This window comes from Monodelphis domestica, chromosome 4, assembly GCF_027887165.1.
Source record: "Monodelphis domestica isolate mMonDom1 chromosome 4, mMonDom1.pri, whole genome shotgun sequence".
NCBI lineage: Eukaryota > Metazoa > Chordata > Mammalia > Didelphimorphia > Didelphidae > Monodelphis > Monodelphis domestica.
In genome coordinates this window covers 123,926,162-123,998,250 of record NC_077230.1, presented here as the reverse complement: position 1 = coordinate 123,998,250, position 72,089 = coordinate 123,926,162, and the positions used below count along the sequence as shown (strand labels likewise).

Genomic DNA, 72,089 nt, shown 5'->3' with positions numbered 1-72,089 from the left:
AAGACAAAAGGCTGGGAAAAAATGAAATGTAAGGTATCTCATAGCAAAAAACAATTGACCTGGACAATAGATTGAGATGGAAAAATGTAAAAACTGAACTATCTGAATAATATGACAAAAAATCTTAGAATCATAATTTCAAAAAATCATAAATGAAAACTTCCCAAATCCCTTAGAACCAGAGGGCTAAGTAGAAATAGAAAAAAAATTCTCTAGTGTTGTATTTATTGGGGAAAAGAATGGGGAATTGGAAAAACAGGGGATAATGTGAGGTGTAATAGGGTATGGAGCAGTTGAGGGGAGAGAGGGAATATTGCTCGGTGAGGCAAAGGAGAGAGATGCCTCCTGCTGAGAGGAAATAGCAGGGGTCTGATAAGGACTGTTTGTCTTGAATGACTGAACTGATGTTCAACTCCCTCTATGCCCCAGAAAAGATAGTCCACTTATCTGACTGTGAATTCAAATAAGATAAAGTTTAATAACCAGTTGGGATTGGAGTTTTTTTTTTTCCCTCAGCTACAGAGCTGAGGCCAGGCCTCATAGGCTGATGGCGGGTTTATCCCACTCCCATCTACTCTATATCAGTCCTTGCTTTGTCTAATTCAGAATCTTAGCAGTAGACCGAAAGCAAACAAGAACAGTTCTAACCTTAAGAAGCCTGTGTCTTCAGGCTGAACAGAGTAGAGATACTCCACTCCAGACTGGGCTGAAATAGCTCCTCCCTTCTCCAACACCAGGAAGGAAGTCTAGCCCAGCAGGAAGTTCTAGTCACAAGACCCAACTGCCACTCCCAGTTGCCCCTTCCTGCACCAACTGTCAGTCTTGTTTCCTTTCCACAATCGTCCCCTTTTTTTTCGTTGTGACCTTCCCAAGGTTACTTATTTATATTATAGTTACCAATTTACTAAATCTACTCTAAGGAATTCTTTGCAGGAAAGTTTGGGTAAGGGTAGTTTGGGGTTTTACAATAAATTCAGTACAATAAATGTTTAAACAAAATCATTACAAGAAATTTGAATCTTAGTGCTAATACTACTTACTCTAAGTTAACTAAAACTAATACATTATTTATAGAAATTATTTACATATAATACAACAATATACATTGGTTCACATCCTGATGTCAGTCAAATAGAAATATCTATTGATCTTTCTTTTTGCCTAAGACCTTATGGAACTAACTATATACATATTTACATTTTGCATAAATACAATTTCAGACACTTGTTTACATAAACAAGGTCTCTCAATATGTCAGTTTGTGATTTTGTTTTTTGTGTCTAATAGTGTTGTGTTGAATTAATATTTATCAAGTGTCTTCAGATTTCCACTTCTCATGTTGACTGATGGATCTCTTCTTTCTTCCATGTTATGTAGTGATGCATTCTATTCCCCTAATATGTGAGATTACTTTTGTTTTATTATTTCAACACACTCAGTCTTACATATAAGTCTTGTTTTCCATCTGCCCTCTTCTTATATAAACAAATTTACAGAGTTCAAAGTCTTAGCTGTCCATTTCAGCTCCCCCGCCCCCTTGTTTCATTTCTCTAGCAGCTTTTTTTGATGCTTTTCCTCTGGGCTGGTTTAAAATCTTTTCCTCTGGGATGCTTTTCCTCTGGGATGCTTTTCCTCTGGGCTGGAAAGTTGTGCCATTATTTTTTGTTGTTGTATTTTTTATGTTAATCAGTTTTTGTTTTCATTTCTCAGCACTATCTTTTGTCTGATTATCTTCTATGTCTGTTACAATGATGTTGACTTTTTTCTTGTTTCACGTGGGAACAGTGAAACCATGAGTCCTTCCCTACAACTTTTATAGATGTTGGTGTAGTAAGCAATACTTCATGTGGTCCAATCCATTTTATGTCTGTAGCCAATTTTCTATTGAATTTTTTTAAGTATACTATGTCTCCTGGTTTGATATTGTGCAAATTGTAATCCAGGGGTACTGTTTGTTGTATCAAGCCCATTTCATGCAACTCTGCTATTCCTGTTTGTAAAGCTTGTATATATTTTGTTAATTGACAGTCTAGTTTGTGAGAAGTTCTACGTCAGAGAAAGGAAGATGTAATGGGATCATTATGTTGTTTGCTTCTTCTTCTCTTTGTTTTCTATCAGGTATATGATTTTGTTGTACTGCTAATTTAGTGTCTTTATCCACTTCCTCATACTTTTCACAAAGTTCTTGGTAATTCTTGACTCCTAATGCTGCCAGTATTTCTTCTAATGAGATTGTGTAGTTTATATGTTGGAGATTTTGTTCAGTTAAATTTTCAAATCCAAGGACATTCTCTGCTACTTCAATAACTCTATCGAGGAACTTTGATGGATGTTCCCCACTTTCCTGTCTCAAATTTCTCAAATCATCCCCAGGGTTCTGGTCTTTTTGAAAAGCTTTTCATTGCCTCTAATAGATCTTCTCTGGCCTTTCTTAAATAATGTATATTTTCATTATTAGATAACTCTAAGTCTGTTCCTTCCTCTGGCCATGATATTAAATTTGGATTGTTTCTCATTTCATCTAGTAACCTCCAAATGAAAACTCCTGTAAAGATTAAAATTTAGGGAATATGGGGAGACTGAGGCAGGTAGAAATTAGTTTCTCTCTGCAAGGAGTATTATATTTTTTAGAGGTTTATTAAAGGTTAAAGATTAAAGAAAATACAGAATAAGAAAAAATACGTGCCTACGCCAGAGGCCTAGGCCAGAAAACCTCACATCACAGAAGAGATGCATCTTCTCCAAAATGGAAGTCCAAAAGAGGCCCCAAAACCTTTGCCACCAGCTTAAATCCTTCCTCAATCTTGGCCCACCTCAGAATTCCCATGAGATTACAAAGCATTTTGGGGAAGTGGAGCAAAGGCTTGTGGGGATTGTAGTCCTGTATTCAAGTCTATTTTTTACATTCCCCCATTTTATCGTTTGCAAAAAAATTAATTTTTTTTCCAAAGGATCATGAAAACATAATCAATTTAAAGATTACAATAATTTGATGATAAGAGAAAAAAACCAAACAAACCCAATAATTGCTGAACACATTGACAAAAAGCCAGTTAGGGGGCAGTCCCCTTTGGCATGAAAGTATACATACAAATAAATGTTCAATCAACCACACCCAAAGTTCAATTTTATGCAACTTGTGGTCTGGAGGCTTCTTCATGGTGGCTTCTCCAACAGTTCAGTTCTGGATTCAGAGAGGTAGCATCTTCTTTACCTAAAATTCTTCTCAAAAGGAATTTAAACTTTGCAATTTAAATAATGATATTTTTTTACATTCCCCCTGTTAAGAGGGTGATTTAAAAAAAAAAGGATCACTTAGGGATGCATGGCTGAGGTATGAGGTATATGAATCAATTGGCAAGAGATATTAAAAAGACATCAGAAAAATCAAAAAGAAAAAAAAAACATTTCTGGATGAAAATATAGACTACCAAAGTCTTAGTGTAAAAATTCCAAGTAAAAAGAAAAATAAATCTATAACAGGTCCTTCTATCAGGGCCCAATCAAAATGATCTAAGCAATGATGCATTTACCCAGTCAGTAGCCAGGACTACAGAAAGGTGCTACACTATGAGAGGCAGAAAAGAAAGGGACCAGATTATAGGAGCCAAGTTTTCGGGGATACTCATCTGTGAGTATCTTAAGAGTGAGTGTGGACACAAGGAAAGCCTATGTCTAGCAATGATAAACATAGTAACCTTGAGTCTTTACACTAGGTTCAAGACTTTTGTATTGGCCTAGAAGTGCATCAATCCATCCTGGATTGGCTTTTCTTTGGCTCTGTGCAATGGCTCTTTTGTGTATATCTTGTCCTGGAATCAGACAGAATCATTAAGCAAAGTCCCATAATTTATTTAAATAACTAGTGGCATCATTTTTATAGTCACAAGCTTTTTAGGGCATGCATTAGCAAATGTATTTCAAACTTGTAGCACTGAAAAGTCAAAAAGTTAAAGAAAATCTTAATGCTGGTGACATGTGCTTCAAATATAAAAAGGAGAGAAAAAATAATAAAAAACTGAAAAAGTATATTGCACATGCAAGAAAAATATAATAATAAAAGAGCTTAAAAATTCAAAAATATAGCTTATAATCATTGACACTCTGTCAGCTAAGAAAATATAAAATGCAAGGCTTTCTCACCAAAAATGAGATCCATTTCCTCTTAATATCTGGCCATGATCACTGTGAGTAGAAGGCAAATGAATTGAACAAGGTTAACAATTTTTTCATTTTTAAAAATACAGTAGTACAAATATGTAGTTATCAAAATCCCCAAAATTCCCAGTAGCCCAATTAATTGCAATAGCAAACAGACACACTTTCATATTTCACATAAGTTGTATGACATTTAAAAGCCTATGAATTGATGGATATTTGTCACAATTTTTACAAACATAGCAATCTTTCAACCTTGGTATTTAAACATATTTTTTAAAACAAAGTAAAACTCATCTTGGGTTTAGAACATAATCAAGAAATTTATATATCATTCTGGTGCAAGTGAAGTAGTGAGCTGAAGAGTATAAATAAAGGGGTGCTCCTTTTAGAGGCTTATAGGGATACAAATGCCCTGAGATTAACTGCCCAACTTCCATTCACATATTTAGAAATGCGTGAAGGTTGGGGTTTATGAAATACATTTCACTTCAGCTACTGTAATGGGCCTTACCTCGTGGTAGGGGCAGGCAAAATAACCAGATTGTTAAAAAATTTCCAAAAATCATATTTAAAAAATCCTTAAAATCAAATCATTTGAGGTATTTAGCACATTAAATTTTTCCAAGGTTGTTAATACAATTATAACCAGTTCTGAAGTCCATCTATTCTCGGCAAAATAGAAAAAAGCTGTTTTTTCATATATGGGCTTATTCACAATAATATTTGTTCAATAGTTATAGGGGAAAAACAATAGAATTTTTTAAAACTAAGTCCATTCAAAATAAATTCAATCAACCTTCAGTTCAAGCAAAATAATATTGAATCCAGTAATATATGAACTTAAAATCACAAAGTTAAACCATAACAAAAAATGCAATAGAATACAGAGATTTTTATAAACCATTGGAGTCTGAAATGCCTTAGAATATAACCTCCAGTCTTTAGGTTCCTTGGGTTCTTATCCATTTAAATGCCTATTGTCTGAAGGCAGAGTAGTAAGGGCTAGGCAATGGGTTTCAAGGGACCTGTCCAGGGCCCCATAGCTGGGAAGTATCTGAGGCCAGATTTTAACCCAGGACCATGCTCTCAGTGCCCTGAGCCACCCATTTGCAAATTCAAAGTTGAATCTTTGGGCTGAATCTTTCTTCTGGCACACAGGTGAAATCAATGAAATTATCAGAACAGTCAAAAGGTATCCTTTTAAACAGCCCAATGCTATTAAGTTTCTGTTTGAAAAATCTGTTTCTTCTCCTCTCCCTTTTCTCTCTTCCCTGCTCTGATACCTCCTCCTGCCCCAGTCCACATGAAGCCCAGGCCACCCACATGGAGTCAATACACCCTCCCACCCCCAACCCCGTTTTGTTACCCACCAAGGATCTGGGTTTGTTGGGCAGGCAGGTCATCAGGTGATTACAATCTTGGTTGAATCAGGTGGGCCAGGTGAGGGAGAGAAAGTCCACTGGGCTGGGGCCAGAGCCAGAGCGCAGACAAGCAGGGCCGAGTGGAGCAGGCAGCCAGGGTGGGGCCCGGGAGAAGAGGCTGTCTGAAGTGGATGGCGGTGGCGGCAGGCAGGCAGGCAGGAGCTGATCAACAGTTTTGGGAGGGTAAAAAAAAAGACAAGTAGGACCTGGAGCTCGGGCACCAGGTGAGAGGCTGCAGAAGCAGAAGCAGGAGCAGGAGAGGGCCGCAGGCAGGAGCTGATCAAGATAGTTTTCTAAAGAGCATCTTGGAGAAATTTTGCTTTTAAAAAATCATTATCTATGCTAAAAAGATATGAGAAGTTCTCATCCAATCTATTGGTCGCCATAACTGTAAAGATTAAAATTTAGGGAATATGGGGAGACTGAGGCAGGTAGAAATTAGTTTCTCTCTGCAAGGAGTATTATATTTTTTAGAGGTTTATTAAAGGTTAAAGATTAAAGAAAATACAGAATAAGAAAAAAACATGTGCCTACGCCAGAGGCCTAGGCCAGAAAACCTCATATCACAGAAGAGATACATCTTCTCCAAAATGGAAGTCCAAAAGAGGCCCCAAAAACCTTTGCCACCAGCTTAAATCCTTCCTTGATCTTGGCCCACCTCAGAATTCCCGTGAGATTACAAAGCATTTTGGGGAAGTGGAGCAAAGGCTTGTGGGGATTGTAGTCCTGTATTCGAGTCTCTTTTTTACACTCCCAAGAACATCATAGCCAAAACCCAGAGTTTCATGATCAAAGAAAAAAATATTGCAAGTGTAAAGGTTAAATTTAGGGTTGAGTCTGAATATAATAATTATTTGGTCACCAAGGATTTTAATTTCTTAAACCCTAAATGAAACACTCAAGTAAGAATGGAGTTTTATGGTGATTTAATTACAACAGGAGGAAGAAATTAAGAAAGAGAGATCCAGAGAGAGAGAGAGAGAGAGAGAGAGAGAGAGAGAGAGAGAGAGAGAGAGAGAGAGAGAGAGAGAGAGAGAGAAAGAGTTAACTCAAACTGCTCTGGCTCAGGCTGAACCACGCAGGAGTTCAAGGCCTTGGAGAGCCAAAGGAAAGGGGAGTCAGTCCTTTCACTCACATGACTGATTGAGGGAAGCTGTCTGTGGGAGCTCCTCCAAGCTCCAATTCCAGGATTGAACTGCCTCTAGCCCTCTCCACAGGAAGTGACAAGAACTCCAAAGGCAGTTCTCTACCTCACTTCCTGCGTTTCACATGTACCAATGGTGGCTCAAGCTTGGCTTAGGACAGCCGGGGGGGGGGGGGGGGGGGGGGGGCGAGGGCAGTCAGTTGTTCTGATTTGTCATTTGCTAGCACATGCCAGTGTAATGTGGGTGTGTACATCCCTGGGTGCTAGACTAAGCAAGATGGGGAAAATCTAAAAATCATAATCCACCCTGATGATGATTGGGGGACTAGTCTCCCCCAATTGATCACTAAACATAAAACTGTTACCTTGTGAAATTCATTTGCTTGTACTCACAGTGGATCATGGCTAGATATGAAGAGGAAATGGATCTCATTTTTGGTGAGAAGCCTTTGTATTCTATATTTTCTTAGCTGATACAGTGTGTTAATGATTATAAGCTATATTTTTGAATTTAAAAACTCTTTTATTATTATATTTTTCTTGCATGTGCAATATACTCTTTCAGTTTTTTTTTATTTTTTCTCTCCTTTTTATATTTGAAGCATGTCACCAGTATTGAGATTTTCTTTAACCTTTTTTGATTTTGCAGTAAAGTAATATAATTTTAAAATATATTTGCTTTAATGTCAATGCATACCCAAAAGCTTGAGACTATAAAAATGATGCCACTGATTATTTTTAAAAAATTTATGGGACTTTGCTTAATGATTCTGTCTGATTCCAGGACAAGAGAATACAAAAAAGGAGAAGACTTAACCTGAATAATGCCAAAAGAGCACACTGGAAGGAGGAGGAGGAAGAAGAAGAAACCAATCCAGGAAGGATTGATGCACTTCTAAGCCAATACAAAGGACTTGAACCTAGAGTGAGACTCGAGGTTGTGAAGCAATACCTTAAGACATAGGCCTTCCTTGTATCCACACTCTTCATGAAAATACTTACAAACAAGTCCCAAAATTTGACTCCTACCTGGCTCCTATAATCTAGTCCCTTTTCTATCTTTCATAATGTGGCAACTTTCTGTAGTCCTGGCTACTGACTGGGTAAATGCATCATTGCTTAAATCATTTTAATTGGGCCCTGATTCAAGGACCTGTTATAGATTTATTTTTCCTTTACTTAGAATTTTTACACATAAGACTTTGATAGTCTATATTTCATCCAGAAATTATCTTTTTTATTTGGATTTTTTGATGTTTTTTTATTTATCTTGCCAATTGATTAATATACCTCATAACTCAGCCATGCATCCCTAAGTGATCCCTGTGTTTTTCAGTCACCCTCTTCAAGGGGGGCTGTGTAAAAATGTTATTATTTTAAATTACAAAGTTTACATTCCTTTTGAGAGTAATTTTAGGTTAAAAAACATGCTACCTCTCCGAATCCAGAAACTGAACTATTTGGAGAAGACATCATGAAGATGCCTCCACAGACCACAAGCTGCATGAGAAGATCCAGAGTGAACTTTGGGATGTGGTGATTTGAACTGTGTGGGGTTTAAATGCATTTGTTTTGTATGTATACTCTTATGCCAAAGGGGACTGCCCCCTAACTGGCTTTTTGTCAATGCGCCAATCATTTTTGGTTTTGTTCTCTTTTCCTCTTATCCTAAAATTATTGTATTTTCATAGCTGGTATGTTTACAAGACCCATTGGGAGAATGTAAAAGTTGAGATTTTGAACCCCAGACTTCAATCCCCAGAAGTCCTTGGTATTTCCCAGAATTCCCTATAATCTCACCTGAGTCTCCACCTGGGTGAGATCACAATCAGTATTTAATTGGCAGTCTCTGCCTCCAATGCCCTCTGCTCAGTTATTGCAATGATGTAGTAAGTAAGCCTTGAATGGGCTAATTAGCCCTGGGCACAAACATGGTTATTATTTTGTATCCTTGATTTCTAATAATCCTTAATAAATCTCACAAAATATAATATTATTACTAGACATATAATTTAATTTTTACACAAGTAAGCAGACTTCAAGTACCAATGAGCCACAATCAGGATCACCCATGATTTAATAGCCACCAGTATAAAGGACTAGAGAACTAGAAATATATTCCAGAAGGCAAAGGATGTAGGCTTACACCAGGAAAATTAGGTATAATGCTATGGGGTAAGGGTGAGAGGGTGGGTAGGAGGAATGGACTTTAATGTAAAAGAGAGTTTCCAGGCATTCTTGATAAAAGACCAGAGCTCTGGAGAAATTTTGAAGTTCAAATGCAGGAATTAAGAGAAAAATAAAATGGTGAATATGAATGAACAACGATGATTGACTAAACAAGTATAAATTGCTTACATCCTAATTTAGGGAAATGATATGTGTGTCCCCTCTGAGTCCTATCATTGTCAGAGGTTATTGAGGCATTCTATATTACCCAAGTCCCAGGAGTGATTTTGTTATGTTTTGATCTTAGGAGGAGGGTGGAAAGAGAGGGAAAAAAGGAATACCATTGAGGGAGGTATAAGGGAAAGGAAGGTTAGGAAAAATTCTCTTGAATAATTAGGGTTTATAAGTAGACATCTATATAAATGAGGAGGAGCTGGGTAGGGGCAGTACAGCTGACTCACCTCACTCTCATCTGAACTAGTTATAGGAAGGAAGCTTACAAACTGAAATAGAATTTGATACAAAAACACATTTCATTCAGTAAGAAACAGGAGTGAAAGGGGAGAAACAGGAAGAGGAATAAGGAGGATAGATTGAGGAAGAGATTGAATCCTAAGTAAAACATTAATTCTAAGAATATACAAAAATATTTATAGCTCTTTCAGATGGCAATGGGGGGGGGTACCCATAAACTGGGGAATGGGTGAACAAGCTATTGTATATAAATATGATAAAATACTACTGTAGTATAAAGGGGGGGATTTCTGAAAAACCTGGCAAGTCTTGTGTGATCTGATACTAAATAAAGGGAACAGAACCAGAACAATTTACATGACACTTGTATGATTGAAAATCTGTTACCCTAAAAAAAGAAGTACATTTCCCAGGAGCCCACTGACTTCCTGTCATTACATACTTCCTGTAGACAGGGGATATTAGGCAATGACATGAAGGATCCCATCTCTTTACTTCCTGTCCTGAGCTTGGTGGTGGTAAGGTGGGTGTTTGAACTGGCTGATCAACCATGGGCACGTGGTCTTTATTTTTTATCTTCTTTATTTCTTGATTTCTAATTATCATTAATAAATCTCCTAAAATATAATATTTCATTTTATTGAAATCTAATTTTAACTTTACACACTACAAAAAAGGTAAATAACATTGAAAGAATTAGAAATCAGCAAAATGACTAATCATGATTCCAGATGACTAATGATAAAGTATGAGAGGTAAAGGACTCAGAGTGAAGAATAAGACATATTTTTGGCCAACATGGAAATTTGTTTTGATTATGAATGTTTGTAATGGGAATCTTTAATTCTCAAGTGAGGGGGATCCAGTGGGAGGTAAAGAAGGCAGATTTTTGCTGATTGAAAATAAGTCAATTGCAAGTTTAAAAATAAATAAAAGGTGAAAGGCAATCTAAGAGGGGCAGGCATTAGGCGCTGGAGATTGTAATAGATGCTATTACAAGGATATATATATATATATATATATATATATATATATATATGGTAATAAGGACAGGGACACAGGAAGCCAGTTAGGGTAAAGGCTGGGTTTTGCACTCCTTCCTCCCACACCATTTTCTTTTTTTTTTTTTAATATATTTTATTTGATCATTTCCAAGCATTATTCGTTAAAGACATGGATCATTTTCTTTTCCTCCCTCCCACCCCCCATAGCTGACGCGTAAGTCCACTGGGCATTAGATGTTTTCTTGATTTGAACCCATCTCCCACACCATTTTCTGTGTCTCTCAGCTGACTTCAAATGACTTTCCTCCGAATGGTAAGATTTAAGAGGGTTTCAAGGACTGGGTCTCACAATCTAGGTCTTTACTAAAAAGGTTTTATTCTTAAAGTAAAGAAAATAAGGGAGATGTAAGGGGTGAGAGGGGAATAAGGTTTCCCTAATCTCTAAGGGTTTCCTATCGATTGAAGGATTCTCCCAAGGTGTTAAGTTCAGGAAACAGGGTTAATTTTCTATGGAGAGATATGGATAATGAAACTAACAAGGTTCTTCAGAGTTAAGCTCCCAATCTTCCTAATACTCAATCACTAGATAATCAGGAATCCAGAGCAAGTCTGTTTGCCAGCCTCTTCCTTACAGTCTCAAGGGAAGAAGTGCTTCAGTTCCCGTTGCTGGCTTCTTAACTGCCTCCTGACCAGATTCTCTTTGGAATCTTCTCTTTCTCTGGTTGATTGGCAGTTTATTCAACATTCCATCTCTTGCTTTTTCTTGCAAAAGCCATCTTGTGCTGTAATCTTTTCTTTACAAGGTGGGGAGTGGGACTTGGAAAAGCCTTCTTGAGTAGGAAGGATTTTAACTGAATTTTGAACAGGAAAATTAAGAGGCAGTGGTCAGGGGCAAAGCATTTTGTATGGAGAAGATAGCAAGTACAAAGGCAAGGAGAAGAGAGGTGTAGTGTTTTGTTCAAGCAGCAACAGCAAGGCCATCATTGCTGAAATATGTGTGTATAGAAAAGTTCAAGACTAAAAGGTAGGAAGGGGGCAAATGACAAAGAGCTTTAAATGCTAAACAAAGGAGTTTACATTTGACTCTGGAGGTAAGAGGGTGGTATATGGTGGGGGGACAGTGTAGCAAAATGGAGTGGTTCAGAGGGTCAAGTCTTTGATTAAGAAAAATCACTGGGTGGCAGCTAGGTGACTCAGTGCATAGAGAGTCTGGCCTAGAGACTGGAGGTCCTGGGTTCAAATTTGAACTCAGATACTATCTAGCTGGGTAAGCATGGTCAAATCACTTAATCTCCATTGCCTAGCCTTTACCACTCTTCTGCCTTGGAACCAATACATAGTATTGCATCTAAGACTGAAGGTTTTTAAAAATAAATTAATTTTTTAGGAAAGAAAGAAAAATTACCTTGGTAAGTTGAGTAGGTGATGGATTAGAAAGGGAGATATGATGTAGGCAGATGGGTTAGAAGCTTATTACAATAGTGCAGGTCAAAAATTATAAGGGCCTGGATTAGGGTTGTGGTTATGTAAGTGATGAAGTATATAAAAGATAGTTTAAGCAGAAATGACAATATATGGTAACCGATTGTTTATTTGGGGAGAATAAGAATTAAGAGATGACTGAGAGGATGGTGATAGCCTTGTCAATAACAGGGAAGTTGGAAAGAGGGGAGGATTTGGCAGGAGAGATAAGTTCTGTCTTGGACCTATTAAATTGTAGGAGAAAGATAATGATACCTTAACTTAATTCCTTCATTTTATAGATGAGGAAACTGAGTCCCAAAATTGAGTCTTCCTGATACCTAATCTAGGATTTACCCCACTAAAATATGTCATAGATGACTTAGAATAGTCCTATTTCCCAAAGAGTTAATTTGGTTTTGGAAATTAACCCACTTGGGATTTTCTAGTTCCCAAGCTCAATCACCAAAGAAAGCAATAAGTGAAACACTGGACACCAGGAACATCATGAAGTTATATTGTCTACTGGTTTTTATTAAGATTCTGTGGTGCTCCTATTAAGGTATATGAAAACCTTGGCTGAGGCAATGGGGGTGGGGAAGGAGAGGAAGGAACAGTTGTATTTGCATGAATATTATTTATATATTCTTAAAGAGACTATTTTTGAATTTTTTTTGTTTTATTGGGATTGCCATTTCTGGTCTAATATACTGATACAGTTCCATTCATTAAGAACATATAAAGGAGATTGTTCATAATACTAAAAGAATAGGAAAAACAAGGGCCAACACAAATATTTTAAGCCATAGTTTGTTGAGTACTCGCATGACTTAGTCTTCCCCTTATTTTTCAGGAAATACTGTCTTGATATGAGAATCTATCCAACTGTCCTTTCTCTCCTCCCATCCCTCCCAATAAATTGATCAGAAATTTTACACACTTTCGGGAAAAATATAACTCTTTGGGGCCTAGCACAATTTATATCCTTTGGGCACATTCTGGTTATCACACCAATTCTGAGCTCTAACTAGTAGTGAAAGCTTAATCCCTGAACTTTGGATCTCTATCTATCTATCCTCTGAATCACCTGGGAATCTTTCTCATATTCGATTTGGTTTTGCTTATTTTTTGGTGATTGTCAACCAAAAGCTGCAATCATGAGTTTCTTAAAATTTATGATGAAAAAGAGCTTATTCCTTTAATTGCATTCATGAGTTTTGCGGGCCTTGAAGCAACTTACATGTTCATATTCCTTTTTCAAAACTAATGTGATTGTTAACAGGAAGAAAAATCCAGAACCATGGGAAAATGTGAATCCTTAAGAGTCTCAATAGCTTTTAACAATTCACCAAAAGTGGGAACCTATGGAAGAATTGAAAATATTCAAATAGTTGACCAAATGAGGAATCTCTCCTTCTAAAGTCTACTCTATGAATCTAGCTGAAACATCTCTGCATAAACTAGACTACTGAAACCAGTGTGCAGAAGTGCTTCTGCTACATTTTTAGGGTCTCCCTACATTTTTGGGCTATGAATAAGAAATTCCATTTTGCCCTAAACATGCCAAATTTAGTAATATATCCACATGGTCCAAAAATAAAATGCTCATATTTGTTTATTGTAAAGTTGAATTTTATATCATATATGTAGTTCATTAGATTATTCATGAGGAATTTTTCATGCATTTGTACTTATGTATTTTATAAAACTGGATTTTGTGTTTTGCAAATGTGCAATAATTTGTAAGGTAAATTATCTACTATCATAAAGTAACATTATGTTAATTTTTCCAAAGGTTAAATAAATTTTTGTTTCCTCATTAAAAATTATGCTATCACATATCCACACATAAAGACATGGTGTTTATTAGCTAGATAATCTATAAATTCTATAAAAGGAGTTTCTCTTGCATTTTTTTTAAAGGTCAATTGTATTTTTTTTAGAGATTGAGTTCCTCAAGATACTCTTTAGTCCTTCACCATGACCTGCTTAATAATGATATTGCAAAACTCACTCCAGATACACCTGGAGTTTGAATTCTGAATACCAAGGGGCCTAAATATTGTTATCACAGTATACATTTAAAAATTTAGATTCTATGAAGACTGGGATTTTGTACAAGTGATCAGGGAGCAAACATAGCATCATAGATTTAGAAATGGAAGGTCTTTCAGATATCTAGTTTAATCTCATTATTTTTACAAATGAGAGAGTCCTAAGACTTGCTCATGAGGTAACAGAATTTCAACCCCGGTAAGCTTAATCCAAATCCAATGCTTTGTCCATTGCAGTGTTATGCACTACAGTAAGTTATGAAAGATGTGAAATATAATCTTTCCTCTCAAGAAGGCTGATGTGAGAGATGGAATTAGGGTCTCATCTAAGGAATTTGACACGCAGGCAGACTCCATGATGAGGAAACAAGCTTTATAAAGAGATCCTTATAAGAGATTATAGCAATAGTGTTGTGATAAGAGTTGAGCTAGCTACTGAGGATGGTTTTTTTTTTTATCTTAATTGGTTGTCAGAGAAGGAGTTGATTGTTTGGGTGGTAGTAGTTTAGCTGTAACTAAGGAATAGATTCACTTTACCCATAGTTCACTTTGGTTTGTGTGGCTTTACCCATGATTTACTCTGTTTGCTCAAATTGGCTATGTGTGTGTATGTGTTCAAGAAAACTCACAAAGTAGATGGGATGCTATGATATTTTAAGCACCCCTAGACAACTTTTGGCCAAATTTTGTTCTTCTTGCTTTAGCATCTACGGACCGCAGTGATTGTGGAAATTGGGCATTGCTTGAACTTAGTCCTGAAACAATCACCTCTACTGATTGTTCAGAGAGCCTTTACCAAGGACTTAGGTTATGTCTAAATATTGATGAGGAGTTTTCTCATAAGTGTAAATCTTAAGCAACCCATAAGTCTTATATGAAAGGTGGCTCCATAATAATGCACTATTTACAGTTTTCATATTCCTTGATGTTTATAGCTACTTGGAGGAGTTACTGTAAACCTCTTCATGACAGCTCACATCAAGGTGAGATTTGTGTTGAGGAAGCCAAAACACATGAACCAGATAATATTCTTTAAAACATACTTCTAAAGGCAAAACAATCTAAAAGTGAGGCAGCATTGAAAGAAGATTGGGAGCAGTTTCTCAAGGGCTATGTCACTAACAGGTTGCATGACCTTTGGCAAATTACTTAATTTCTCAAAATCCCTACCACGGGCAAATGAAATAAATTCAACTCAAGGGGGGCCCAGGTGATAATATTCTTTTTCTTTTTTTAATAAAAACTCTTACCTTCTGTCTTGGAATAAATACTGTGTATTGGTTCCAATGAAGAAGGGCTAGGCAATGGGGGTTGTGACTTGCCCAGGGTCACACTTTTGGGAAGTGTCTGAGGCCAGATTTGAACCTAAGACTTCCCATCTCTAGGCCTGGCTCTCAATCCACTGAGCTACCCAGAAGGCCCCCATATATTCTAATAATTTAAGGTGTCTAGATTTTTTCCTTTGGTTCCTTCCAGATAATTTGATACTCTCTTTTGCCTCAGCAAGGGGCTCCCACCAGAAGCCAGGGTTAGTCTTTCAGACCCCTCTCTGAGGGTCAGTACAGCTCATGGGTTCTGCTTTCCTTGCCTTTCTTTGCATCCTGAGGACCTAGTACTATTTGCCTTCAGGCATTGAGTCCCACTATACAGGACCCCACAGATTCTGCTCATGTGCTTTTCTTGGCAAAGATACTTTGGTGATTTGCCATTTCACTCTCCAATGTGTCCCCATTTTTTACAATGGAACAATAAGTGTCAAATAGGGGTTAAGAGACTGGCTCAGGGTCACACCCCATCACCCAGCTGTCTCACTAGAAAGAATGGGCATTTAACAAATGCTTATTTGACTGAGAGCTGAAATTGGGTGGCACATCACCTAGAATCAAAGACCAGGCCAACACTGCTGCGTAAGCTTGGGCAAGTCATTCCCTCGTTGGGCCTAAGTTTCCTCATCTATAAAGGCAGAGGATTGGTCTCGATGACCTCCCACTTTAGTACATTCCCACTCGGGACCTGGAGATCGTGATATCTGCAGACCCGGGACGGGGCAGGAAGCGTGATGGCTGCGGACCCGGTAGACTTTCTTCACTCCACTTCAGGCTTCGGAGCGGGTCGGGCTCCCGGCAGTCCCGAGAGTGCATGCGTGTCCAAGTGCACGTCTCCCTCACCCCGCCCGAGGCGAGCGGGAGGTTTTCTCATTCCACAACCTGCCCAGTCACAGGAGGCTTGGCGGAGCCAACTCGCCGAGCCCAGCAGACGCCACCTCTGCGGGGACCGGAAGTTGCAGTGCTGGGGCTTGCCAGGCGCCATCCCCGAAGTCAGAAAGCACGGTCGCCGGAAGCCGCCCTTTCCTGAGCCTCCAAGGCTGCGCAGGCGCACGAGAGAGAAGGGGGAGGAGTTCGGCGGAATCCAGCGTGCGGGGGGTGGGGGGAGTGGCGGCCGGTGGTGGTGATGGTTGGGGGGGGGGCCGGCCAGGGAAGATGGCGGAAGCTGGGGTAAGTTATTGGGGGCGGGGAGGGCCTGGGGGGCGGCTCTGGCTGTGGTACCGGGCGTTGGAGGGGCCGGCCTGAGGAGAGAGGCGGCCCTTGCCGAGGGACTCCTTGGCGATGCGGTGGTTCGCGGAAGGCCCAGCGGCTCCGAAGACTTGGCACTGACAGGGAGCCCTCGGGATGGGGGCCTAGAGGGGAGGGGGTCCTGGTTGGGAGGAGGAAGGGGGTGCTGCATCTGCGAAGTGTATGGGAGACCGCGAGCCCCGGGATGCTGCCTGAGGGCTGACGTGGGAGAGGAAGGTGTAGGCAAGAAAGGTCAGGAGCCACTTGGGTGTCAGGAGACAGATTGATGCGCGCAGGTAGGCTCTATCCTGGGATGGGCAGGGGGATACTGGAGATCAGAAGTCGATGGGGAAGTCGCGGGGAGGACCTGGATACTAATGATTGGGAGGTGGATGAACAAAGTGGTATGGACAGAGGCCAAGGGTAACTCTCGCATGGGTCCTCTAAGTTGAATGCTAGTAACTAGGGGTTATGAGCCTTGGGAATTGACGTGCTTTGGTAGATACTGTTGGTTGCAACTGTCCAGGACGTGTTGAAACTTAGTACTGGAAAACAGTTTATCTAAACAAGCTTTAGGAAACTGTAAAACAGTCAAGGTGTTATCATTAAAAAAAAAAAAGACCTTCTGAAGTGTATTTCTGCTCTGCTAGGAAAGAGAGGAGTGGAGTTAAGGGACCCCTGTAGATTCCCAACTACTGAAATTTGTTTAGGAAAGAGATGAATTCATCGTGGCGAAGAAAAATGTACTCTTTTTGTTGTTGAGAGAAATAGGTCAAGGAGTAATTGAATTTGTTGTTTCAGTCTTTTGGGTTTGGCTGATAAACCATTGAAAGAGAGTGTAGAGGAGGGGATATAGGGACTAGAGAGGAAAAATCACATATTAACTCATTTCCTCTTCCTTTATTTTTTTCTTTCCTTTTTTTTCTTGGACATTTTTGTTTTTTTACTGTGGTATTTTCTATCAAAGTTGTTTATAGAGCACTTACAGAGTAAATTGTCTGGATCATGACTCATGTCTATTTGGAAAGCTGTAACTTTTGTAGATGTTTTCATCGAACATAAAGAGTAAAATGTTTTTATTTGAAGAAATACATAAATGTCATGGGAAAACAAATTGCAAATAATGTTGAGATTTCGAATTGAAAAACTGTAATGGAATGGAAAACCTTTTAGTTACTGTTTCTGACTGTATCCTAGTGTGTACATTTGCATATGAAAGACTATTGGTAGATTTTAATGTGAAGTGGACTACAAGAAGTTACCTTTCTATTTTTATGCTGCATATCCTTTTCCTTAGTGTGTTTAGGTTAAAAGATTTAACCTTGCTTAGGTAGCTTGTGAATTGAATTTGTTTTAATTTGGGAAGTTAACCTGCTTGGTTTACCAAAAGCTGCTGAATTAGTCTAATGATAATGTTACTACTATTTTAGGAATACAGTTCTAATTAAGAAGGCATTGTAGTGATTAACCATATGAAAGAGAAGTGAGGTAGTAATTTGACTTCATTATTTTTATAGCTTCTCTGTCAAAGACCCTGAAGACGAGCTTATTTTAGGAAACACAGTATAGGGCGTCAGTAATCATTTGAATTTGGAGAATACCATAGGTTTTTTTTTTTGTGTGTGTGTGTGATCTGTATTACAATTGCTAAGATACATCTGATTCTTAAAAAGTTATCTTAACAGTTACCTACCTGTGCTGTGACTTTGCAGTACCTGTTTTCATGAAAAAACTTAAGAGCCTTCCTAATTCCTATGATGTAGATACCATCATAAATTATAGTGGTTGATTATTTAAAGAAGTTCTTAGCAATAATACAAGTGTCACATGATTTAATAGAGTTGTCAGTTATTACAAAAGAATATGTTAGCACTGAAAGGAACTTTAGTAATCATCTGGTCCTCTCCGTTTTTGCAACTCAAGAAATTTAGGCCTACAGAGGTTATGATTTGACCAAGGTAATGCAGGTAAATAATGACAGAACCTACATCTTCTGACTTCTAGTTCAGTTGATTTTTCCCTCTCCCCACCAAAAGTGCATATGTCATTACAAATATTTTTTAAAAATTACTCTGAAAAGAAAGGTAGATTAAGGGAAAGGTGGTTAAATAGCAAAACTTAACTTGGGAGTTACATAGAACATTATAAATGAAAAATTTATTATCATATTTATTCTATCCTCTGTCTTTCTTTAATGCCCTGAGAAACTTGTCTTCATATTATAGAATAGAATAGGGAGAGAAGCTTATCACCCTAGTATAAAATAGATTAGATTTACTTTTCATTCTGTTTAAGTGATTACTTTAAGGGTCCTCAGGAGACAACATGGTACAGTGGAAAGAATACTGAATCTGGAGTCAGAGGATCTGGGTTCAAATTCTAACTGTGATTCTTATATTTACCTGGGTGACTTTGAGAATATTACTTCATATCCTTAGTCCTCAGTTTCCTTAGTTAGGGGAAAAAGTTCCAGATGCATAATCATATAGTTTCCAAGATTAAATGCAATTAATAGTGACTGCTTTGGACGTAAAACCTCAGATCCTAGGACATGTCTCACTCTGAACAGCTCTTTTATTTGTCACATTTGACAGGTTGCTTAACCTCCAAACCTTTGTTTCCTTATATTTCAAATCAGGGAGTTAGACTAAAATGGTCACTGAAGGCTCTTCTAACTGGACTTCTGTAATCCATTGATCCTTTGAGCCATATTTATTATTCTATATAATATATATTTGTATATGTAATTATATTCCTTATCTATAATCAGTAAGGAGACATGCACTTTGAATTATTTTTTAAATAAAAATATTATTCATGGATTCACATTTGATCCACTTAAATTTCTTTACCTATTTCCCTTTGTGACCAACAGAATTTGCTCTTGAGACTGCTGGTCAGGCATTGTGGTACATTCTTTGGTTGTCTATCAGACTTATTGTTTTGTTTCCTTTTTACAAGATTTGTTCTGTGGGCTTCAGCTTTCTTATCTGTAAAATAAGAAGAGGGTGTGAGTAGGTCCCAAAATTTCTCTTACATCTTTAATTATTTTGTACTTCTGATTAATTTTATAGACTCTTTATTTTGCCACTCAAAGATGTTGTCCCAGGTACTTTTCCTTGGCCTTTTTGAAGCTGTTACATCAAACAAATGGATTCTTTCAGTTATAAAGTTTATAGAAATACATATAAATGCTGCTGATATAGCATACATAAACAGTAAAGGTAGATGAACAGTGAAAAATTTAGAAAGTTACTATGAAGTTAAATGTGTCTTTGAAGTAGATCTTATTATGGTGTTCATAAACTTCCCCTCCCCCCCCCAATTGATTTGTTAACTGTATTTCAACAAAATTGACTTCCTTTGTAATTCTAATATATTTTACTTTAAACATTTAAAAACATTATTCTGGGAAGGGGTCCATAGGTTTTACCAATCTACCAAAGGGGATTCATGTCAAAAAAATGTCAAGAACACTGAACTTGTAACTGCAGGATTATAGATTTAGAGCTGAAAGGGATCTTAGAGATTAAGTCCAACTCCTTCATATTACAGGTAAGGAAATTAAAGCACAGATAATTTAAGTGACTTGCCCAAGGTGACAATGATGAAGGTGGGATTCAAATTCATCTTTTAGGGTAAATGAACATTCTAAAGTTAAAAAAAAATATTGACTCTTACTCTTTCCACAGTACCTTGCTGCTCTCATACCTGAAATTTCTTTTAAAAATTTAGCATTTATGCTATTTTTTCTTAAGAATTATTTAACATAAAACATTTATTCACAATTTGTCTCCATTTTTAGAGATATACACAGAAAATCAATGAGGTGTTAGATCACTGAGTTTTGAATAAAATATATGATCCCAGTTATTTTTTTTGTATGTTTATTCATCCATCCAGGATTTATCAACTATATTAGTTCAAACATTGGTTTTGCTTTTTCTCTTCAAATCTGGAGAAATCTGAATGTAGTTCATAATTAGTATTATTTTACATATACACATTTTTTTCCTGTCCAAAAGATTTCATTTTGGGAGTACAGTTTTCAGTTTAGACTATATTCAAATTAGTATGGTATTTTGGGGTCTGTGCTGTGGGAATATATAGCTGAGATTGTTATATTCTGGTGCTGTTGGTAACTAACCCATTTGGAACAGCTATAAGGCAAAACTGTTAAAATAAATTCTGTTCCATAGAAACAATCTCCACCTTAATGACTACTTTATATAACATAAACACATATGTTTAAGCACTTGTTCAGTCAGTCCTAGAGTTCTGTCTGTGGAAACTCCCCCTTGATCCTCCCTGAGAGAGTGGCTTCAGAGTCTCTCCTATCTCTTGGTGCTAGAGCAGTTGAGATTGCTGACAACCACAGCTAGAGGGAAGCACATTTTCCCATGAAATCAGTCACATTTGTGTGTGCTATAAAGTTTGCAAAATGCTTTACTTGCTACATCTCCTTTTCCCATTTTATAAATGAGAAAAGAAAAACTGAGAAATGAAGTGACTTTTCCCTGGTCACTCAGCTGCTAATAAGTGTCAGAGTAGGATTGGAATCCAATTCTCTTGCCTTCATCGTTCTTTATCCTTTAGCAAACATTCTGCCATGATCTAGTTTATATCTTATTCAAGCCATAGAACTTACAGATTAACTACTGGTATATCCATCTAATCAACATATATAGCATTTCCATAGGGAAACACAATCAGACTTCCAAACAGCTAACTTAAAAATGAATTTTTAGAACATTTATTTATGAATTGAGACTAATTGTCTTGCATTCATGGCTACATACTTTGTAAAACTTGCATAATATATATTTTTTCAAAAACAGAAAAGCATTGCTATAACTTGAAAGGGCTGCATGTAGCCATATTGATATTGGTCTTAAAAAGGTACTTACATTGTTCTCCTGTGGGAAAATGTTATGTGAGTTCTGTGGAAGCTTCTCAGATAGCACTTTGGATCATATTTGAAGTTTAGTCTGCTAGATTCTTCTAGCTAACTGGAAAAAAAGTGCCAATCTGTCATCTGGTGCTATTGAAAAGGCTTTTATTACAGTTCAGTCTATCATTTGCTGATTTTGTTTCTTTGAGAATGCTCTAAAATTACTGTAAAGGTATATGCTTCAATTGTCACACAAAATCACCTCTAGTTATTGATAAACTTAAATGAATGAAAAGAATTAGAGAAAATACTTTATTATTTGATTTAGACATTTCCTGAAGTAAAACACTACCTTTACTTTCATTTGAATTGTATTTATTAATGGGAATTGAAGGCTGACCAGTCTGAGGATTTCTTCTGTTTGTGTTTAAAGAGGATAAAGTTAAGCGGTACCAGTTTTCCATAATTCCTGATGTTGTTCACTTATGTATCTTAATTATGTAAACATTTATTCAAATAGGAAAAATGATTGAATAGAGGGTTTTTTTTTAAATGGAAAGACTTAAAAAAACCCTTTAGAATCTTATTTTTATCTGTCCTTGGAATCCATGCTGATGAGGCCCTGTAGGTATTGGTAACTAAGGTCAACCTGCACTTATAGAATTCATTTGTGTTCACTAAGACATGTTAGGTACTATAGAAAATCAAAGAGAGGAGAATAGAGGCAAGAGCCTATGTGTCTCTTTAAAAACTTTCTCTGTTGGGGCAGCTAGATAGCTCAGTAGATTGAGAGCCAGGTTCAAAGATGGGAGGTGTTAGGTTCAAATCTGGCCTCTGATACTTCCTAGCAACAAGATCTTGGGCAAGTCACTTAACCCTCATTACCTAGCCCTAACTGGTCTTCTGTCTTAGAACCAGTCCACAATATTGATTCTAAGATGGAAGGTAAGGGTTTAAAAAATAAATTAAAGCTTTCTCTAAACAACCTTAAAGCTTCAAAATGAATACTAGAGTGATAGAACCAACAAAGGGACAGTGAGGCAATTTTCCTTTAGAGGATAACCAGAAAGGCAGGGTAAGAGTGGAATACAATCAGCAACAAGGCCACACCAACAGCATAGGCCAACAGTGAGGCTTCCCTTCCCTACTGCTTTAGGTTCTGAACACAGGCCAGCACTGTGACTCCAAGACTGCCTAAGCCAACAGCAGAGCACCCACATGCCTATCCCTCAAAGGTCTGAATCCTAGCACAGTGTACCTGACCTATTTAAGCTTATAGTGAGGCTTTTGGTGAGACCTCTTGAGTGCCGCTAGTACAAGCCTGAGTGAGATTCTGAGCCCCGGCAGTGTGTCTGGCCTTGTAAACCAATAGCAGGCCCAGAGGGAAACTGAACCATCAGTGGGAGGTGGCTTTCAGAGCTCTCTACACATAGACCATTATGCTACCTTGGAAGAATTGGAACTTAGTTGCCCAGAACTAGATATGAGGGTAGTAGCAAGAAAATATTGAAATTCAAGAGAGTGCCTCCTCTACCCTGGGAACAGCCCACCTTTAAGATAAAAATAAAAGGCAAGAAAAAAGGCTGGAAAAATGAGCAAACATTAAAAAACAACCCACCTAACCATAGAAAATGTTTGTGGACATAAGGTAGAGCAAGACAGAAATTCCGAAGGGGAAAATGAGATTGAATTAGTTACATGTGAAACTTCAAAGAAAAATGGGAATTAGTCTTAGGCTCTGAAAGCATTCAAAAAGGATTTTAAAAGTCAAGAATAACAAAGGTAAAATAGGCAAAAGAAATGAAAGTGATGCAAGAAGAAAATAACAACTTAAGAAGAAGGATTGACTAATAAAGGAGGTACAAACATTTGCTGAAGAGAGGTATTCTTTGAAAAGCAGAATTGGCCAAATGGAAAAAAAAATTATAAAGATCCAATAAAAAAAGAACTTCTTAAAAAGTAAAATATGCCAAATGAAAAAGGGAATTCAAAAACTCACTGAAGAAAAATTTCGTTAATAATTTTAACTGGGCAAGTAGAAACTAATGACTTCATGACACATCAGGAAACAGTAAGACATTCAAAAGAATGAAAAAAATAGTAGGAGGAAAATAAAAAAATAATATCTCACTGGAAAAACAACTGATCTGGAAAATAGATCCATAAGGGATAATTTTAAGTATTGTTGGACTACGCTAAAGTCATGATAAAAAAGAAAATGCCTAAACATCATATTATAAGAAATTAGCAAAGAAAACTACCCTGATATTCTTGAAACAGAGAGTAAAATAGAAATTGAAGGAATCCACTGATAACCTCCTAAAAGATTCCTAAAAGAAAACTCCCAGGAATATAATAGCCAAGTTCCAGAGCTCCAGGCCAGAAAGAAACAAATTCAATTATGATGGAGTCATGGTCAGGATTACATAAGATTTAGCAGCTTCTACATTAAAGAATTAGAAGGCCTGGAATATATTCCAGAAGGCAAAGGAGTTAAGTTTACAATCAAATATTACCTATCCAGCAAAACTGAGTATATCCTATCAGAGGAAAAATGCTAGAATCTTTCCAGCATTCTTGATGAAAAGACCAAACCTGAACAGAAAATGTGATGTTCAAATACAGGCCTTCAATAGAAACATAAATAAGAGGGGGGCAGCTAGGTGACTCAGTGGATTGAGAGCTAAACCTAGAGACAGGAAGTCCTGGGTTCAAATGTGGCCTCAGACACTTCTTAGCTGTGTGACCCTGGGTATGTTATTTAACTCTCATTGCCTAGCTCATCACTCTTCTGCCTTAGAACCAATATACCATATTGATTCTAAGATGGAAGATAAGAGTTTAAAAGAATTTCTAAAAAAAGATAAACAGCAAAGAAAATTTAAGAGACTCATTGAAGTCAGACTGTTTGCATTGCTATATAGGAAGATGATACTTGCAATGCTTAAGAATTTTATCATTATTAGAGCAGTTAGGAGTATACATAGAGGATATGGGAAAAAGTTCACCCTGCTGACATGATACTCTCCCCTCCCCCCCAAAAAAAATCAGGGAGTGAAAAAGAGAATGCATTGAGGGAAGGAAGAGGTAGAATGGGCTAAATTATTCATCTGAAGAAGTGTGAAAAAGCTGTTAAAAGTAGAGGTGAGGATGAGGATGATGACAGGCAAGTTAAACCTTATTTTATTGGAATTGGCTCAGATAGGGGATAACATCCATACTTTGTTGGGTAACTTGTCCTGTAGAACAATAGGAGAGTAATAAAAAAAGTGGAGAAGCTAGCATAAAGGGAGGGTTATTTGGTGGAAACAGTGGTTAGGTGTGGTAATTCTTATGAGGAGGGACATGAGTGGAAGGAGAGAGAGGTTGGAGGGGAATACACAATAATATATAAAAATCAATAATTTTGATTATATTAAAAAGGTCTTATACAAATAAAACCAATGCAACCAAGAGTAGAAGGGAAATAACAAGCAGGAAAGATTTTTTTTTTTACAATCAAATTTCTTTGATAAAAGCCTCATTTCTCAAGTATACAGAGAACTGAATCAAATTTATAAGAATGGATGTCATTCTAAGTCACTATTGATTAGAGAAATGCAAATTAAAACAACTCTGAAGTACCCCCTTGCACCTATCAGATTAGTTAATATGACAGTAAAGGAAAATGATAATGTTGGAATGGAGGGGCCAGAATTGGGGCACTAAGGCATTGAATTGATCCAGCCATTCTGGAGGATATTTTGGAACTATGCCCAGAAGGCAGTTAAACTGCATATCCTTTGATATTTTAATACCACTATTAGGTCTGTATGCTAAAATTTAAAAAAAAAAAAGGAAAATGGACCCATTTGTTAAAAAAATGTTTATAGCCAGCTCTTTTTGTAATGTCAAAGAATTGGAAATTGAATGGATGTCTGTCAGTTGGGGAATGGTTGGAATCATTTTGGTATGTGATTATGGTATCATGCTATAAGATGCTATCATGCTATAAGAAATCATAAGCAAGATGATCTTAGAAAAACCTGTAAAAACCTATATGAACTGAAGTTGAGTGAAGTGAATGGAACCAAGAGAATATTGTAAACAGTACAACAATATTGTATGATGTGATAGACTCAGCTATTCTGAGCAATACCATGATCCAAGACAATTCTGAAGGATTTATGACTAAGAATTCAATCCTACTCCAGAAAAAAGAACCAATGGAGTCTGATTATAGATCAAAGCAAACAACTTTTTCACTTTATTTTATTTGTGTTTTTGTTTTTGTATTTTGCTTTTACATGAACATTCTCTCACAACATGGCTAACATGGAAATATGTTTTGCACAATCATACATGTATACCCCAGATCAAATTGGTTACCATCTCAGGAAGGAGGTGGGAGGGAGGGAGGCAATTTGGATATTATAATTTTGGAAAACATGTAAAAGATTGTTATGTGTAAATGGGAAAATAAAATATTAAATAAAAAAAACAAGAGTGTAAATTGAAGATAAATCTTTTTCTTTTGATAGAAAAACTTTTTTTTTTAACATCTTAAGTTGTGATACCTGAGCAGATCAACTTGTGTTATAAGAAAGGAACTAAATGGCAGTGCTAACTTCACACAATCAACTATATATTTCTAAGGAGAAATAAAAGAATTAGAAATTATATACTCTGACCCAAAGAGATTTATACTCTAGTAGAAGATCCACATAACTCATTTCTCTCCATTGTTCATTCTAACATTGTTAATTCTAAAACTTCTCCAATGTTGTGATTCACTTATTCTTTCCCAATTAACAAAGCTATTTGTAACAATTTAATTTTTCATTATCATTTACATTGTACCTTATAAAATTAACTTTCTTCTGTATTAGATAGCTGTACTATTAATGTGAGTTGGTATCCAGTTATTTTATAATTTAATCTTTTCAATAAGTAATTTCAAATTCATTAAAATGTTGAACAGTTATACATTAAGTCCTTGCTGATTTTTCACCTTTATTTTTTTTTCACAGGATTTTTGGTAGGTTCTGATTCAGGACAAGATTAATTACCAATGAAAAGTTTATTACCTACTGTGATTGTTAGAAGTTATTAAACTTATGAAACTATGGCAGAGAGAGAGACAGCATCATCTGTACCCCCAAAGTGTGGGCCATACATTTCTTCTGTCACTAGTCGGAGTATGAACTTGATGATTCGTGGAGTAGTTCTGTTTTTGATTGGAGTGTTTCTTGCTCTAGTATTAAATCTACTTCAGATTCAGAGAAATGTCACACTCTTTCCACCAGATGTGATTGCAAGCATCTTTTCTTCAGCATGGTGGGTGCCACCATGCTGTGGCACAGCTTCAGGTAGGTGTAGAAATTATCTTTAATGTTTAGCATGGATTAAAATAAGTTTGAATGATGTGTTCTGAGCCAATAATATTTTCCCTTCGATTTTAGATTTAATGTCAATTTTCCAAGTGGCCTGTGTAACTTAAGCTTTCAGTTTCATTTTTCTTTTAAATATTGTGACATAGCTTTCTGAGGACTAAGCTTTATTTTTAAGAAGCATGTCATTGTTTAATATTTTGGTTGACTTTGTTTATACTAATCTGGTTTTGCTATTGCTTTTAAAAATATTATGATTTTATTTAGAATTATTTTTTAGTTAGCAAAATCTCACTTTTTCATCATTTCTCAACTGGAAAAATAAGAAAAATAAAACCCATTCCAAACATATGTAGTAGTGAAAAAGAAAATTTAAAGATATTTTTATTTTTCCAATTACATGTAATAATAATTTCAGCATACATTTTTCAAAATTTTAAGATCTTAACTGTTTCCTTCCCTCCCTTTCCTCCCCCATCTCAAAGATGGTAAGCAGTTTGATCTGGGCCATACATGTATTATCATCTAAGCACTGACATTTAAATAAATACTTTTTTCATATTTGAAACCTAATTGTATTTGAAATATATTTATACACAAAAGTGTCACCCCACTCCCAGACATATTGCTTCTAATATGTTGAAATCACTGTAGTTTAAAAATTATGAGTACTTGAGTAAGTAAGGAAAGTAGATCCTGCCTTTTTTTTTTTAAATTGATGAATATCTTTACTAACTGGCTTCTTTAACATCAACTTATTTGGTGTTGCATATGTGTTAAGAATAGGTTTTAGGCTTTTAATTTATCCTTTTTTGAGTTATTAAAAATTCTTTCAGAATTATATATCTTCTATAAATCTAGTAGAAGATAAGTTAGGGGAAAATTATCTGACTAAATGGATCTGTTTAAATTTTCCTGATATATGTAAAATAAACTGACATCTTTCAACATAATATAGATACCTGTATTTCAGTCAAGGGAACCTTGTTATTAAAAAGTACCAGAAGTATCTGATCATAAAATGCACTCAATTGTGTTACAGACTTATTGCATAGATACTAGGAACAGTGTTGTGGAGGAGTCTAATGCATTACAAAATTTTCTCTTAAATGAAACCCTCTTGACCTCCATTTCAAAGGATATAGTTGCTGAAGAACCAAGGTAGTGTTAGAGCAAGACTTTAATGTATTTTATAGGAAATATTATCTGTGAGTTGTGCGTCTTAATATTTTTTTGCGTTTTCTTTAGGTTCGTTAGCTCCATGCTGTATAGTAGTTTCTTAGATATCTCTTAAATTTAGAATTCTACATTTTTGGCCCAGACTGATGAAGGGAATAGATAGAATTCCAACCAACTTTGTTTTCTGTTTTCTAGTAGTGACTAGAAAGAACAAAGCATATTCTGTTGAGGCCCATAGAAGTATTTGCTGGCAGTCCTGGTTGCTTTGTTCTTTCCAGGAAAAATCAAGGTTTAAATTAAAGGAGTAGCCAGATGCTTGCTTTTAGCCTGTAGTTTGGAAAGGGAAGGGAAGAGTGAATAAAGTATTCACTGCTTTGTCTCCACACAAATCTAGGGCCAAGCTAGACAAGTAGTGGTTTGTGGTCATTGCCTCACTAGGTATAAGAACATTTGTCCAGTGGAACTTTAAAAAAATAATTGTTGATGCTTTTTTTCTTATTTATATCTGGCATTTCCTAACACCTTCCCATCCCCAAATGGAACTTTTCCTTCTCACAAAGTTAAACAGCTAAGCTAAAGAAACTGACTTTTATCAACCAAGTCTGATAAAATATACAACATGCAGTTTCCAGTGTATCCTATGAAGAGATATTGGACCACTGGGGTGGCTCTTTGGTACTTCTTTCCCATAGCAAAGGTCCTTAAGTTCTAAACCTGAATAAAATTAATTTATTGTAAGAATTTCTTTTTTTTTCTTTAAATCGTCTTTATTTCCTAATCTATCTCTCCTACTTCTCCTTATGCAGGAGAGATAGATCTAATTCCTTGTCATAAAGATTAATTTAAAAAAGAAAAAAATTGTACAGCAAAATAACTCAAAAATCAAATATGTCTAGCAATCTATTCAGTATTTCATCTCCAAATTCTCCTGCCTTGACAAAGAAAGAAGGGAAGTGTACTTTTTTATGTATTATCTGGGGTCAAGTTCAATCGTAATTACACAACACTCAGCAATTTTTAAGGTTCCTTCAGTTTACATTATTTTTGTTATTGAGTACATTGTTTTCTAGGTTTTACTTACTATAGGGATATTGTAGTATAGTGGCTAGAATGTAGGATTTGGAGTTAGGAGGCACTGCCTGCCCTTGATAAGTCTTTTAACCTTTTGGAGTCTCTGTTTCTCTGTATTTCAAATTAAGAATATAATATCTACAGCATAGAGTTGTTATGATAGTCAGATGAGATAATGTATATAAAGAGCTTTGCAACTTTAAAGTACTATATAAATATTAGCTACTATCAGTATTAGCTATTACTTCACTCTATATTCATTCATATAAATTCTGAAATCTTAAATGTAAGCACTGCTTTTCATTCATTTTCAATTTTCTTTTTTTTTCCTTTCCTCTCTTTACCTTCTCAGAAACCAATTGATAGACATGCCTTGCTACAACTTCACACTGGGGAAATTATTGCAATTCCAGGAAGCATCTGAGACAAAGAAGGGGAGTAGAATTAGGAAATCTAGATTCAAATTAATTCTCTCTTTTTCTTTAAAAAAAAATATGTTTGGTTTTTCAATCAGTAAAAGTTGGCCTTCTCTCCTGCCTACCTTATCCTTTTCCACCCCATTGAGAACAAAACAAAAACAAAATTCTTGTTATAAACATGTGCAATCAAGCAAAAGCACATTTTTGCACTTGCAGTGTGAAAAAGAGATGTCTCCTACATTCTAAGACTTTCTCTTTCTGAGGAGGTGAATAGCATGTTTCATTTTTATTACTCTGGAATCATGGTTGGTAATTACAATAATCTGAATTGTCTTTAAAAAATGATCATTTTAATTTTAGTGCTGTCATTGTATTAGTTATTCTTCTAGGTCTGTTTATTTCACTCCACTTTTCCTCAGTTCATATGAGACTTCCCATGTTTCTCTGAAACCATCCTGTTCATCATTTCTAACAACTTAATACTGTTTCATCACATTTGTATACCATAACTTGTTCATTTCTCAATCTATGGGTACTTGCCCAAATTCACCTTCTTTGCTACCTCAGAAAAGAGCCATAGATATTTTTTGTATGTAATTAGTTAGAATTTTATTTTGTTTAGGATTAATACTTTCCTTAACCTACCCTCATTTTATTTCCCCTCTTCCATTTGTCTCCTATTTCCTTGTTGAGTGTTAAGTATTTTTATATCCAACTATACGTATGTATCTAGTCTTCTCTCTTATGTTAAGTTCGTATAAGAGTGAGAATGAAGTGTCATCTACTTTCTTTACCCTAATTCCTCCTTACTTGGATAGATAGATCTCTGTTTGCATACTCTGATTATAAGAGGTAGTTTTCTCTAACCTTCTCTCCCTTTCTTGCATAGTCTATTCCTTTTCCCCTTTCTTTCTATTCTCTTAAGATCAAGATATAACAGAATCACTCCCAGGCCTTAATTAGATTTTCTCTGTGAATGATAGGGTTCAGAGCAACAAATATATCATCTTCCCATATATAGATCAGATTATCCATGACTTATCTCTTAAAATTGTTCTTTCATATTTTGTGATTCTCTAAACTTCTGTGTTTGAATTTCAAAAGTTTCTTTACAGGTCTGGTCTTTTAATCAGGAATGCTTGGAGTCTTCTATTTCATTAAAGGTTAGTTTTTTTTTCTTGTAGGATTATGCTCAGTTTTTCTAGGTAAATTATTCTCCACTGAAAACCAATGTATTCTTTGCCTTCTGAAATAACATATTTCAAGTTCTTTGCTCCTGATAGTGGAAGCTGATAAATTGTATATAATCCTGACTGTGGCTCCACAATTCTTGAATTCTCTCTTTTTGGATGCTTTCAGTATTCTTTCTGTGACCTGGAAATTTTGAATTTGGGCTATATGGGATTTCTTCCCCAGCATGACTGGTAAATCTTAAGAAATCTAAGTAAAGTTTCTTTCCTTTTTTTTCCCTAGGCCAATTTTTGCTATGAGATATTTAATTAATTAATTAATTTTTACTGTTTTGACTTTGGTTTAATATTTAATATTTTATGGAGTCATTGACTTTAATAGGGTCCATTCTAATTTTTGGAGTGTTTTACTCTCCAAAACTCCAAAAACTCTCCAAGAAAAACAAAATTTTTTCATCTCTTATGCCAACTGTTAATTTGCTTTCTAATTCTTTCATAGTTTTCATGTCTCTTCCAGTTTTTTCCTCTGCAGTCTCATTTCATTGATAAGTACATTTTTAAACTCTTGCTTCATCTGCATTATTAATAAACATATTTTTTAACTCTTGCTTCATCTCTTCCGGGAATTCTAGTTGAATTTTTGCCCAAGCTATGTTTTTCTGTTGTGCTTTTTTTATATACATTTTGAATTCATTCTCTTTATCTGGGTTTGTGTCATGAGCATCCCTGTAACCATAATAGCTTTTTATGATGCAGGGTTTTTGTTTTTGTTTTTCCAGCCTACTTCTTGCCTTCAAACTTGATGTGAAAGCTAGGGTCTATACTTTTGGAGGGAGAGTCTGGGCTGATATTACTGCTGCTTTCTTGGGATATTGTTGTTATTCTAGACTCTTCAGAATGGATTAGGCTGAAATAAGCTTTCAGTGCTCCCACAGTAGTCTGTCTGATCCAGGGCAAAGTCTGATTGCTGTTCCCTGGTCTGATCTCTGCATGTTCCTGATTTGGGTTTGAGCCTAAGTAGCAGTAGAATGCTGCTGAGTCCAGTTCCTACTATCCACATGGGAATCTTTGCTGGTTTAGAGTGACAGAATTATAGACTCCTCTTTGATGTAGGGTTTTGGCTTTAGTTATTTCTTTAAGCTTCATATTAGGTTAAAAACTGGAAACTTTCTTCCTGTGGTCTGAGCCACTATTGCTGCTTGCCTTGGAACTTCTTGTCTTCTCAGGATGCTGCCCAGTGCCTTCACTTGCTCTCTTCCCTGGAATACCATCCCTGGGCCCCAGTCCCTTCCTCATTCTACCCTAGGTATGTAGCCTGGAACTGAACAATAAGCAACAAAAATGCCAGATGGCACCTGTTTTCTATCATGGTACTAAATGTTTGATCTTTTTTTGCCCTGGTGCTCATCCTCTGCCAGGTACCAGTGATCCCTTGCTCCTGCCTGAATCCAGTTCCCAGTGTCTATAGACCTCTCTGTCTGCTTCCCTGAAAAAATGATCCACTGTGACTTTTTCTTGAATTTTCCTATCAGGATTATATATTGTGTATTTTCTAAGGCCCTTTGGAAGAATTTAGGTTGGGAAGAGCTCAGCTGTACCATTTCTTCCTATGCTGCCATCTTGACTTCATTTCCTCCTTAACCATCACACATTAAGTAAGTAAAAATCTTAGAGACTGAAAATAGATGCCAGTCATAATTTGAGACTGTTTGGGCTTCTTTCCCTTTTCTCATAGTTTTCTGCTTTTTAATGCTAATTATTCAAAATTTGTCATTTTAAATATGGTATAATAAATTCTCAGAATGAAAGGCTTAGACCAGGGTGGGGTCTTTATTTTCACACTGATATAATCATGTCCCACCAATCTTTATAAACCTTGTTAGCTATCTACTGCCCAGAGGAGAAATTTCTAGATGTTTTTGATCTTATATGCCTATTAGTAAAACATTTAAGCACCCCCATATGTGTATATATATACATATATTTTCATATGTATATATTTATTTGTAAGTAATGCATATAGTACTGTATTTATTACACAAAAACTATAAGTTAAAGAAACATGAGATTTAAATATAAAATAACATTTAGACTTATAGTTGTCAATAGGGAACCATTGGAGTTTATTGAGTAGAAGAGGGACATAGTTGAACTGACACTTCTTTACTAACAGTACATTCTAGCCAGACTGGCTAGGAGTAGTTTCCTAAACTTGGCATGACATCACTTATATTTGCAAAAGCTGTCTCCCATACCTGGAAATGCATTTCTTATTTTTGTCTCATAAAACTTTGTCTTTGTTCAATGGTCAACCTGGTGCCATATTCTCCATGGTGCCTGCCCCCTTTGCCTGAATTCTGGACTTTTTCTTCCTCTTTGAAGGAGGGGCAGGGCATGCAAAAATGTCCTCAGGCACTGGGAAGAGAGAGAATAGAGCAGCTCCCACACACACACATCCCAGTTTAGCATGTGTGCCAATACTTCACAGATGCTGCCCTAGGTTCTAGTACAATACACAATATAGTAGATGTCTAATAAACGTTTGTTGAATTGCATTGGTTCATTGCTGAATGTCATTACTGAAGGTAGTCAGTAGTGGAGGAAAGGATATGGAAAAATAAAAAGGAAGAGGAAAAAAACATCGTACGATGGATCAACACATTGAAAAAATCTAAAAATATATGCATACACTGTTCCATACCCATGGAATTTTCCCTCTGCAAAGGAATGGAGAGAGTAGGAAGCAGTCTTCTCATATCTCTTCATTGGTGCCATATGCATTCTTCATAACTTTTTATCATTTGCTAGATTATATTGTGGTGATAGTTTTTTCCATTTTGCTGCCATTCTTGGCTCTGCTAATTTTACTTTGTGTTTCCTTCATGTCATTCTTTCCTTTTCTGTCTTCATCATATTCAACATTTCTTAAAGCATAGTAATATTTCATTCCATTCACATATCACAATTTGCTTAGCCATTCCCTAATAAATGAATATCTAGAAAAGAATAGAAGGAAGGAAAGGAAGGAATAATGAAAGAAGGAAAAAGAAAGAAGGAAGGGAAGGAAGAAAACAAACTTTATTAAGTACCTGCTATGTATCAGGCACTGTACTTTACAAATTTATCTCATTTAATACTTACGATAACTTGGAGAGGTAGGGTTTTTTTTTTTTATTATCCTCTTTTTACAGTTGAGGAAATTTGGGCAGGCAGAAGTTAAATGACTTGTCCAAGATAACATGACTAGGAAATGTCAGGTCTTTCCAGTTCCAGTGACCTATCCACTGTTGCCTAACTGCTTCTAAACTTCTGCTGTATTTTGATATATATGTCTCCTTTCTTTTTATCAATGAATGACCTCCTTGGGAGCATGTACTAAGTATTGGAATCTGAGAGGGTGTGGATTAGTAATATTATTTGTATATTTTCAAATTGCTTTTCAAAATTATTGTATTGATTCACAGCTCTACCAATAATGCCCTTCTTCCCACACCCCTTCAACAATGACCATTCTCATCCTTTGTCATTTTTGCCAGTCTGGGTATGTGGTGAAACCTAAGGCTTGGTTTGATTTGCTTTTCTTCTTTTTAGTAATTTAGGTAATCTTATGGTTATTCTGATATAGTTATCTCTTCTTTTGAGAACTGTTTATATCATTTGACCACTTATCTGGTAGGCAGTGGTAAGGAAAATCTTCAGATTTTGGAAGAGCTCTAAGAGAAACAGCAACAGGTTCTTCAGTTTGCCAAGTTTCTAACCCCAGTAAGAGGGAAGGCTCTCTATGGGCCACTTTTCTCTGCCTACTAGATTTCATTTCCTGTATTTTATTCCAATGACAACTTATATTACTTTAAGGTTTACTAAGTTCTTTCCTTAAAAGAATCTTGAGAAGTTGATTGTAGGAGAACTATTCCTGTTCAACAGTTGCAAAAACTGAGGCTCAAATGGTCTAAATTACTTTTTATTGATCATATAATTAAACAGAATTTGAAGCTTGGTTTCCCAACATTTTAGTCCTGAGCTTTTTCAACAAGGCTCTTTTTCCTGTGAATTGCTTTTTCTTTTCAAACTCGATTTGGAACACAGAAATGTATTTGAATTGACTGTATTCTTTCAATCAACAACTATGGACTCCCATGGCAAGATGACTAGTCAGATACCTGGTTGTGGAGAAATGAAAGCTAAGTCATGCTTTATAAACTTCTGTTTTAATAAATTGGCAGAATGTGGATGACTACTAATGAATCCCAAACATGGAGAATTTTTTTCCAGATAGGAGAAATATCTGCCAAAGCAGCAACTGACCTAACTTTAGTTTTAAATGAGGATGAACAAAACATACCTACAGACTTCTTATTAAGATATGAAATAACATGGCAAGAGAACAAGGGAACCATAGACACTCCTACTGAGTTCTCAAACAGTTTAACAGTTGCAGCTTACAGTTTTGTAAATATCTGCTATCCAACTTTTCCATACCTTTTTTTTTTTTAAAGAAAGAAGACATGTAATGAGAAGTGACAAGTTCCCTAGAATTCTCCTTCTTTCAGTGAACAACTGAGAGTCTTGCATACTCAATGGATTTGATTTTTATTGGTAAATCCCAAGGTTGGCAGAGTGGCAGTCTAAATTCCTTTTTGTGTTTTTCCTCTCTCTTCAGTTGTCTCTTGCTTGGGAATCTTGTACCACGTGCATAAAAATATAGTCATTTCTACTTATTTGTACCTTTGCACAGACATGTCAGGACTCTCCGTGCAATAATTCTTCACCTATGGCATCAACTGCTGAGGAAAATTGACTTGGAATACCTGATCTTAGTCAATTTCATTCAGGAATAAGAAGAAACCAAAAAGAAGATGGGCAAAATAGTTTATTTCATAAATTCCTGAAAAAAGAAGAGTTAGTATCCTATCAGTTGCAGTTGAGTTTCTGAGTAGGATAGATCAGTCTATGTTTTATTTTCAAATTTGTTGCATGGGACTTCTGAAATAAATGTTGAAATTTTCCTGGTGTTGAAGTTTAGGTGTGAAGCTCTATGCACCATCTATGTTCTCAGTAGACACTTGGGTCATGTCATAACTATTGCTTTTCTGCTAGGAGAACTGTACAGTACTGCAGCATCTTATCTCCAGATGGGAGGGTGGTCATGCCATCTTGTTTCTAATGCTGCCTCACTGGTCAGCTAGCAGGTGATTTTGGTTATTAATGGATCCATTTTTTTCCTTTAAGATTGAATGCATTATCTATGAAACATATCTAACCAGGCAGGGGAGGAGCTTCTGAACTTCCAACTTTTAGACTTTGGTGCAGTGTTTTAATGACAAACCATAGGTTTTATTGAAATCGAAACCTTGCTATTCCACTAACAGTTGTGCCTTTATTACTAGAAAGGTAGTATAAAACCCAAAGAGTAAATTGAAAATGCTGTGTCATTTCCAGTTGAATTTGATACATGGAAATGCATTTGACTTTTGGAACTTGCTGAGAAAATTTTATTTCATTAATTTTTTTTCTTCAGAAATGTAACAAATTAACGATTATTTGGTAAATACTATTGATGTTTGACAAATGTTTTATTTTGAGATTAGGGCAAGGAAGTTCTGGGTCTCAAGCAAAGTTTTCCATTTTTAAGTGCAAAAACTCTTTTAAAGCTTACAAGGCTTTCCCCTCAAAGGGCCGTGTGAGGGAAGGAATTGTAAATATTATCTCCATTTTGTAGTCAAGGAAACTGTCACAGAGAGGCCAAGGGACTGTCCTGAAAGTTCAGTGGGCTAGTCAATGGTACAGGCAGGTCTAATTCCAGATCTAGTGCTCTTTCTCCTACATCATATTGCCTTATGGTTGGTTTGTCTGCTTGTTTGTAATGTTTGCTGTGTCATTGCCCAGTTAGCATTGCAGAATATCTTTTTTAGAAAAAGAAATTTAACTATACTTATGTCTTTTATCTTTTTATAGTCACTTTAATCAATCAATAAATATTTGTTAATTATCCACTAGATAAAAAGTACTTAAAAATGTGAGCCATAGATTCAATTCTCAAGCCATATTTTCTCTAGCCTTTTTTTAGTCTATATGTGTAATTAATTTTATTTGCATATATTTGTCACCTTTTTAAAGAAATGGAGCAAGTACTGTCAAACTAGGTGAGTAGGATGGTGCGTAAAAAGCCAGATTATATAATAGATAGCTGCCAGAAACAGGATATTATGTATATGTAATGCATACCACCCCACTTTACTTTAGATATGTGGTATATGATGCTATAGGTTCATTGCTTAGAGGGACTTTTGTGCAAAGCATTTGCTTATCTTTTTAAAGCTATTTTGGTATCATAGTAATTTGTCATAGAAAAGCCAAATGAATCTAATATAATTTCCTAAACTATGAATCATAGCTTGAAAACTTGTTAATGTCTTGCCAGTTGTAATTTAATATTCTGTAGTAGTTAATAATATTCCTGTCAGTAGAGTTGTCCTTATTTTTATTTTGCTCCTGTCATCAAGTTTAAAATTTTAGTGGTTAATTTGATGAAAAGCTTTTAAATGCATGTGTTGGTTATAGTAACTTGTTTAGCATAGGTAGCTTCCAGTGCTACATTGAAGATGGCTTAATTTTCTTCTCCTTTTTCCACAGCTGTGATTGGATTATTATACCCTTGCATTGACAGGCATCTGGGAGAGCCACATAAATTTAAAAGAGAGTGGTCCAGTGTAATGCGATGTGTAGCCGTCTTTGTTGGTATAAATCATGCCAGTGCTGTATCCTTTTCACTGTAATGAAATGCATAATAACAAAGCAGCTTCCTATGAACCAAAGGTTAAACAGCCCCTTTCAGTGTAACTGTTGTCAAAATTTGATATACCCACTTATTCATAAAGAGAATTTGAAATTATAGTTAAAACATCACAGAAGCAGTTATATTGGTAAAGTGTTACCTTAAAATATGTATTTTTCAGATTCACCTTAAAAAAATATTAACAGTTTTAGTATTTAATTCTTTGGATTAAATTAAATTTATTTATTTATTTGTTAACTTAGGGAGTGAAATATTCTTAAGTATTTCTTTTTTTAAAAATACTGATATTTCTTTTGTGTTTTCTTCTTAAGAAATGCACAGAGTTTTTAGGTACTTATCTTTTAAATTATGTCTATTCCTGCCTTATCAAAATTTTGGCGCTATAAAATATTGTTTGCCCTAATACATGACAACAACCCTTCCCAAGTGAGAATAAGTAGTAATAGTGAATCTAGGAAATGGTAGGTAAGATACCTAACCACATATTCATTCTTAGCTCTTTGGAATTCAGAATTCTAGTCATTTTCATTAATTTTGAATGCCATCTCAATATAAAATCACTAACATAAAATTAGTAAAAGATGTAATTTTCTCCATCCTTAAGCAGAGACACTTTAGAATTTTAGGGTTTTAAAATAATTTTTTTAATTGCAGTTTTTCTTCTTGGTCTTTGCCTACCCTTGTTTTTTTTTTTAAAGGACTGGAAACAAAAAAGGGATAACGGGTGAAGGCCACTATACTCTTAAATGCCTCTTTCCTTTTCATATTAACTGCTAATAGGTTATGTCAGGCCTGTCACCCATGCTTTGAGCTACCAGTTGACTTCCATCCCAGAACTGGAGGCAGTATATTTTAATTAATTATTGTAATGTAGAGTAGGGTTAGGGGTAATCTTGGCTGACCTCATCCCCCTTCCTTTCTATGCTTTTATTGTGGGTCATTTTTCAGTTTTTTTCTCTACTTTTATTGTTCCAGTATCCTCTCTTTTTTCTCCATGTAACTCTTTCCCCACTCCCCTTCTCCTCTCTGATTTGGCTTGTGATTCATTCATGTTCTTATCTAATGGCCTCTGGGCCTTAGAGGAGTTTGAAAGCTATAGGAATCATTTTGTTCTGGATTTGGGCTCACAGGACCTGAGCTCAGATACTTCCTCTATTACTATGTGACCTTTGTGGAAGTTGCTACTCACTGCCTTTTGGGGCACATTTTCTCTTATCATTAAAATGAAGGGGTTGGATAACCTCTGAGGTTTTGTCCAGCTGCAAATCTGTGAGCCTGTTTTCTTGACTATTGACTACCCTAAAGACAAACCAAATAACTTCATAAAAACTCTTTCCCTTTCATTGGATTTAATTTATATATTGTTCTTGATTCTACTCTAGGAGAGGCATTAAGAGAGACTCTTTATCTTTTTCTGTTTCAAACATTATAAAGCTGTAGTGCTTAAGAGTAGCAATGGCAAGAACCTTGAGGTAGGAATACTGAGAAGGTGGTCTTTGTTGTGAATCACCACAGTTTTAACAAGAAGCCAGCTATGAAAAAGTAACTAGAGAGAGGGTAGGAAATAGTCTTTTATCTTCCCTCCAAATGTAAAGACATTAGAGTTTTTATTTGAAGATGAAATATTATTTTTTAGGTCTAATTAATGTCTAGGCTATACAAATGTATCCTCATGCATAGAATATTGTGGCCATTATTATTCTGATTCTGCATTGATAATTTATTCTTTCTGTTATGAATAGTCTCAAGTTGTTCATTTTATTCAGTTATTTGAATTTTGTGGTCATATAGAGAATAAATCTCATTGGATTGGGAGGGACTTCAAAAATGGATTTTTAGAGCTATAAGAGACCCTTATTGTTCAGTTGTTTCAGTCTTCATGACCCCATTTGGAGTTTCCTTGGCAAAGATACAGGAGTGGTTTTTGCTATTTCCTTCTCTAGCTGATTTCACAGGTGAGGTAACTGAGGCAGACAGGGTTAAGTGACTAGCCCAGGTCACACAGCTAGTAAGTATCTGAGACTGGATTTGAACTCAGGTCTTTCTGACTCCAGGCCTGGCACTCTATCCACTATACCACCCAGTTGCCTTGAAGAGACTTTAGAGTTAGCAATTCAGTAGAGTCACTGTGTGAGTAAAGCATTGAATTAGAGATAAAAAGACAAAAATGGAAACAATCAGTGCCTTCTTAAAGCATCTGTTTCACTCATACCATTTGGGTACAATTTCTTCTTTAATGAAGAAAGGCCCATTTCAAATCCAAATAATCATGCTTTATTTTAAACTAATTTTTTTCCTCAACCATCTTTACTGTGAAAATTACCAGAGGCTCCTTCCTTTATAATGATTTTCCTTTTATTTTAAAGTTTCTTTCTTTTTTCTTTCTTACCTTTCTCCTAAAGTTTTTAGCTATTGCTTATGATGTGGGAATGTGGTATTTAATTACTTGCCCTTTCTAAAGGCATATTCATTTTGAGATATACTGGGACATATCCTTCTATTGCTCTTATTCAAATTTCCTTTGGTGCTGACCTGCAATGGTATCCTTACCAAATTCCTTGTTTGAAATCTAAAATGGATCCATCTAGTGCCAGATTTCATACTCTAGCAGAATGTTTACTGCTTACTAGAAATCAGAACACTCTGAGCTTTATTTTAGACTATAAAGTTTATTGCCAGCTAAAGGATAAGAAAAGCTTTCCCAACAAGTACAGCTATAAACCAGCTTATAGTATAACCTAAACCTAGACAATGAATGACCACACTTAGTAACCTTGGAGAGTTGCACCTGACTAATCCTTTGTTACTGATCACTTCAGGTTAAGTGAGTCAGAAGAAGTGCTGGTTGCTGGGAGGAGAAGAGAAGCAATGGGATATGTTGAATGGAAAAAGAGAACTCCTTGTGGGATATTTTTAATTCTGTCTACTGTGCTTGTCCTTTCTGTTCAGTGAAGGCGGAACTAGATGGTCTCAAGAGAAACATTGGCTACCCCCTCACCCCCCACTCTCAACCCCAGAGAGCTTCATATGTCTGAAGAGCCATAGTATGGCCTTGTGGGACATAGATAATGCCCTTTTAATGACATCTGAAATTAATACCTTTAGTATAATCCTTTAGCAAAGAAATGAGAAAATTGAATTTGCAAAGCTCTATTTTGTAAAAAGAGATTTGGGGAAGAAAAGAGCCACACATTTGTGAATAGATGCTTAAGTAGGTGCTTGAAATAAAATATCACTTGAGCAAACTGTCCTATACCAAAAAGTCTTAGACACCAAAATAACATGACAGGTTGCAAGATAATGCCCATTTCAAGGCTTTATCCACAACAAATTAAAACTAGAACACTTGACATAATAGAAAGGCATACTGTGTCCTTGGTACTCTTGTTTCTAAACTGCATTATTATAAAATGTGTCTGTCAGTAAATCACATAGAAAATGTGGTACCCTGTTAAATAGCTGTCAACTCTTCTATTTTCAAATTCCTGTATGATTTTCAAGTAATTTTAAACTAGTTTCAGAAATAATCTTATAAGAGCTTTTTTTTTAAGCTCTCCCCCCCAAAAACCTCCAAACTGTAAAGCTATATATCAATTTTTATACTTGTGTTGAGAAGCTTTCAGATATATTTTATGTATAGAAAATCATGTATCAAATAATTTTATTTTGTCATTGAGGAAAGAATGCACTGTTTATTTTTAGGAGGTGTTAAAGGATACCATTTTCTGTTTATTAAATTGTCCATGTCCTCTATTTTCTCAGTAAATATTAGTGATGATAATGTTACCAACTGTTCTTATGGACTAAAATGTTCTTTGTGGATTGAAAATCAGCATGTTTGATAGTGAACAGTTTATTCCTCTGTCCCCAGTGGTAGAAACCCAGTGCTTCTTTTGATTTTGAAAAATGCCATTGTTTTTCTTTGATTGGAAATTCTAAAAGGAATCCTTAACAGTAATTGCAGAAAGTAGATTTTGACAACAATATACAGTTGTCTCTCACTCTAGCTGCACTATCCATTGGCTTGTGGTGGACTTTTGATAGATCACGAAGTGGTTTTGGCCTTGGAGTAGGAATTGCTTTCTTGGCAACCTTGGTCACTCAACTACTAGTCTATAATGGGGTTTATCAGTAAGTATTTGTCTTTTTGGTGGTGGTTTATGATGAATGAAAAGAAAAACTGATTTGAGCATATTTAGAAATTGAGTATATCCGATTGATCACTTTCATGATAATTTTTTTAATGTCAGATTTCTCCTGTTTTAGTTGTCTTTTTTCTATGTGCCACTAAAAAATTATGTCTATTATTCTAGATATACATCTCCAGATTTTCTTTATGTCCGTTCTTGGTTACCATGTATATTTTTTGCTGGTGGTATAACAATGGGAAATATTGGTCGACAACTGGCCATGGTAAGTTGAAGTTTTGTTGTATAATATTTTTATTAGTGGCATGTTTTATTTCATAGTTACATATTTAAAGAAATCTGATCTGTGAAGTCAGAGTTTCTTAAATATCTATTTACTTTGGAAGCACATTGAAATGAACAGTTTGGGGCAGATGTTGAGTTGTAATGATATTGAAAAGATAGATGGGGGGGGGGTAGCTGGGTGGCTCAGTGGATTGAGAGCCAGGCCTAGAGAAGGGAGGACTTAAGTTCAAATCTGGCCTCAGATACTTCCCAGCTGTATGACTAGGCAAGTCACTTCACCTGCATTGTCTAGCCTTACCACTCTTCTGCCTTGGAACCCACTACACAGTACTGATTCCAAGACAAAGGTCAGGGTTTAAGGGAAAAAAAGAAAAGATAGATGTTATGAAAGGAGAAACACAAAAGAATTCATGTGACCAACACATTCCATTTAGTTTGAGTTCACAGTGCTCCGGGTAGTGGTATACTCAAAATGTCATTGAGTTAATTCCCATTGGTAAATTTTACCACTTTTTTTGGCTCTTCTGTTAGATTTAGGATATTATTAACTATTAAAAAGATACCCCATTGAGACCTTCCTCATTTTTTTTGAGCAAGTTACATTAATTCACTACTTTTAATAATCATGATGTCTAATGTCTAGTACTTTTTCTTGCCTTCAGTCAGTTGTGTGTTATTTAGGGTTAGGGTTAAGGTTAGTTGTGCTTAAATTTTTAAGGGTATTTTACATAACAGTGTTTGGTTTTCCTAGTGATATTATTTGCTTCAAATTGCAAAATGTCTACATGTTCTCAAGATAAGTAAGCATATTAGTCCTTAAGTCTACCTGCCCTTATTTGGTAATTTTTGCTTGATGATCATACAAAAAGACTTACTCTTTTCATGTAATTCTGATCTTAAATTATACTTATCTATATGAACATGCTACCTGCTTTTTAGACCTCAACTAAGCTTTCTAATTATCTGTAAATATTCCTTTTTCCACATTCTTATCATATCCTAATAATTCTGCAAAGCATTTTTGCTTTATATTTGTTTGGGAGCTGTATTGTAAAAGAAAGCTTCATTTCTTAATTTTTTAATTTTTTGCAGTATGAATGTAAAGTCACTGCAGAAAAATCTCATCAAGAATGAAGAAAGCAAAAATATGTTTTTGTACAGAAAAATAAACAAGATTTAAAGAAGCATGTAAATGATAGAGATACCAAGAAAACATTGGACTGTAAAATTGCTAAGATGCAGTTTTTTCCTTCAGTGGTATATATTACTGCAATCTGTGATTGCTACTTCTGTCAATCAGTTACAGACCTTTGTGTATTTGATTTTAGTAACTGTAAAAGATGAGGATGCACCACAAATAAGAATATTGGTTAATAGAGGAGTTAATTTTTTTTAACATAACACATATTGTATCACAATGTTAATGTGCCAAAACATTCTATTATTGTCATGTAGAAAATGAGTATGTTATGAACATTTAAAGAATTATTGAAATGGCATAATATAAAGAGGAAAGCCAAGAATTCAATTGAATGGCTGATATTTTCTCTTTTATTTTTTACTTTCCTGCCTTTTATTTTTCTATGCACAGCAGTGTGAGTTATGGGTATCCTACTTTATTGTTGGGATTCTATCTTAATGTGTAAAGAAAAGCCTAAGTATTTGAATTTTGTGTCTTTTGTGATAAAGATGAACTTTTTGTGAAATGTTTTAAAATACATATCTACCTGCAATACTGGAGAGGATCCAAAGAGTAAACACCTATTTAGACAGATTTTACTAGTATTGTATGTGAAGCCCATGAGAGATTATCAGCATTATTATTTTTCAGTATGAATTTAGGAGAGGATGGAATAGGCAAAAAAAAGGGTCATGAAAGAGTAAAACTAGAATGAATGTGAATTTTGAAAAAAAAATGGCTTTCTGCATCTACGCAATGTTTAAAGTGGCTTTTTAACAGTCACAAGGAATTTAGCACCTCTTAATTCTTTTGCACATATAAAAAACTCCCAAATCTGTAGAAGTGAAGGTTCTAATGCTCTTTTGGGGGTTCTGGTAATTGTTAACAAAGCATTTTGGCTTGGTTCACTTATCATTAGAACCCTTGGATTTATGGCCTCATTATATGCAATTGGGGGCATGTAATTTTTTTATGTATTAACATACCCAATAGTGAAGAGTTCCAGTCTATTGGTTAAGTATGTATTGAAAGTTTTATGTATATTAAAGGTCTTGTTTAAAAGTTTTGTGCATTTTTATCTGCTTTTTAAGATTATAGTCCCTTAAGAATAGTTTTAAAGTATATTATCCATTAATTTATTTCTAAATTTCATATTTGAAATTGATAATACATTTTTGCTATGTGGGGGAAATGATTTCAAATTAATGTATGTATGCATGTAGGTATATATAACTATGTGTGTATATATACAGATATATGTATATATATCCACACATGTGCCCACATTCTCCTCTAATATCAGGTAGATTTTAATAAATAAAACTTTAGTTTCAAAAACTTGTTAACAGATTGAGACCATTTATGCCAGATTTTAATCTGCTTTCACATTTTAATGTTGGTATTTGCAAAATCCAAAAAATAGAATTCCTACTGAACATGTGGACCCAGCCTTTACTATACAGTAGCATGTGTAGGCTACTATAAATTATTATGCTATCTTCAAGAAGCTATTGTTAATTTAGAATAAATAGGTATATATTTTAGATATAACTTTATAAGCACTATAAAATCTTTGCTAATAAGTTAGAAGATTTCTGATGTATTGACTTTAAAACTTGTTTTTAGGAACAAAATGCATATTAAATATGTAATTATCATTTCTGTCCTTTTTTTATCTTAGTAGTGTGTAATGATCATACTATGAATCAGTCTTATGGGTCAAATAACATACAGTTTTAACTTGTAAGAAGAAAGAAGAAAGGAAAAATAAACCTATTATTTGAAGAGATTATTATGATATAAGTCAACATCAGGCTTTTAAAAATGTTTTCAGATTATCTGAAAAACTAAAATGTAATGAAAATCTGATATTAAGGTCTTGCATTAACACAGTTAATATTTATGTATTCGTCCCAGAAGATTAAAGTACCTGCCATATTGAATATTTTTCCAAGCTTGGGGCTTGGAAAAATGGGCATGTAGGCCCAATTAAGAAATAGGCATCAAAAATTAAGTCTCTTTTACACTTTCTTCATCAGACAGGTAGCTTGATTTTTAGGTTGGGTACTTTTCAGAACCATCACTTTAAGTTGGCAAAAATTCCCAACAACCTTTAAGTATTTCATTCTATTTCAGTGATATATTTTTATAACTATATTTCTAATTCCAAAGCCATCAGCAGTTTTATAATCTTTAACTTTTTGTAGATGATTATAATTACTTTGTCCATGTCAATTCTCTCAGCTAAATGCCAAGGTTAGTTCTTTCTCATTTCTCATAAATTAGTCTTTTGCACATATAATCATTTTCCCATAGTTTTCCTCTGGATTTTATTTTTTTACTCAATGTGTATGATATCTAATTGTCAAGAAACTAACAGTAAGTGTGGTTGCTAGAACATTGAAAAAGACAGTAAATATGGAAATGGAAGACAACACTTTGTGATAGATTGAAATCTTATGACAATTATATGTTTATTTAAGGATCATATTTTAAAAATTTTTATGTTGAACTCAAAACATTAATTAGTCTAAGAAATAGTTTCAATAACATACATCTTATTCTTGTTATCTTTCAATTTTATTTAATATCTGATTTTTAAATTAAGTTACAAGAAATATTTTCCCTTTTTAAAAAATTGTATTAGAATAAAGGGACAAGGACTATGTTTACTTCATCTTTGCATCTACCCTAGCACCTTGTCAGGTCCCTTGAGCAGAGTAGATCTTTAGGTGATGGATAAATAAGTGCATAATGGATGGATTTTTATTGCCATTTGGTTCTCTCCTTTGTCTTTGCCATTCCTAAGTCTAAAAAAAAAGGTTTTTATATTTTTGTCTTATAGCAGGCTTCATCACAGGAAACAATGCTGGATAAAACTCACAGATTTGGAAGTGGGTATCCCTGATGAGGAGGGAAAATTCCCCCTGTGGTGGGGGAATATGTACCCATTCCTTACCATGGCTATAGAGAATTCCATTAATTAGTTTGTTCATTGACTCTCCTTTAATTAGGGGAATATAAACTAGCTTTTCTTCCACTTTCCTACCCTACTTCAACCCCCATTTTTTTGAATTTGATAAATTCTACAATTTTCCCTTATTTTTCACCTCACATTTAGAGACATATTTTTTAAGGAGTGCATAAGTCTGTTATCCTCATAGACAGGCATTTGAGTTAGCACTGACTTCAGGTAAAAATCCCTTTAAAATAGATGTCATTACAAGAATGGTTCTCTATAAGGAAACTTTCCGTGGTGCAGCTTTGTTTTGTTGATCTAGTTACAAAGAATTTCCTGCAATGAATAATTCAGTACTGTCAAGATGTTCCAAAATCTTAGTACAGTTTTCATTCTTAATAGCTGAAATTTAAAATTGCACAAAGACTCTTGGAACACCTTGTGATCAAAGGACATGGGGGAAAGAGGAAATTTTGTTTTTTTCTTTGATCAGGAAAGTAATTCTTGGGAATTATCTCTTTATGCTTCCTATGCAACCATTTTCTTTCCTTCAGTAGTTTTTTTTTTGAAAATTTTATTTAATTAGTCAATTTAGAACATTTTTCCTTAGTTACAAGAATCATATTCTTTCCCTCCCTCTCTCCCCCCACCCCTTCCCATAGCTGATGCATAATTCCACTGGGTTTTACATGTGTCACTGATCAAAACCTATTTCCATATTGTTGATGTTTTCACTAGGATGATCATTTAGAGTCTACATCCCCAATCATATACCCATTGACCCACATAATCGAGCAGTTGTTTTTCTTCTGTGTTTCTATTCCTACAGTTCTGCCTCTGAATGTGGATAGTGTTCTTTCTCATAGGTCTCTCAGAATTGCCCTGGATCATTTCATTGCTGCTAGTAGAGAAGTCCCTTACATTTGATTGTGCCACAGTGTATCAGTCTCTGTGTATAATATTCTCCTGGCTCTGCTCCTTTCACTCTCCTTCAGTAGTTATTGCAGAATACTAGGCACTTACTAGCACTCCTTAAATTGTTTTGACTGATAAGTGTCTTAAGCCACCTAGTCCAACCTCTCATTTTGCAGATGAGGAAACTGAGGCCCAGAAAGGCTGACTTGTCCAAAGTCATGTGGGTGGACTTGTATTCGGATTCAGATCCTCTTATCCCCAATTCAGAGCCCTTTCCACCATACCACATTCACAGCACTTCTGGGCGCTTCTTTACCAAAAAGCTAGGTTTTAGCATTTCTGAACTAGAAATGTGATTTCTAGCAACTCTGCATTCTATTACAGTAAGAATTTGGTTATTCTGTTGAGCTTGTTACTATAGCTGTATGTTGCCTTGGGGAGATTGCAATCTATTTGAGCCCCAGTTTTCTCATCTGTAAAAGAGGTAATTGTTTCATTGTTATGTTTCATAGGATTGTGATAAGAATCAAATTTGTTTCATAGGATTATAGTAAGAATCAAATTTTTTAAAGAAGAGACAGCATGGTGGCTTAGTGGTTAGATTACAAAGCTTAGTGTCAGGAAGATCTGAGTTCAAATCCAGATTTAAATACCAACTGTCCAACCCCGAGTAAATCACTTAACTTCCATCTGCCTCAGTTTCCTCCATTATAAAATGAGAACAGTAATAGCACCTACCTTTCAGGGTTGTTGTGAAGATCAAATGAGACATTTATAAAAGCATTTAGCACATTGCCTAGCATATGTTAGTTGCCTAATAAATTCCTGCTTCCTTCCTATAAAATACTAATGTCATAAGATTGTCATAAGCCTTTTCACTGTTTAAATGGCATATTTGTTTCTGTAGCACATTCAAAAGAAAACATCTTTACTTTTCTGCCTCTCTTCCTATCAGCACTTATGAAATCTAGGAAACCTGTCATCTTTCTTTGTGATTTACAAGATAGACTTTTCCAGGGTATGTCAACAGTTGTGAAGACAATGTTGTCAAGCATCATATGGCAGGTCAGATTGATAATGATGTGGCTTTAAAAGACTTGGCTATTGATGGGCCTCTTGTCAAAACTGATTGCCATATGTGTGCAATTTTTCCCTTTCATTGTTTCGCTGGTTGAACATTTAATGAAGAGTCTGTGGTGTGAAGGGTTTGTTTTCATTCTAAACAGGAAATCTAAACTTAGACCAGTTACACTCTCTTTGTCTCTGACCTCACTTTCCCAAAGATAATGTTTTCAGTGCTTTAAAAAGGAAATGTTCTCACAATAAGTGGTGTGGCCATTTTAGAACAATTTCTCTTTTTATCTGAAAGTAGTAGAGCCTCATTGTGCCACTGCTCTCCTGTGACACTGAGCTGCTCACAAGACTCTCCTCTGCCTTTTGGTAAAGGATCAATGCAACTTGTACAGAATAGGATCAGGGACTGATTCATCATTAGAAGCAATTGGGTAGACAAAGTGGGGAAGAACAGTTAGGCGGGGAAACTATTTATTTTAGAAGGAAAGCATTAAAAAACCATACCTTAGACTTTTGGTTCTATAGAATGAAGCTCGCTTTTATTCCCCTTATCACCTTCACAAGTCACTTTAAGGTCTTGGAATGACTACTCCACTGTAATATAACAATATACTCTCTTGAAACAATCCTTTTTGTTTTATACAAACTCGAGATCAACAAATGGGGACTTTAGAGAGAAAATAAATGACACAGTATCACCTTAGCCTTCCTGTGGATGTGATTGGAAGTATGTTGTCTGTAGAGTTGATTTGTAAAACCAAAAAATACATGTTTAAAGTATAACTCAAAAATGTTTGTATAAGCAACTATTAGAGGAATTATCAACATATCTCTATACTGGATGAGGTCAATAGTGAAACCAGGAAAATACATATTGTTATAAATCTTCTTGGAATTGTATGCATTATTGATTATAGCCTTATTGATTAATTTTTTGCTTCAGAGAAATCAATTTTTAAAATGAAGTGTAACACCTCATCCAAAATGCAAATGACTGCATACTCTTATAAATGTGTTTATCAGTTAATTAAAACATCCTACTACATAACATTCTCTATGAAATTGCTTTCCATTCATAGTAACCAAAAATAAACCAAATAAAAGAAAAACTAGGTTTTATACTGTAATTATTTTTGATTCTTTAGATTTAAGGAAGCAATATGGTCACACAATGGAAGGACACTGGGTTTGAGGCCTGCCTATTACCATCCGTGTGACTGTAAGCAAGTCATTTAACTTACTCAGTCTGTGTCTTCATCTATAAAGTATTCCTTTTAAGTAGCTACTGTCTGTGAGGCACCTTGGGCACTGTGAGGCTGCTTGTATTTTAGCTCAGGGAAATAAATCAAAGGTAATTGGAGGAAAGAGAGATTATTAACAAATAGTGAGGGTCAGGGTGGAATTCAGGGAAGTTTTGGAAGATTCTTAGAGGCTGAGATGAGGAGAAGGGCATTCCAGGCATGAGAACTGCTAGTGCAGTTGGGCCCAAAGGGAGAGAACACACAAAGGGTATTTGGGGAAGTCTCTATTGCATTTTGTAAGTATTAGAAGTCAATAGAGGTCAAATGTAGATGATTTCCTGCCTACTTCATAGGAGTACAGTGAAAAAAATGCTTCGAATTTTCAGTCAATAAAAATAAATGCTGAATGCTGTGTTCAGTTCTGGGTTTACCAAGAAGAAGAAAAAAAGAACAAAAACAATCCTTGCCCTTAAGAGATATTTTCATGTGGAAAGCATGTAAACGTATTGTGTATTTTCTCTGGCCTTGGGGTTCTTGGGATGCCATTGAGGGGTCAAGATCTTTTTAATTCTGTCAGTTTGAGCCTCCATTCTAGCTGCCTTCCTTCCCTCTCCATAGTTGCCCACAGTTCCACTGTAACCAGTTAACAGACTTCTCTCAGACTTTCCCTAGTTTCTGCATAGCATTAGTTCCACCAGATTCCAGCCTACATGCAGCAAAACTGCTGCACAAGTCCTTGTCTCCAAGGCTGTGTGTCCTCCGTGCTAGAGAGGCCAGCTGCCAAACTTGGTATAGACCTGACTTTGGGATCATACCAAACTCGTGAGATGATAACCTTCATTCAGCTTCAAGTGGAAGAACAAACTCAGAGGCCACCTGGCTTCCTGGCACAGGAAGGGCCCTAGCCCTGTCCCCTCCTAGCATTGTCTCTCCAGGCAAGAAGTTGGTGCCCTTTGAGTGCTGGCTAGAGCCAGGTGTGTGGGCAGAGCCCATCAGAGAGGCTGGCATCCTTCAAGGCACTCCCATTACAGACTGTCACCACCCTTCTGGAGAGAGGCTTCTACATGATGGCATAGCAGCACCCTGGGCATCCCCAGGACAGGAATAAGCAGGGACAGACAAGACTCCTACAGAATAGATGGAATGTAACCTTACAGGAGAGGGAGGTCTTCCAACAAAAGGTAATCTGGAAGTCCAGTCTCAAAGGAAGCTGGGCAGGCTAAGGTAGAAATGGAGAGAGCTTCCAGACAGGGGGGATAGTGAGAGTAAAGACTCAGAAATGTCAGGTGGTGCATTGTGCACAAAGAATAGCCAGGAGGCTAGTGGAACTGGGTGATACATTTTCTAGAGGGCTGTGCATGGGCTTCCCCAAAAGCCGCAGCAGATCCCAGACATGTTGTGGGTCAGCATCTGCTCAAATCTGTAGCTCATAGAAGCTTCCACTGATGGGTTTCTTTGATTAGGCCAAGCAGACACAGGAATTTCAAAGCCAAAGACATTGGAAAATATATGAAAACTGTTTTCTTTATCACATGGGGTACTTGCACACAGAGTTAATGATGTCACCAGTGAGAGAGGAGAGGTGGATACTGAGAGAACTCATTTCTGAGCAGCATCCCAGCTGGATTCTCTCCCTGCCTCCAGCACTGTTGTTTGCTTCGTCAGAGGACCCACTGTGTCTCCCAGTCATGTCACTGGCCTGAGGATTCCTTTCTCTTTGGGACTGGAATACTTCCTGGGGTTCTACTGCTCTTGGCTAGCATTGCCTCTGAGCCACTCACTGCTGCTTTTTTGCTGTTCTCTGCAAGGTCATGCTCCCTTTACCAGTGCTCTAAATACAATTTGTAAAAAAATTTTTTTGGGGGGGGAGAAGTTTGAACAAAAGCCAGTGTGCAGTTTATTAAATGCAAAACACATCATTTATTATTAGGAAATAGGATAAGAAACCGATAAGAAATAGGAAGGAGGAAAGGGAAAGCGATCTTACAATAGCTTGTAATTATACCCAAGATCCCAATTGTAACTAAATTTCTCTAGAAAGCCCTAGATCTAACTGCCTCAGAGGGCAGTATCTTCTGCTAAGCCAAAGCCCTCCCCTACTCTCCTGCTCTCTCTATCTAATCATATAGCCACTATCTATCTTATCTACCCAAACTATTAATAATCAATAAGACTATTAAGGCCTTACTTTCATTTCTCTGTCTCCAACCAGAGAGAGTGCTAGTAGCACAACCTCTCCCCAGGAGACTCGGAGACAAAAAACCTCTTCCAACAGTTTGCAACTTACTAACCACATTCAGTCACACCCTTCTGTTGCCAACTGATAAGCGTCACAGCAGGGGATCTCTAACTGAAAAATATTATTGCTCCTTTTCCTCTTAAATATAAAAAGGAGAAATTAATAAAAACTCTTCACAGATTGCATCTTTAAAAATGCAAAAGGACATTTTTTTTCTTTGTATTAGGGTAAAGGTTTGGCCTTAATTCTAAAAAGTCTGAAAGTGTTTAAACTGTTTATGACATTTTTATAAGTATATGCAATGATGGTTCAGAATGACTACCTAAACATGACTTGATTTTTGAAGACATTATTAAAATGGGTGCTTTTCTCAGACTTGTATTATTTTTTAACGAGGAAAATTAGGGGAACATCAAGACATTTGCAGGTATTTTAGTGTTCATATCCTTCCACTTTCTTTTCTAGGTTTCTAAGACTATCTTAACATAAGAAATCCTGGAAAGTACCTTCACTAAAGGTCTATCTTGAAGCTTTATCATGTCATGGAGGTGACCCGGGGTTTTTGAAGACCTGGCCAACTGAGGGCAAGTCTATCAAGCTCGGCTAGGTTCTACTAAGCTGGAGAGAAATTGTCATCAAATATGGGCCCACTGGTCAAAACTTTATTTTTGGTCAAATTTTTTTTAACAGACATGTTGTTGCCTGAGGATAAGTGTTGCTACATTCAGAGAGTTTGACCACAGGATGATGCATTTTTAGACCATTCTTCAAGATCATCTACTAAGTTATAGCAAAATTGAAGTAGGACCAGATCGCCTCTAAAAGTAACACCAAGCTCAAATCTGAATCTTGGTGAAATGAGTTCTAACAGGTGTAGATGAGAGGCAGGGTGGGATGAATCATTCAGCTGTTTCATTTGCGGCTGCCTTTTCTTGACCCCACATGGGATTTACTTGACAAAGATATAGGAGTAGTCTGCCATTCCCTTCCCCAGCTCATTTTACAGATGAGGAACTGAGGCAAAGAGGATGAAGTGACTTTGCCCAGGTCACACAGCTAATAAGTGTCTGAAGCCAGATTTGAACTTAGGAAGATGACTTCAGGCCTGGCACTCACTGCATCACCTAGCTGCCTCCTGGGAGGCGTAGCACTGGTAAATACTACAGAACATGGTAAGGCATTCCTAAGAAATGTGATTGTTTAGATAACTAGCAATCCTGAGTCAATCTAGATTTTTATTTTTAAGTGTCAAGAGACAGTGTGTGAGGGGGAAAAAAAAGGTCCCATTCGGTGTCCTTCCTCTTAAATAATCTTGCATTTAACCACAAGTATTTTTTATTTTTGTATGCTCACATATTATTGTTGTCTTCTCCTTTTCACTGTTAGCTCTTTGAGAGTAAAGATTATTCCATTTATTGTTTTTGTATCCTCAGCACCTAAAATAAATGCTTGTCTTATAGTACTTAATAAATGCTTGTTGATTAATTGAGCAAGTGAGTGTTATGGTATTTTTTTTAATTAGACCTTTTCATTAGGAAAAAACCATGGACAATTCAGGCATGCAATTGACTTGAAGAAAGGAGGTTCTTGCAATAATCGAGATGAAAGGTAATGAGATTAGGGTAGTTGGAATGTGAATAAAAAATAAATACTGAGTAAGAGAAGTGACAACTGATTTGATGTGGCAGGATGAAGGAGAGGAATAATTGATAGATGATTCAAGATTTCAAGCCTTGGTAACTGGGAGAATGAAGGAGGGTCAGATTGGTGAAAAGATTCATACAGGTATGAAAAAAGTGAATGAAGCTACAAAGGTAGGAGAGAACAAACTGTAATATTTGGAATCTTGCCTATGTGCAAGGAGGTAAAAAAAGATAAACCTAGAAAGGTAAGCTAGTTTCAGATTATGGAGGTCTTCAAAAGCCAGTTTGAATTTGACTGGGTAGATAATAGGAAGTTAATGAAGACTTGAGCAGAGTAAAGAAGAACCAGTGGCATCATGATGAGTGATGTCTTAGCTTAAGCGTGATTTGGATTTTAGTGAGTCAATGGCATAAAATCATCAGCTTCAGTCTCTTCCAGAGGCATTGATGCTCAGTGGTAAGACAAAAGTCAGGACAACTGGTGATGACTTGGAATACTGTGGATAACCTTGGCTTCTTTGATGTCTTACCAAACTAGTCGCTCCATGATGCTTCAGCTGCTTTCATGGATGTTGGAACAGATTATTCTCATCTGCCCATTCTACTGGGAGAAATCTTCACATGCTTTGGGTAGATATCCTCCTAGATCACTAACAGTTTTAAAGCTTGTTGGCTGCCCTCAACCTGGTTTAGCCCTTCTGCCAAGATGTTTTACTGTGGTATGGCCACTGGTCATGCTACAACTTCTTGGAACCACAGGTGAGAGTTATGTAAAAGGTGGACACCAAAGGTGGATGAGTGGCTCTGAAAAGAGTTCGGCAAGCTCTCTCGTCAGAAGTACTACTAGTCTTCCCTGAACACCCCAACTGTCAGGAGCACCAAGAAAAGGCTTAGGGGTGAGGAGGTGAAGAAGAGTAAACTCCATAGATTCAGTTAGGATATTTTAGAGAGAGGACTTGAGACCATTTTTTTCCTTGCTAGAAGTCAAATCCTCTAGTCACTACATAATGCTGCCTTAACCAGAAAGTTATTCTTAAATTAGAATAAAGGTTAAATTAGAGAGGGGAAACAGGTAGAAGTAGGAAGACCTATTAGGAAGTGATGGCAATGGGCCAAACTAATAATGAGGGCCTGGCCTAGAACAATGTGAATATAGAATAAGGAAACATCTGAACAAAATCATGGAGAGAGAATTAATAGGTCTTGTCATTCGATTAGATATGAAAAACAGAAAGGGAAGAGTTGAAGATATCACCTAGGATTCAAAATGAGAGCTTGGGTGAGTGGTGGTACCACTGATGGCAATACTCAGAAGATATAGATTTGAGGGAAAATAATAAGTTTAGTTTTAGACATTTTAAGTTTGAGGGGCTAGTGAAAAATCTAGGGAAAGATGTCATGTAGGCAATTAGAGAGAAAGGTCTTGAACTTTACAAAAGTCTAGAGATTTGTGAGTCATATGTAGGGATTGTAATTGAAATCATTAATGAATGAGGGTACCTGGAGAGAATATAAAGAGAATTAATCAACAGGCACTTATTAAATGTCAGTGTTTGTTGCTCCAGATGAAAACCAAAATGAAACAGTCCCTGCCTTCCAGAAGATTAGATTATATTAAGAAATGTAAGAGGAGACATTATGTACATAAGATTATACAAAATACATAAATAAATTACAAGATCATTTAGAGAGGAGTCTAGTAACTTGGGGGAATGAAGAAAGGCGTACTGAGGAAAGTGACATTGGAGCTGAGTTTTGAAGGAAACAAGGGATTCTGAGAGGCAAGAGGTGAAAAAGGAGCTCATTCTAGGCAGGAGAGGCAACTTTGGAGATAGTGGATGGAGTGTCATTTATCAGGAACAACAAAGAAACCATCGGGTCTGGACCTCAGAATGCAAGAATTCATTCTTGAGAGTAATATGTAACAAGATTGGGAAGGTAGATTGGAACTAAAGGGCTTTAAAAGCCCCAAAGAAGAGTTTTTGTTTCTAAAGCAATTGAGAACCCTTGCAGTTAATTGAATAAGGGAATAACAATGTCATATGTGCTTTAGGAAAATTATTTTAGCAATTGTGTGAAGATGGATTGGAATGGGGAGAAACTTGAGGGAAGGAGTTCAAGTAGATTATTGAAATAAACTAAATGAAAGTCAGTGAAGGCCTGAACTAGAGTGGTAAGCAAATGAGAACAGAGAAAGTGACATACAATAGATATTGTGAAGGTAAAAATGCCTGCCTTTATCTCCTGATTGGATATACTAGATGGCAAAGTTGAGTACTAAAACTTGGAGTCAGGAAGACTTGAGATGGAATCCTGCCTATCTCTTAGTAGCTGTGTGACTAAGAAAGTCACTTAGCTTCATTAAACCTCATTTTCCTCATATAATAAATGGGGATAATAATAGGACCTTCCTGTCAGGGTTGTATGAGATCAAATGAGATGAAGATATATGTCAGCGTGCTTTGTAAAAGATGTTCTGGTAAATAACAAGCTCACTGAAAAAAAGGTACATAATATATACTTTTAAAGTTTAATCTTTATTTTCCAGCACTTTCTGAATTTGGCAATAAAACAATAAATCAAACTCTGTAGCATTTGCCAATTCTCAAGGTATGAAAAAACAATGTAAAATACTCCTGCTGGAAATTTAACAACCAATTCTCATAAGCAAGCTAGTTCAGGCTAGGACCCTAAATGCTAGCTATGGTTATGCTCTTGTTATTATTCATTTTCATTATGTGCAGTGAAGGACAGTGAGGAGTCTAAGTTGCTACTGAGGTTGTAAACTTGAGTTGGCAAAAGAATGGAGAAGTCCTACAGAGAGGGATGGATTTGGGGGGAAAGATGACTTCTCTTTCAATATATTGACTTTGAGATGTCTATACTTGAGTCAATTAAAACCAGGACAGAACCTTGGGAAATACTTCCCTTCAGGGGACAAGAAGAAGATGAAGAGCCAGTGATAGAGGTAGAGGACACAGGAAATGAACTAGAAAGAGAAGAATATCTTTGAAACTAAGGGAAAAGAGAATATAAATAGGATAATATGTGTATAAGAAATATAAAAGGGAACGGGGAGGTATAAAATGACAAAGAGAGAATGAGAACATCTGAAAAATGGTCATCACATTTGGAAATCAGGATATCAGAAATGTTACAGAAATGTTAACCCAATATTCTAAGGTAGAGTCTGAGAAATTTTAAGATTCACAGAAATGACATTCGAAAGAGTAGTCTCTACAGTATGGAGAGGCAGAAACCAAAGAACAAGGAGGTGAGAATATAAAGAAATCAAGGTGCTAGGAACAGGCAACTTTCCTCTCAAAATTTGACAGGAAAATGGAGGAAAGGACTGGGAGAGTAACTGCATGAAGGAAAATAGTTAGAGAGAGGCAAAGAAGGAATTTTAAGAGATGGAGAGATTTGAGATGATTATGATAAATGAACAGGAAACACACAATGCCATGCAAAATCCAAGGAAGGAAAAGACAATTTCCTACTGGAGAAATCAAGGAATCTCCATAGAGGAGGTAATATATTTAAATTGGCTCTTGAACGATGAGATTCAGACTGTTAAAGATGGGTGATAGGGAGACAGAAGTGAAGAAACAAGTATTGCAGATACATAGAGAGCATGAGAAAAAGCATAGATGAGGGGGAAAGCCTAGAATTTGTACATAATGGAGTCAAGAATTTGTCTCACAAATTTAAAGGTTCCTTTTTTAAATCAAGGATTTTAGAGTTGGAACGAATTTCTGTGGCTGTCTAGACCAACTTATGTACAAAAGGAATTCCTCCTACTAGGCCAAAAAATGGTTATCTCTAGCCCCTGTTTGAAGATTTTTAAGGGGAGGAAAACCAGTTTTTCTGGGCAGTCCTTTGTACTTTAGAAGAACTCTAATTGTTAGAAGTTTTTCCTGACACTGAGCCTAAATGTGCTTCTTGCCACTTCCACTCATTACTCCAGGTTCTGCTTGGACTCTATTGAGTCTCAGAGTTTCCACGTGATAATTCAGAAAAATATTTCTTCTTTGACAAATAGCATTTGAAAGCTGGTCATGATACCTAGCTGTACACTTGTTACTTAAACTTTACACCCTTTTTAATGTTTCCTGGTCTATAAAAGAAGCGGTTAGAATTCAGAGTCTCTTAACTTGGGGTCCACAGACTCCCAAGGTGTCATGGATAGATTTTAGGAGGTCTGCAAACTTAGATGGGGGGAAATTACATTATATATTTATTTTCACCAACTTTTGATTCCTCCCCAAATCAAAACTGTATCCTATTGCCAACATGTCCTGCTCTCTGCTGGTTGGTTGGTTGGTTGGTTGGTATCTGTTGAACTCGGAGGACCAAAATGACATCACTGCTGATGTCTTTTGATTTATTTCCTGTTTCAACTCATTTTTTAGCTAAGGAGACTCATTTTGTAGAAGAGGAAATTGAGACAGACAAGGTTATAAAGACTTACCCAGGGTCACACAGCTAGTAAATGTCTGAGGCTGGATTTTGAATTCAGGAAGAAGAGTAGACCATATCCAATATTCTACCTTACAACATAGTAAAGTATAAAAGTACATTTTTTTTCCTCACTAGATTGAGGATGCCATGAAGACACTGCCAAGTTTTATTTATCTTTGTATCTCCCCTAGTGCCCAGCAATGTGCTCTCTCAAAACACTCTGAACACGTAACATGTACTAGTTGAATTAAATTGTTCATACCTTGTACTATGTGTTACATGTCCTGTGTGTTACATGTGTTTTCGAAGAAAACTACCTTGTGGTCTGGGAAGCCTATTATGAGACCTCAGATATATTAATTGTATAGTTCTCTCCCACGGTTACACAAGTGCTGAAAAAGTGGTTCTCCTTCGAGAGTCTCTTGTCAAAATGCCAGGCACAGTTTGTTTTTGACGTTTGAAGCTACCGTTAAATAATAGTCTTGCTTCTGTCATAGCTAATGTTGACTTGAAGGCATTTGGAGTGCATTTCTCAACTCCAGCCTTAACGGGAGACCTGGGTCTTGACAGATATTTCTTCTTGCTTGCCCAAGGCAAGTGAACATAAAGATTTCAATTGTTTGTCTCCATGATCGAAGCCCTTTACTCTATAGATGGCACACGGAGCCATGACAATCCAAACCTTCAAACCAACTCCTTGAAGTATGAGTACTACCCTGCGTGTACTACCCCACTATAAATGACACTTGAATCAATTAAATGTCTTTGCATTTTAGGACCCTGCAGATCCTGGCTGTTCTGCCTTGGTAAGCCTCTATCAGTCCGGATGTCATACTTAATTACTGGGCTCTTTAAAATCAATAAGCATTTTTATTGTTTCGGTATTTGAGAGGAAACAAGCCCCTGAGCATTAACCCACCAGCAGCATGCTCTGTGTGCCATCTGTCAGAGAGAATTTGGGCCCTTTACGCACGGTGCTTTCTCATGTTGCCGTGTCCATTAGACATTTAATTGACGCTCTTCGTTTTTTGTTTTTTTTCTGGGCTGAGGAATTTTTTTTATTACATTTTTGCTTCCTCTGCCTTATAGGACCTAGCATCAAAAACACATTCCTTGCATATTGCTCTTTCTAACTGGATATCATTTAAAAAAAAAGTTCCATTTTCAAGGTATTTGGCAGGAAGGCAAGAAAAAAGAAAATTGTATTAGAAAAGGTGGGAGGGAACTGTATGCAAGAATTCTACAGAATTCCATAGAAGTTGGCAGGCTTCCTGCCATGCCGAGACCAATAAATAAACATGCAGTTTGCTTCAAAATAAATATCAAGGGCATGGTTAATTAGACAGGTCTGTTTGGTAGTTTAAAAAAAAAGGTCTGTAAGGAAACTGCACTTCTGTTCTAGTCATTAGCTCAGTATTTCAAATAATTAAGGCTACATGATTTTTGAAGAATTGTAGCTAGGGTTATACATTGTGACTATTTTGAAAATAACCCTTTCTTTCATGCCTTCTTAACACTTGGTTCTTTGGGGATGAGTTTGCTCTACAGCACTATGTTTTCTGACTCCAAGTTAGAGGAGTAATTTCTGGCTTTTCAAAACAAAATCAGAGTAAGTAAAATCATCCAGCTATTACTGGAAGCTTTGTTTCTAATGTTCCTGCTTATATAGATGGATAGAACATTTAATCGGTCCTTTCCTCTAGCACTCTGGATATAAATAAAAGCAAGCAAGACAGTCCCTGCTCTCATGGAGCTTGACAATAGGAAAAGGTGGAGATGTCTTGGAAGTTTGATGGAATCCTGGAAGTCTGGAACAGAAGAAAGCCAAGGGTAGCTCCAATGAAAAAGTCCATTCTCAGGTGGGGAGGTTATGGATTTGAGTTCTAATTACATGGCTGGAGATGTCCTGGAAATATGAAGCTTTGAAGGGTTGATAATTGTTCAGAAGGATCATTCTCTAAGGTGATGGTTGATTGGGTTTTTTTTCTCTTTTGATCCTTATAAATTTATATAGAGATATATTTATCACATAATGGTATCTTCCTTCCCCTCGTCTGAGGTGTCTTCAACCTTTAATTACTTACCTGAATGCAGAATGGCCATTTTATTGTATTAAATGGACATCAAGAATTCAACAGTGAAAAACAGAGGTTTAATTTTTCTGCTACTAAAGATTTATATCTCAAGTATAAGTCTGCATCTAGGAAGTAGTTTATTTTTAACTTATTATTAATAATTTTAAATATTTTTCTATTGTGCTGGACAATCATTTGTTTGCCTTACTTCCATTTGTTGAATCATGAAGAGATTAACTAAACTTGGGTCTTTCCCACAAAATAAAAAACATAAAATAAATTCCTTATAACATCTATTGACCATCACTAATGACCTTAATTCAGGCCAAACATCTTTAAGGGAAACAAATAATGAATTATGACATGTTAGATATAAACAGGAAAGAACAATTCACTTGCTACCTGTTTTTCCTTCCTATGTACAGTAACTATAGTGACTTATTATTTGTTAAAATTTTCTATAGTTGACTCTTCATTGAAATGATGACATGGGTAGGCAGTAGAGAACTGACCTTGGAGTCAAAATGTTGTGGGTTCAAGTCCTGCCTCCAGCTTGTCTTGGATGTGTGGGTCTCATCTCAGCGTCCTAAGTGCCCTGGTCATGGTACCCCAGGCATCTCTCAGACCCACCCAAGTGACAGAGAAGATGTCCATGTGCTTTGGGGAGAGGAAGTTCCTTAATCTGTCTGTCTGTCTATTTATCTATCTATCTATCTATCTATCTATCTATCTATCTATCTATCTATCTATCTATCTATCCTATCTATCACCTGCATGGTGAAATCCCAGGTCTAGTCAGGACATTATCCATATTAATACAGGGAGAAGAGAAACACACACACACACACACACATACTACTATCCTCCTACTTACACAGACCATTCAAAGACTCCTTTATTTTTGGCTTTGAAATTCACACTTGCATAAAAATAGACTTTCTTTCCCCAAACACTGCACAAGACCTTTCCACCCCAACTTGTCCACAACTGGAGTAGGGAGATATCAGATGGCCTACCCAAAGTTAATAGACTGCCCTGAACTTAACAGGGGTTTGTTTCTGTGTTATGAAAACCAAAGGCATCTCCCATGATATTTGGAATTATAGGTCTGATAAAGACCATGGAGCATCACCAAAGTCACCCCACTGCCTCCAAGCAAGCTCCTGCCCCTCTAATGCACTTCTGACTGGTTCTTAAAGCCCAAAGATCTATTCCCTTCTGTGTTGATATCTAGTCAGTGTGAGGGGCATGCATGATCTTTAAAACTCTTCCCCACCAATATAGATTACAACCCATAGTAGGATGGTTTTAAGAAATTGTCTGAGGCCCAAAAGAGTCAAGTGACTTGCCCAAGGGCACCCACAGGCTGAATTTCTACTTAGGTTTTCCAAGCCCCAGACCCAGCCCTCTTATTCACCGACTGCAGCAAACTTGCTCTAGGGTTCTAAATGATAGGATCCTTTATGATCAAGTTATTACTGAAGACCATTCAAAATTAGTCCCTTGTAGTTTGGAAGATGTGATTCCAACTCAATGAAAGATCTGTTTCCTCTCAGTCAAGCAAGCACTTCAGCTCTCTGTGAAGGAGATATGTGATTATTTTGAAAAGCTGGTTGGTTGCTTTTCTAACTTTTGTTGCTAATCTCCCTGTCTTGCAGTCTTTTAAAATGTCATGCCGTGTCAGTGAATCAAAAAGCCTATCAATCAATCAAATCAAATAAAAAATTATCAAGCACCTACTATGTGTTGGACTCTGTGCTAAGTGCCAGAGATTCAAAAGTGGACAAAAGATGGTGCTTTCCTTCAGAGCTTTTACTATTTAATGCCATGCCACGTATTTAACTACATCATTATCATCAGAGAGCATTTTTCTGAATTGCCTACTTGTATACATTGTTGTCAACAGACAACTAACTGCAGAACTGCCCTGCCTTACCCAACTAAACAACTTTAATTTTTGGCCATTCACACTATTCTCCTGGGAAGAGAATAACTTTAGAATTTCAGAATTAAATTCTCCAGTTGTGCCAAATGCCTTGCATCCTCTTTCCTAGCAGAGATGACGCAGAGGGTCATGTTTTTTAAAAAAGTGTAATTAAACCTTTTCTCTTTTTCCTGATTAGCAGAATTAATGTAGAGGGGAGAGAGAAAGCTCCCTATTTGAAGGAGAACACTGCTGAAAGTTTGATATCTTTTGGCAACACAGAATAGCTTGAAGCACTGGACTTTTAGATAAGTATAAAGGACTTGTGATTCCACATGCTATGCTATTTTTTAAAACAGTCCATCTTCCCATAGGAGACGACCATGGCCTCCTTCTTTTCTACTTGCCCTCTCTAATTCTTCTTTCTGGTTAAGTGCCTCTTTTCAAAGCTGCCATACAATGCCAAAGAACAGAAAGAAGTCAGGCAGGTGATAGATATCCGAAGGATGTAATGCTTCCAATTATCTATCCAGTTAGCAAAAAGGACTAGATGGATGCACCATCCATACAATTTTATTTTTGTCCATGGCATGATGGAGAGCATGAAAATCGTATTCTTTAGAGCTGGACTTAATTCTTTAAGCCCTGAATGAAAATGATCTTAGCACGTTATCAAGGCAGCATGAAGGGCAGTGAGGTGGCTCAATGGACTGAAGGTCAGGCCTGGAATCAGGAAGACCTGGATTCAGATCTGGCCTCAGACTTGTCCCAGCGGTGTGACCCTGGGCAAGACACTTAACCTCTGTCTGCCTAGCCCTTGCCCATCTGTCTTAGAGTTGTTACTAAGACAGAAAGTAAGGGTTTAAAAAGAAGGCAGTATGGTGTGGTAGATAGGATGCAGGTCTTGGAAACAAGAAATCCCGGATCCAAATCCAAACTGATTTTGCTTCCTAGCTATGTAACTATGGGCACCTCGCTGGACCTTTCTAAGCCTCAGTTTCTTTATTTGTAAAATGGAGATAATAATATCTGTGGTACTTAGCTCGCAGGGTTGTTGTGAAACTCAGATGACATAGTGTATGTAAAACACCTTGCAAACTTTTAAGTCCTTCATATGTGTTAGGCATGATTCATTATATTAAAGAGAGTTCAAGTTCCCCCTCTGACTGGACAAGTTACTTTAACTTTTCATTACTCTAGGCCACAGTACAGCCCAGAATGATCCTGAGTACAGCTGAACCAGATTCAGATGTAATTGGGAAAGAAATATTTAGCAGAATAAATGAAAATACAATAAAAATAGAATAAGTGAAAATATAATAAAAATGGAAAAAAATAAAAATTGTATTTTAAAACAAAGTCAAAATGGGCCTGCAGGGATCCTTCTGCATGGATGAATAGCCCCCTTTCTATTTGAGTTTAACACCAGTGTGGCAGGCAATCTTATCGATCACCGAGAAGGTGCTAGCCCATCCCTAGTTAAGAGAGACTTTCTTCATCTATCAAATCAAGTCAAGCCACATCAAGTCAACATGCTCTTATTAAGTGCTTTTAAAATGGGCTAAAGGCTCAGGAGAGAAGTACAGAACCAAAAGACTAGTTGTTCCTGCCCTACAGGAGCTTGCATTCTAATGGGGGGAGATGCTGCATAAAGGAAGCTGAAAACAAAAGGGTAAAAAGGGAAAAGAAGAAGCTGTAACTTCATGGAAAAAATCCAGAGTCTAGATTGGAGCCAGGAGAGAACTGTTGTTGTTGCTTGTTTGTGTCCAACTATTCATGATCCCATTTGGCTTTCTTTTTTTGGGGGGGTGGGAGATGCCCTAGTGGTTTGCTATTTCCTTCTCTAGCTCGTTTTACAGATGGGGAAACTAAAGTAGAAAGTGAAATGATTTGCCCAGGGTCACACAGTATCAGATCTGAATTTTAATTCAGGTCTTCCCCACTCCAGTTCTGGCTCTCTATGCTGCCTCAGGAGATGGCTGGCCTGGCTCTTTTCTTTAAGATGGAGATTCTGAAAGAAACTAGGCAACCATCAGGAGTCAGAGGGTACTTCGAGGTGAGAAGTCCTGGTCTGGAGCAAAATTCCAGAATAAGGACATTTCTGTGGCATTGTGGAGAAAATCCAGTGCAATAGGAGCACCGTCTGATGCTGTAAGTGACAGTCAGTGAGCTCCCAGGCACACATGTGGCAAAGTGAAATGTCAGTCTAGTTCCTATCTTATTTATTATATAGCTGTGTCTGGTTTGCACAGTCACCCAGGATTTCTTGAGCACTTTCTAAAGAATGCATTATTATTTGTAGAGCATTTTTCTCCTCTGCAAAGCACTTTGCTGCTTTTCATATAATTTGATCCTTACACAACTTTTTAAAAATCCCTTTTTTTATGGCTGAGGAAACTGAGCCTCAGAGAGAACAATTCCTTTTTTGGGAAGAGGACAACATTATACTGGAAATTAGTGGCCAAGCCAGAACTGGAACTCAGATCTCACTTCTTTTAAGAATACAATACTACTTATTATCTCAGCTCCATGCTAAGGGATATGGGGAATAAAATGGACACGGTCCTTGCTCTTAATGAGGTTAAAATTTGCTAGCTGCAAAAAAGGCTTACACGTGAGAAGCAACAGAAAACTGTATAATAAAATGCTAAATTGTGTGATTCCGAAATGTGCCACCCAATTTAAAGTCCATTTAAATGTTGTTGAGCTAAAGTGCTTTAAGCATGTGTGTTGAAAGAATGAGCAAAAGTATTACTGCCAACAAAATCAAAACTTACACAAATGAAGCATTCTTCAGTGTTGTCAATCAAGTTGCTTTTTGCAATGATTTCATCTACACGGATACTGCACCGCCCCCCCCCCCCCCCCCCCATACAGATTTCACTCCTTCTTAGCCAGTAGTTTAAAGGATTGCAGAGGCCAAAATGTTTGTATGGCTATGTTTTGAATAAACAAAATGGCTTAGTGGAGAACTTGATGAACATTTTCACTTGTCTGCTGGGTCCACTGACGTTAGTCCTTGCCATCTTCCCTTCTTTGCACATAAATCTGTTTATCTTTTATAGAAATTCTATCAAAATCTGTCAGACAAATCAGATCCTGCTGGCTGTTATCTATTGACCTCCCAGCATATTCTCCATCTTTTCTCTAGAAGTTCAGTGCTTGACTCAAAGTCTTCTCTCTAGTCCAACTCCTGCCTTCCATCATACTAGGGAACTTCCTGAATCATACATATTTCCTCTCAAATATCCTAATCTCTCAGTTTCTTAACCCACTAAATTCCTGTGACCTACTTATTATTCCATTCCACCTCAACTACATTTAGGGATGGTCACTCCATTGATCTTGCCATTACCTATAAGTATTGTAATTCTATAATCTTGAAATTCCTTTATCTGGTCACAATCTCTTCTCATTCCAAATGGTTCTCTTAAATTTGCTCTTCATCCACATTGTGTACTGCACTCATTTTACTTTCTGGAGTGCTTAGGGAAGGAAGACTAGTACCTCTGGTGGGAGGACTTGCCAAGCTATTTTCTAGGCAGCTTTCCTCTTCGCTGCCCAACTGCCACCCAGCTCTTACCTGTGGCTCCAAGAAATTCTAGCTTGGGCAGCAGTCTTACTCAAATAAACCATCTTGGCAGGCAGGTAAACCAGATTGAGAGTAACCAAAAGACCTCAAAGCTGGAGGTGTCTACCCCAGGAATGTCAAGACTTTCTCTCAGTGGAAGGGGTAGATGAAAACGATTTGTTCCAACAGACATGAAAGTGGCTAAATCAGGCATTGTGGAAAGCTTAGAGCTTGGTTAGAGATCAAAAACACCAAAGTCATCCATTGCATCTTGGGCCATCACCAGCCATCTTGACTTCTGCCCTGCCACTGGACTTTGCTGACTTTGGAAGAAAGAGTGGGGTTAACATTGTGCAACTCTGTCTCACTTAAATTCAATTTATGCACTAGTTAAAAGACATCACTAATGATGTCATTTTCATCCTCTTTGAGTAAAAAGGACAACTAGCTATCTTTTCTGTACTATCACCTCTTTTCTGGCTATATTCTCTTTCCTCCACAATCTTTACTCCTTAATGAACCAATTAAACTCTATACTATCCTCTACTCTGAAATTCCTTGTCATATTTCTGTCCTAATTTCTCTTACCATCCAGTTCTTGTTTCAATTCATGTGCTGCTATCTGTCACTGGGCCCCACAACGACTGGATCCACTATAAATTGATATGGCTCAACTGGGTTGATATGACCTCACTACAATAAGGCAATCCTTTTATTTCTCCCTGCCACCCTCCACAGTCTTTGCCATTCCAAATCTCTGTTCTCCTTAAATTTCCCACAGTGTCCTATTCCCAGCCATCTCAGCTAAGGTCTTTGCCTCATTCTTTTCTGAAAAAAATTAAGGCCATTTCTCTTTTGTTTCTTTCTCCCTTCTCCTCCCTTCACAAACTCTTGTCATAAACCCCCAGCCTTTCTTCTTTTAAGCCAGTTTCTAATGATAAGAATCAAAACATCTTAGGTAGAGTTGGAATGGACCTTGGATGTCTTCTGGTCCAAACTTTAAAAGTTACATATGAGGAAACAGAGGCGCAGATTGAGTGATTTGCTCAATGTCATGCAGATATTACCTGTATGTGGCAAAGCTGGGGTTCAAAATCCAGTCATCTAACTCCAAATCAAATACACTCTCCACTGTACCCCCATGCCTCCCCATCACTCTTCTGCCCACCAACTTCTTTTCTTCTCCTGCTACCTTCTATTGCATATTTCTCTATCTCCATAATCATTAATTTCTCCACTTCTATATCTACTGGTTTTCCAGAATCTCTACACACATACCCAAGTATTCAGCATCCTAAAAAAAAGAAAAAAAAATCCCACCACCAATACTAGCTATTAAATAATTTTCTCCCTCTTTTTTCTTAGTCAAACTACTTGAAAAAACTATCTACAATTCAGTCATTCCTTTCATCACTCTCTTGTAATCCCTCTTCAATCTGGTTTCTGATCTTGTCACAACTGAAACTACTCCTTCCAAAACGACCAAATCCAAAGGTCTTTTGTCAATCCTTCTTGACTTCTTTGCAGCATTTGACACTGTTAGTCAACCTCTCCTCATGGATTCACTTTCTTCTCTGGATTTCTGGGACATTTCTTTGCCTTAATATTCCTTCCTTATGTTTTTCTCATTCTCCTTTGCTCTTTCAAAATCTATGTAATATCCATTTTAAACTATGTATGTCCCCCCAATACATTGTATTGGGTCCTCTTCCATTTTCTCTTTATACTCTCTACCTTGGTGGCCTCATCAGTTTCCAGGGGTTCAATCACCATCTCTATGGAGACACTTCCCAGATCTAGATATCATTTTAGCCTCCTTCTGGAACTGCAATTTCTATTTAAAAAAAATTAAACCCTTACTTTCTTAGAATCAATACTGTGTATTGGTTCCAAGGCAGAAGAGCAGTAAGGGCTAGGCAATGGGGATTAATTATTAATTGCCCAGGGTCACACAGCTAGGATGTATCTGAGGCCAGATTTGAACCCAGGACCTCCTATCTCTAGGCCTGACTCTCAATTCACTGAGCTACCTTGCTTCCCCCTGCAATTTCTTATGATGAAATGTTTATTGAACATTGAAAACACATATCTCTAACTCAACATCATTTCCCCAAAACTCCTTTTCTAACTTCCCTATTATTGCCAAGTGCACTCATGCTTCAAGTAATTCTGGTTTGCAAGCTTCATGTCATCCTTAACTCCTTACTCTCACTTCCATTCACAAAACATATGTAATCATTTGCCTATCTTTACAATATCTCTGGTACACATTGCTTTCTCATCACTTATAGAGCTACCTTCCTAGTTCAGGCCCTTGTCACTTATTTCCTGAACTTTTTTTAGATTAGCCTTTTATTTGGTCTCTGCCTCAAGCCTCATCCCACTCCAAAATATGGTTTTCAGAGTGATATTTTTAAACCTAACATTTTATTGATATCTTTTTCTATCACCAGAATTCCTCAAACTATCCTTCTGCCTACCCTCCATCCAGAAATCCATCCTATGTAACAATATTATTTTTGGAAAAGAAGAGGGAAAAATGAGCAAAACCTATCAATAGGCTAAAAAAGTCTGAATTCAGATAGAACCTCTACCTCTGCAAAGAAGCTGGGGTGTGGCATGGGACCATGGTGGTTCTTTGTAATTTTGCAACATTCACTATTTATTTTTTTGCAACAGTTCTAACCTTTTAACTGGGTGGTTATTGAATATATTGTTTTCTTGTATATATATGTTTGTATATATTATATATACATTGTGGTAGTTTATATATGTATGATTATGGGTATACATATTGTGAATCTTAAAAACTGCTCATCATATTTAACATTTCCAATATTTCTAATATATTGTTCAGTTATTTCAGTCATTTCTTGTCAGAGATATTGAAATGGTTTGTCACTTCCTTCTTCAGTTCACTTTACAGATGAGGAAACTGAGGCAAACGGGGTTAAGAGACTTGCTCAGGATCACATGCTAGGAAGGGCCCAAAGCCATATTTAAACTCAAGATGAGTCTTCCTGATTCCAGGTCCAGCACTAACTACGGTGCCACCTAGCTACCCTAGTAATATTGATATTGTATGCTATAATATCAGATATTATAACATATGCCCATGGTTTAGCCATTTCCCAATCACTAAGCAATCATCTTCTTCATTTCCAGTTTGTTGCTACTCAGACAAATGCTGCTCTCACTCTCTTCCATTGTGTACAGGGGCCAGAAAGGCCCTTCTTGCGACCTCCCCGGGGCTACATACCTAGAGGCAAACTCTCTAGTCACTTTATTCATATAACTCCAAAATGCTTTTCAAGGGGGTTGGACTGATTCACAGCCATGCCAGCAATGTGCTGTGGGTTCCTCCAACACCGCCCATTCTCATCTCTTGTCATTTTAGCCAATACAGGTATATGGCAAAAACCTTAGGCATTTCTCTTATTAGCTATTTGTGTAACAGTTAAAAGTATAGTTAAGACTGAAAAAAAATCTAAATTTAAATGGTTGCCTAGGGAAATCCCAAATAATAAAATACCCAAGTCAGCTGCCAAATTTTTATGGTGATTTAATTACAATAGGAGGAAGACAATATTAGAGGGAGAGAGAGACAGAGAGAGAGAAGGAAAGAGGAAGAGAAGGAAAGGAGTGTAACTCAGAACCACTCTGGCTCAGGCTGAGCCAACGTGGGCATTAAAGCCTTGGAGAGCCAAGGCAGGGAAAGGGGTCAGTCCTTATCACTCATGTGACCAATCTGAAGGAAAGCAATCTGTGGGGCTCCTCCAACCTCAAGCTCCAGGATCAAACTGCACTCTAGCCCAACTCAGAGGAAGTCCTAAGAACTCCAGAGCCTGTTCTCCACCTCACTTTCTGCATCTCACATGTGCCAATGGTGGCTCAAGCTTAACTTAGGACTGCCCAGAGGGCTGTCCTTTTTTTTTGTACATGTCTGTTGAAGGCCATTTTCTCAAATAATTAAATCTTTAGTTTGCTGCAGCCCTTCCTAATCTTTTTACATTGAATAGGGTGGAGAATGTGGGTTTCCAAGACCTGATTCTGTTATTCCAAGTATCTCTATTGTTATTGATCAGGAAATAGCTAAATCAGATCTTCTAAAGAATGGTCTGATTAGGGTGGAATAGTTTTGAAATTCACATTTGGAACATTCATGCATTTGGTTATTAATTGTTTACAATAACTTTCAGAATTTTTTCCGTGTCTTTAACCACTTGGCTTTTGGTATACACATACATATAGTGAATAGGTAAATATACACACATATACACACATATGTATACATAGACACACATGCATATGTATGTGTATATTTACATATGTATATATACATACATGTGTGTATTACTTGTATAAGTTGGGTATAAAACTCTTATCTGAGAAAATGCTTCCCTTCATTTACTGTGTTATTTTTGTTTGTGCAGAAACTTTTAAATTTTGTGTAATAAAAAGTTATCTAGTTTATTTTTTAAATTGCCTCTATCACTTTTTTTGGTGAAGAATATACCTCCTAGAACAGTGGTTCTCAACCTTTCAAATGCCGTGACCCCGCAATACAGTTCCTCAAATTATTTTGGTGGCTACTTCAAAACTGTAATTTTGCTACAATTATGATTCAGAATGTAAATACCTGATATGCATTATGTATTCTCATATGTATTCTCATTGCTACAAATTGAGAGGTTGAGAACGCTGTCCTAGAATGTTGTACACAGAGACTGATACACTGTGGCACAATCAAATGTAATGGACTTCTCTACTAACAGCAGTGGAATGATCCAGGACAATTCTGAGGGACTTATGAGAAAGAACACTATCCACATCAAGAGGAAGAACTGTGGGAGCAGAAACACAGAAGAAAAACAACTGCTTGATCACATGGGTTGATGGAGATGTGATTGGGGATGTAGACTCTAAATGATCACCCTGGTGCAAACATCAATAATATGGAAATAGGTCTTGATCATGACACATGTAAAACCTAGTGGAATTGCTCATTGGCTATGGGAAGGGGATGGGAGTGGAGGGAAAGAACATGAATCATGAAACCATGGAAAAATATTATAAATTAATTAAATAAACTTAATTTAAAAAATAACATATTTCTGACCCATAGCTACAAAAGAGTTATGCTTTAATTATTTTTAATTTTTTATTTAGTTTGATTCTGTCAAAGTATCAGTTCTAAGACAGAAGAGCAGCAAGAACTAGGTAATTGGGGTTGTGACTTGCCCAGGGTGACACAGCTAGGAAGTATCTGAGGCCAGATTTAAATCTATGTCCTTCAGAGACCACTGTGTTACTTAGCTGCCCTGACTTACTTCCTCAAAACATGTTTTAATAATATGATTTTTACCCCCCCTCCTGAGTTCAATAGGCAATGTTCGCATTCGGAAAGCGCAGAAGTTCTGCTCTCTACCATAAGTGGTCTTCTTCCTGCCGGTAAACTCACCATTAAGGCCGGCAGTTCACCTCTGAGGCCAGGAAACTACCAGTTCAGCCAAAGGAAAAACATGCCTCCCAGCATTGTCACCAGAGCAAAAGAAAGAGCTCTCTGAAATAGCTCGAAGACTTGTTGCCCAGGCAAGGGAATCCTGGCTGCAGATGAGTCCACAGGCAGCATTGCAAAGCAGCTGCAATCCATCCCATCGGAACTGAGGACACAGAAGAAAATTACCGCCTTTATAGGCAGTTACTTCTGACAGCAGATGATCGAGTGAACAACTGCATTGGAGGTGTCATCCTTTTCCATGAGACGCTCTACCAGAAAACTGATGATGGTCGTCCCTTTCCCAAAGGCATAAAGGGCAAGGGTGGTGTTGTGGGCATCAAGGTGGACAAAGGTGTAGTGCCCCTGGCAGGGACCAATGGGGAGAATACTACCCAAGGTCTGGATGGGCTAGCTGAGCGCTATGCCCAGTATAAGAAGGATGGGGCTGACTTTGCCAAGTGGCGTTGTGTTCTGAAGATTGGGAAAAATACACCTCCACTTACCATCATGGACAATGCCAATGTGCTGGCCAGTTATGCCAGCATTTGCCAGCAGAATGGCATTGTCCCCATTGTGGAGCCAGAGATCCTCCCTGATGGAGAACATGATCTGAAGTGTTGCCAGTATGTCACCGAGAAGGTTCTGGCTGCTGTCTACAAAGCTTTGAGTGACCACCACATCTATCTGAGGGGACCTTGCTGAAGCCTAACATGGTCACTCCTGGCCATGCTTGTACCCAGAAATATTCGCATGAGGAGCTTGCAATGGCAACTGTAACTGCCCTTCACCGGACTGTGCCTCCTGCAGTCACTGGTATCATCTTCCTGTCTGGGGGTCAGAGTGAGGAGGATGCTTCCATCAATCTCAATGCCATCAACACCTGCCTCTTGCACAAGCCATGGGCCCTGACCTTTTCTTGTGGCTGAGCCCTGCAGGCATCTGCCCTCAAGACCTGGGGTGGAAAGAAGGAAAATGTCTGGGCTGCCCAGGAGGAATATGTTAAGCAGGCCTTGGCTAATAGCCAGGCTGCTCAAGGCAAGTATACTCCATCTGGGAAGTCAGGAGCTGCAGCCAGCGAGTCCCTCTTTGTCTCTAACCATGCCTACTAAGTCAAGGCCTTCCATCTGGGTATGCCCTAACAGTCCAGGCCATCCCTCACAGTCCAGGAAGAGGCTGAGATCCCAGAGCTTTGTGCTGACTTCTCCCATGGTGTTGTTGCTCTGTGGTGAATCTAGTGACCCCTCCTCGGCCCCCTTTTTCCAATAAACAACTATTTAACAAGGAAAAAAATAATATGATTTTTAGGTCATCTATCCATTTTGAATGTGTTGTGGAATATGATATAAGATGTTGCTCTAATCTAATTTTTGTCAGACTGCTTCAGTTCTGCCAGAAGTTTTTTTTTTTTAGTTAAAAAAATTTTTTTTATCAGATAAGGAGTTCATTTCTTAGTTGCTGAAGTTTCCCAATTTATTGAACCTTGGGTTATTGATTTCTATTATTTTAGATTCTACAGTAT

General features: G+C 36.8%; 1 protein-coding gene and 1 pseudogene across 7 annotated transcripts; both read left to right on the top strand.

The window, feature by feature from the left end:
- Positions 1–16,160: 16,160 nt before the first annotated feature.
- Positions 16,161–52,885, top strand: INSIG2 (insulin induced gene 2). Of its 7 annotated transcripts, XR_001629880.2 has the most exons (7): positions 16,251–16,383; positions 26,341–26,679; positions 37,193–37,317; positions 41,320–41,486; positions 41,669–41,768; positions 49,062–49,135; positions 51,862–52,001. XR_001629880.2 is itself a non-coding variant. In XM_007494067.2 (6 exons), the coding sequence occupies exons 2-6, from the start codon at positions 26,436–26,438 to the stop codon at positions 42,920–42,922; spliced, it is 678 nt and encodes a 225-aa protein (XP_007494129.1). In that variant the 5' UTR covers positions 16,161–16,383; positions 26,341–26,435; the 3' UTR covers positions 42,923–49,025. The 7 variants fall into 7 exon arrangements, 6 of the variants coding, with proteins under 6 accessions (XP_007494129.1, XP_007494130.1, XP_016289076.1 ...); XM_007494067.2 differs by lacking the exons at positions 49,062–49,135; positions 51,862–52,001 and adding an exon at positions 42,881–49,025 and having other exon boundaries at positions 16,161–16,383; XM_007494068.2 differs by lacking the exon at positions 49,062–49,135 and having other exon boundaries at positions 16,249–16,383; positions 51,862–52,885.
- Positions 52,886–63,474: 10,589 nt separating this feature from the next.
- Positions 63,475–71,797, top strand: LOC100014475 (fructose-bisphosphate aldolase A-like; annotated as a pseudogene).
- The last annotated feature ends 292 nt before the right edge of the window (positions 71,798–72,089 follow it).

Coding starts and splice junctions, on each gene's coding strand:
- INSIG2 (XM_007494067.2), top strand. CDS start 26,436: ATGGCAGAGAGAGAGACAGCATCATCTGTACCCCCAAAGTGTGGGCCA. Junction 37,318..41,319: donor GTATAAATCATGCCAGTGCT/GTATCCTTTTCA, acceptor CAGTAATTGCAG/AAAGTAGATTTTGACAACAA. Junction 41,487..41,668: donor GTCTATAATGGGGTTTATCA/GTAAGTATTTGT, acceptor CTATTATTCTAG/ATATACATCTCCAGATTTTC.